This window comes from Anabrus simplex, chromosome 4, assembly GCF_040414725.1.
Source record: "Anabrus simplex isolate iqAnaSimp1 chromosome 4, ASM4041472v1, whole genome shotgun sequence".
In the NCBI taxonomy this organism is placed as follows: domain Eukaryota; kingdom Metazoa; phylum Arthropoda; class Insecta; order Orthoptera; family Tettigoniidae; genus Anabrus; species Anabrus simplex.
The window spans coordinates 117,490,993-117,563,081 of NC_090268.1; the positions used below are offsets into that span (position 1 = coordinate 117,490,993).

At 41.5% G+C, this 72,089-nt stretch overlaps 1 protein-coding gene and 2 long non-coding RNA genes across 3 annotated transcripts; 1 reads left to right on the forward strand and 2 right to left on the reverse strand.

The window, feature by feature from the left end:
* Positions 1-6,915: 6,915 nt before the first annotated feature.
* On the reverse strand, positions 6,916-15,106 carry LOC136872477 (uncharacterized). The gene is made up of 2 exons (XR_010859920.2): positions 14,990-15,106; positions 6,916-7,144 (listed from the first exon to the last, which is right to left on the reverse strand). It is a non-coding gene; the product is annotated as an uncharacterized lncRNA (long non-coding RNA).
* A 9,635-nt stretch (positions 15,107-24,741) lies between these two features.
* On the reverse strand, positions 24,742-46,341 carry LOC136872478 (uncharacterized). The gene is made up of 2 exons (XR_010859921.2): positions 46,180-46,341; positions 24,742-25,039 (listed from the first exon to the last, which is right to left on the reverse strand). It is a non-coding gene; the product is annotated as an uncharacterized lncRNA (long non-coding RNA).
* Positions 27,058-30,905, forward strand: LOC137500541 (uncharacterized). The gene is made up of 3 exons (XM_068227467.1): positions 27,058-27,296; positions 27,609-27,750; positions 29,985-30,905. Exons 1-3 carry the CDS (start codon positions 27,225-27,227, stop codon positions 30,728-30,730), a joined length of 960 nt encoding a protein of 319 aa, XP_068083568.1. The 5' UTR covers positions 27,058-27,224; the 3' UTR covers positions 30,731-30,905.
* Positions 46,342-72,089: the final 25,748 nt, after the last annotated feature.

The window sequence follows — 72,089 nt, forward strand, 5'->3', positions numbered from 1 at the left end:
TGGTGTTCATCACTTAAGTGTACTAAACACAGGGACTCGTACTATAGGCAAGCCAGAACCATGAGTTCCTTCATCGCATGGTGTCGCTCATATAGTGCTACTAATCACAGGTACTGTAAAAGCCGTCGTGCCCACGTTTGCTACTATTCACAAACCTATTCGGTACCCAACATAGTGGTACTACGCACAAGTAAAGGCGACCCATGGTGTTACCCGCGTGGTGGTACTAATCATAAATAATTTCATGGTTCTAATTTGATCATCCCTTGGTCGCCCCTTTCAGTCGCCTCTCGCGACAGGCAGAGGGTGCCGTGGGCCTATTCTTCGTCTCCGTCCCCCGCCCACAGGGGGTAGATAAAGAGAAAAAAAAGAAAAAAGTAGTGATCCGTCACTTCAAAAAATGAAGCAACGGACAAAGAAAGGCAAGGGCCACGAAGGGCGTGAAAATGAAAGACTCCCTAGGTCTCGAATACCCTAATACCATCGGGGTCGGAAAAAACAAAAGTTGACCAAGGGAGGTCGGACAGGATAGACGAAAGGGAGGAGCCTGGCACAAGTAAGTGGAAGCAATACCAGGACTCAGCTAAGGGCCCCGTAGTCGCCAACCCACACTACCTAGTTGAGAGCCCCTTGGGCCCCTTTTAGTCACCTCTTACGACAGGCAGGGGATAGCGCGGGTGTATTCTGCATGTGCGTCCCCCACCCGCAGGGGGTAGTGTGTTTGGTCCGCGAGAGGTATTTTATTTCCCTCAAGTCCGCCGGCAAGCCGGTTAGGACGCCCCTATCCGCCACCTGGGACGCGCCACGTGGGATTATTACCTCTCCCCCTGCTGCGCCAGCGTAGTAGGTTCGTGGAATTTTAGTTATACTTTTCTATCACAACGTGTAAGCTTCCTTATGTAATTTACACTCTACACTAAATCACATTAATAATTTGTCCGTGACATCGAATTACTTGTTAAGTAATGCACTCGCATTCAGAAACTAAAGCATGCTAGCTTTCTTGTTACTTAACTTGGTGCGACATTCGTTTAGCATATTACCAGTTTTAGAAAATACCCTTTCGCATGGCACGGACGAAACCAAAGCACACAAATAATATATGATTATGATGATGAGGGTGCTTCTTGTTTAAATGGGCCTAACATCGAGGTCATCGGCCCCTGATGGTACGAAATGAGACGAAATGTTAGGACAATTTAAAAATCCAGAATCCTCCACTGACCAGATTCGAAAACGTGAGGACCAAGAATAAATGGATGGATATAAAGTTAAAACAATCAGTGGATCCGACCCGCAATGCCAGACATTCCCAGAAACTAGCGTTAAATAACAGTATTACTGACCAAGGGACTGCGTCTAAAGCGCAGTACTGAATCGATGATGCTTGGAGTCGAAAGAGGTAAGCAATCCAGGTCATCGGTCCCTCATAATGGCACTTATCGCTAGGATAATAGAAGCACGCTATTTGTTATGTTGCGGTACTAATCAAAAGTAGCATACACTCGCGGTATTCCACATATTATGGTACTACTCACAGGTAACGGAATTCGCACATATAACACAGACCTATGGTGTTTCGCACACTGCGGCGCTATTTACAGGCAACGCAAACCTGTGGCGTTCCTCACATAAGTAGACTAACCACAGGGACAGCTTAGGCAAGGCAGAACCATGGTGTCGCTCATACCATGGTGTTGTTCATATAAGGGTACGAATCACAAGTACTGTAGAAGCCGGCAACGTACTCTATTGCTACTTATCACAAGTAGTCTCATGGCTCTAATTTGATCATCCCTTGGTCGCCCCTTTTAGTCACCTCTTACGCGGACAAGGGATACCGTGCGTGTATTCGTCGTCTGAATCCCCCGCCCACAGGGGTTGTGTGCTTGTTCCACGAGAGGTATTTTATTTCACTAAAGTCCGCCGGCTAGCCGGTTAGGACCCCTCTATCCGCCACCTGGGACGCGCCACGTTGGAGTATTTCCTCTCCCCCTGCTACGCCAGCGTAGTACAGTAGGTTCGTGGGCAATATTCAGAGGAGTGCTTCCGTTCTCTTAATGACGTTTTCAGATTCGAGCAAGCTACATATGCATGCTCATTTTCCTTTCTTTTTTCGTCTGTTTGACGCTATCTTAATCATCAATATTTTACAAATTAACCACATTCATTCTGCTATTGATGCTGATGAACTACATGAGAAAAAGATAATTCAAGTTATTGTCCCTGCATATATTTTAGTTAGATTAAGGGCGCAGTGAAGAACAGACCGAGTGGGTTTGTCCGTGCGATTAGGGCCGCGTAGCTGTGGGTTTGCATTCGGGAAATGGTGGGTTCGATTCCGACCGTCGGCAGTCTTGAAAATAGTTTTCCTTTTTCCCCATATTCATACCAAGCAAATACTGGGTCTGTACCTTAATTAAAGCCATGACTGCTACCTTCCTTCCCATTTATTGTCCTTTCCCATCCTTGCGTCGCTGAAAACCTTCGATATGTTCGGGCGACGTAAAACTCTAACAACAACAACAACAACAACAACAACAACAACAACAACAACAACAACAACAACAAAACGGTCAAGAGCAGTAACAAACAGTGCTACAAATGCTACTGTACGACAAAAGATAACAAAGCCTATCTTATTGTTCAATGTGTAATTTACAGCAGAATAATGTATGTAATAATAATGTCATTGGCTTTACGTCCTCCACTCAGTTGACTTCCCGAGGCTGAGTGGCCCGTTCCAGCCCTCGTAGGGCCTATCTACTTTTAAAGTTTCTGGAGACGCCGATATGGCGGAATTTAGTCCCACAGGGGTTTTTTTACGTGCCACTAAATCTGTCGACACGAGGCTGACGTTTTTGAGCACCTTCAAATACCACCGGGCTGAGCCAGGATCGAACCTGCCAAGTTGGGGTCAAAAGGCCAGCTCCTCAACCGTCCGAGCCAGTCAGCCCGGCTAAACAAAATCATAATTTACAAAAAGTTGCTAAGTTCTGCAAATATTTAATAGGTTCTAAGTTCCATCCATTACTCACAGATCTGCAAATATTATGTCTTTCTTTCTTTCTTTCGTTCTTTCTTTCTTTTCTTCTTAATCCATTTACCCTCCAGGGTTGGCTTTTGCCTCGGACTTAGCGAGGGATCCCACCTTTACAGCCTGTGAGATCTGTGAGATCTTGGGTCGGAGGGATACAACAGGAAAGGAGGACCAGTACCTCGCCCAGGATGCCTCACCTGATATGCTAAACAGGGGTCTTGTAGGGGATGGGAAAATCGGAAGGGATAGACAAGGAAGAGGGAAGGAAGCGGCCTTGCCTTAAGTTCGGTACCATCCGGGCATTTGCCTGGAGGAGATGTGGGAAACCACTTCGAGGACGGCTGAGGTGGGAATCGAGCCCGCTCCACTCAGTTGACTTCCCGAGGCTGAGTGGACCCCGTTCCAGCCCTCGTAGGGCCTACCACTTACCAAATTTCGTGGAAGAGCCGGAAATCGAACCCGGGCCTCCGGGAGTGGCAGCTAATCACACTAACCACTACACCACAGAGGCGGCTTTATGTTCATGCTTGGTAAAGTAGAGTATCATTGCTTTCAATTCGTTCTTTCTTTCATCTCGCAGAGGAGCTAACTTCCAACATTGGTGATTGTATGTCCTTTACGTGTTTTCCTTTTTTCAGAGATACCATATTACGACCACATTCAATCTCACTGTCGGAATCTTTCACGCGGACTTTTGGTAACTATAACGAACCATGTATCACATGATGCTAACAGCTTTGGAAATATTAAGATTGTTGTATTTATGTACTTATCTGTCGTAGTTTGGAGTGTCCTTCGAGTTAGTGGAAAACACCACAAAATATAATAAAACCTCTTCTGCAAAATCTTTCCAATGTATGACACAATCAAGCAACAGCGCTGTTTACATGAAATGGAGGGAGATTAAAACGGAATGGCACATTGCACCCTACTAATGAAAAAACTTATGGTCCTAACATCACTGCCATCTCTTGGCGATCTTAATAACACCTTAGAGTTTTCTTTGGACTTTAGCCTAGATGATATCGTCCCTGCTCTGGCAAACTAGTGAAAGTGAAAAAATAGCGAATTTGCATTTAAGGTCTAAATTTTACTATTGGTATGTGATCTACCCTCTGGCAAAGTATTGTATCTGTATCTTATTCCACATGGCCACAGTCAACTGTGTTGAATTCACTAATCTGCGTTGTTAATATTTTATACTCTGCAGAAGTAGCGAATCTGCATTGTTGTTAGTTTGCCGTAGTCACCACAGCTGAGGTTTGGAACATTCCTTGTGGCAAACTAATAAAAATGCCAAATGTGTTGTGGAACAATACGCTGCTTCCCGCGTTTTATTTTTGTATGCGTGAGGATTGCTACCAAGTTTAGGTTATATACAGTTTATTTAGAATCAAAAATTTGTATTCTACATAGTAGAATGTTTGGTTACTAGTACTAGTACTGCTAGTACTGCTTTGTTCACCAGAGGACAGATTAGGACAGTGATCCTTTATAGTAGCACTGTCCACTTGGTAGGAGACGAAAACCACCTGCTACCTCCTGCCGTCATTTTCGTCATGTCACTGAACAGTCTAAGAAAAGGGAAACAACTGATGGACCTTCAAGACGTCATTTCTCCAAAACTTAAACTCTCACCAAAGAATGAGCGTAAGTTACTGCGTGCCGCAAGTTTTTCCTGGATGTTTTAAACATCTCTGAAGGTTTAGTCGGGGGAGCACTACGTAAAGTCAATGAACAAGGAATTTTACTTCCTGAGACGCGAGGGAAACACGAACCCAAGAACAAACTTAAGATGGAAGACGAATCATTCATCAGGGAACACATACTGTCTTTCCCAAGTGTAGAACATGAACATTACAAAGATGTATGATCTATACAAAGAGAGATGCATTGAATCAGAAAGATGATGTGCAAAATTTGAGAAGTGCAGAAGAATTTTCCGTGAATAAAATTTGCCTTCCATGTTCCTAAGAAGGATCACTGCAAAACTTGTTCAAAATATGAAGAAAGAAAGAAAACAGCCGAATTAACTGAAGATGAGGAAGAATCATACAAGGAACATGTGGAGAGGAAAGAAGCCGCCCGAAATATGAAATATATTATTAAAGAGAAATCAAAGAGTGACAAGACAATGTTGGCATTTCAATTTGATTTTCAAGCTGTGTTGAGTACCCCCAAAGGAGCTCAAGGCCCTGTTTTCTCTGTACGGAAGCTGGCTGTTTATAATTTAACAGTTTACAATTTATGTGATTCCTCAGTGGAATGTTTTATTTGGGACGAGACTGAAGGAAAGAGAGGAAGCGTGGAAATTTCAAGTAGCATTTATGCTCACCTCATGAAATATCCTAATACGCGAAGACAGTAATTATGATGCCAGACAGTTGTGGAGGACAGCAAAAGAACACTAATTTTGTGTGTATGTGTACCAAAACACCGAAAACTTCAGCAGATTGATCATATTTATTTTGAATCGTGGCATAGTTTGATGGAATGGACTCCGTCCACCAAAAAATATTTATGTCTGCAGAAAACTCCCAGTATACACTCCAGGAAGGTGGGTTCAACAGATAAGAAATGTAAGCAAAAATCCAGCACCCTACATGTTTCTGCATTTGTGCACAACAAATTCACTGATTTCAACCCAAAGAAGGCTAATTTTACATCTGAGGATGATAATACTTATTTGCCTTTCCGACAAACGGTGTGGTGTCGTTTCACGAAGGATGAACCATGTACGGTTCACGTAAAGACTGGGTATGAGGAAAAGAATTTCAAAATGTTCACTTTTAACCATCAAAGTCTGAACCAGTGAAACCTTACTCTTCAAGAATCTCCATTTCTGATACCAAACGGAAGATCTTCTAAAACTTTGCAATGATCTGCAAATCCCAAAGGCTTACCATGGGTTTTATGAAAATCTTCCCTCATCAGCAACAGCGAGAGATGCTCTACCTGAGCCAAACATTTCAGACGAGTCCGACTTTGAATAGATTGGAAAAGTGTGTTTTATTAGAACAATAATTGTCAAATATTTACTTTAATTATTTTGTTATTACTTTAAAGTGCCTTCAATTCCTAATGTAAAAATGTTCTAATAAAAACATTAGTGACATATCTTATTTCCTTAAAATTTGCCTTATTAAGTACAATTATACCTACCTAATAGATCATTATTAGTAAAGCAGGAACAGTTTTAGTGCAGATTGAACGCCTTACTACACAGATAATCAACAAGAAGTTTAATAAACTCACTCAGGCAAAGTAACGAAACTGCTTTTCCTGTTCTAAAAGCTAAGTGAAGCACAAAATGCAAAACTATCCTTAAACATGAGTAAAAGAAGAACAAATGTAGTGTAGAATCAGCACCTTACTACACTTAACATTAGCGGGAAGTTTAATAAAGCCACGCAGGCAAAGTAACGAAACTGCTTTTTCTGCCCTAAAAATTAAGAAAAGTACAAGCCAACGACCATAGCATGTTGAATACCATGTTGAATTAAGAAAAGCACAAAATGCAAAACTATCATTAAGCATGATGGTAAATAAGATTCTTTCCGCAAATAAACACAATTTTAAATACAAAAATGGATTTTACGTGAGCAGTCAAAGTTTCTTTTAGCTCTCCTGAAAAATGAACAATTTGCACATTCGCTAGTCTGCCATAGTGGGGAAGATATGCCATGTTCCTTGGCTCTTTGCACATTGCAGTGCAAAATATATCTTGTAAATTTGCACCTTTGTAATATTAGATATCCATTTATGAAATCTTGTTGGAAATTAATATAAAGTAATTCTTTATAGTATTTTGAGGCTGATGATAATGAATGAAATTCTCTTCACAAAGAAAACAACAACAACACATCTTTCAAGTATTTGTATTAGCAAAGTGTTTATTTATGCAGCTATATTATTACAAAGCAACATCTTCGTCAAGAGGTACAGTTTATTTCGGTAGGAACCAGGGTCACAGACTGCTAGACGTTGTCAACCTTTCTTGCCACCGCTTTTCTTGCCACCACCACCACCACCACCACCTTTACAAGGCAGAGCGTAACCTCCGACGATGACGCTATACGTGACAAACAGTAGGACATAGAATATCTGAAAGAGAAAGTGAAATATACCTTATTAAAATGCATTCTGAAAGTAATGACTATATTCAGATTAAAATATGATCTAAATTTACACAACCTGAAATTGAGATTTCTTTACTTTACACATTAATACAAATCGAGGGATTAATTATATACTAGAAAATGTCTCAAAGTATATCTAGCATTTAAATGTATATTAATGAGTGAGATGTTAGTAACTTGATGATAATAATAATAATAATAATAATAATAATAATAATAATAATAATAATAATAATAATAATAATAATACTTTCTTCTGCCGCTTTTTCCAAACCTATGGGGTCGCATATGGGAATTTGGACTTGTTTTACGGCCGGATGCCCTTCCTGACGCCAACCAGTACCGTAGCCAGGATGGACGTATGGGAGTTAGAGTTATAAAATGATACAACATAATGAAGGTGATTGTGCGTGTATAGTGCGTGCATGAGTGTCATTATAAGGACACTGGTACAAGTGAATTATGTTGGTATTCAGAGTGCAGTACACTACAAAATCTTACATAAAAATACAGACCAAGAACAATATATTCAATGTCAACAGTTTTACAACGAATGGTATGTTCAGATTACAATCTAAAATTCAATTTGAGATGCTTCTCAGAAAAAGCATTCAGAGATCTGTTGGTTTTGTAGTTATGTCTCTTGTGAATGTTCAAAAGAACCAACTCATTGAGTAGACTTCCACTTGTTTATTCTGAGTTTCTGTTTATTTTATTTGGTAAAATTCCAAAGGTGGGAGATTTTAACCCCCAGTAAACCCAACCCCCTACGTCCCTGACGCCAACTCTGTATGGACGGATGTATTCACTATTGTGTGTTTCCTTGGTGGTTTTTAGTGTGGTGTGTTGTATGAATATGAAGAAGAGAGTGTTGGAACAAAAACAAATACCCAGTCCCCGAGGCAAAATAATTCAGACGCGATTAAAATCCCCGACCCAGCCTGAAATGGACCCGGGATCCACTGAATCGAAAGCCTCAGTGCTTACCATTCAGCCAAGGAGTCGTACAATAATAATAATTGTACCGGGCGGTACACCTCCACACCGTTTATTTAAAAGTTGCGCCAGTTGAAACTCCTCTTCTGGAGGAAGTCTGAACTTTATCTACGGTCTTAATTTCCAAATTTCTCAGAAGATGTCACTACCTGGAAATTTTTGAGTTTGTGAACTGTGTCATTTTCGACGTACTTTTGTCTTGCTTGTATTAAGAAGTGTGAACTTTCTCTTCTAGAGGACACTACTGAAGATCAACAATAGTGCACCCTAGTGCGGAGTCAAAGAACTATTTTGTTGGAGAAAATTTAATTTCAGGAGTTTGTTCTTTGTTAAATTTCTTTCTGTCATTGTTTAAGTTGGCAATATTTACCCCTTTCTTCCCCTTGTTTTGAATGTATCCAATCACGAATTTTTTCAATTAATTTCTGACCAATCTGGTGTATCTTTCCCCAACTTGTATCTGTTGCGGGGTCCTACCCAATAAAATCTTTGTGGGAGGGTGTTTTCTTTCCCCTAACGCCTAGAACTTTCTGCGAGAGTATTTAAACTGCTGATTTTAGGGTCTCCGGGCCACTTCTGTTCCATCTTTCAGTGTATTAAGTACATAGCAGGAGGCGGGAAGCGCCTCTTTCCTCGGCAGCGGTCAACAATAAGGTAATGGCCGATTAAAAAATTTTTTTTTTTCTTTGCCAGCTCAGCAGTTTAACTTTCGGGGCAGGTTCTAAGCGTTCCCCTATGTAACCTTTTCCTAAAATGTAACTTCTCTTTTCTTCTATTCTCTCGTAAAGCGACATACTGGGATAGAGAGTGTTAACCCTCTCGAGCTCCCACTCACATTGTTTGAGGTGAACTTATTTTTCGCAACCTATTCTTCAGTAATGTAAGTTAGTAGTTTCTTAAGTCACCTCTGTAGTATGGGATTAGCCCTTGCATCAGTGGCCTTAGAGCCAAAATAGGTCTTAAAGACAAAGTGTATTAGGAGTGCAAGTTCGCCTCCTCTCAAATTGTGATTTTAGAGGTCATGTATTAACTTTCTTGTCATTTAACAGACCTCAGTAGATTGGGTATTTTGCTCCTGTGTATATGTCCTTTGAGGACGGCTTAAAGGTGGAGTTCGGAGTGGCCTATGATAGGCTTGTATTTTAAGGGGAAGTTGCCCTTTTTGAAAATTGTGTTTCTGCCTCAAGGAGGCTTTTGGATGTAATTGGAAGCCGGTGTTTCTGGCATGTTTGGGGGTTTTCGGCCCCTTTGTTGTATGGTGTTCATTGTAAGGTTGGGCTCATGGCTCAAGAATTATGTTTCTGACTTTTTGAAGCCCCAAATGGGGTACCTATGTAAATGTAATTGTCAATCGTGTTTCGGCTACTAAGTACCTGTTCAATTTGTTGTTACCTAATTTTGAAAAGAAAATATAACCTTGTTAAATTTTAAAATTAATTTCACTTTAGTAGCTTGAGACCCCTTCACCACCCAGCACCTTCTTTCATGCATAACTACCACCAAAACACGGTAACAATAATAATAATAATAATAATAATAATAATAATAATAATAATAATATAACCACGTTCGTCTCCTATGGCCACCTAGAACGAATGGATCAATAAAGACTAGCATACTAAATGCAAAGCAAAGTCACTTCCGTACAGGACATGAAGGCCCTTGGGGGAGTGGAAGGTAAAGACTCGGCACGTGTTGGGGTGGAGTGGTTAGCTCTACGCCCGGCCGCCCTTGCCCCCAGGAATTAACCCTGATACTCATTTCTGGTGTAGGCTGAGTGACCCTCAGGGCCATGTAACATACTAAATACACAACAAAATCTCCTAAACGCTAGTTTAGACCAAATGGACTAAACAATTAAAAACAAATATCGTGAACAGACTAATATCAGTCTACTTGAAATATACAGTAGAGACCTGTATAGAAGACTCTTAAGGTCTACAACGTCTATAAAACCTCTAACATCAATCAAAGCACGTCCTGCAAGCCAATGGACTCAAGGAAGATCGAGTAGAACAGGCTTCGGCTCACCAGTGACTAATATTTGGGAGGGGAATGGGTTGGTTCGCACCGTCGACTGTCCTGAGAATGGTTTTCCGTCCTTTCCCAATCTCAGAAAATAGCGGGACAGATCCTTTTATAGGCCATGGCCGGTTCCCCTTTCACTTTCTCCATACCTCAAAATCACCCCAAATATCCTTGGCTTGAGAGAGGGCGTTACTCTTGAGCAGGCCTGCCCTATTCCTTCAGGGTACGGAATTAAAGTTTGCTATATAGCACTGATAACTGAAAATGGAAAAGGCACTGCTAAAAGAGAGGTGCGGCTTGACAATAAACTAAAAAATGAGACAAGACCTCAACAAGGGATAATTACCAAATTACCAAATTGCCAATGTTCGGATGGATGGAGAAAAACTAGATCAAGTAAAGAAATTCAAGTACCTAGGAAGTCTGATAACACCTGAGGGAAAATGTGCGAGAGAAGTAAACGCCAGGACTGCACAGGCGAAGAGAGCTTTCTCAAAAAAACAAGTTTCTTACTAACATTTAAGACCATCTGCAACGAGGTACGAAAACAGTTTTGTATGGAGTATTGTAAGTTATGGCTCAGAAATGTATGCCCTGCGGAAAGCGGAAGTGATGAAACTCAAGGCCTTTGAGATATGGTACCGGCGTCGACTATTAAGAATACTTTCGACTCCTAGAGTCACAAAAGAGAAGGTTCTCAACAACAACAACAACAAAAAAGCAAATCAGACCTTGGTTGAAACCTTGATCAAAAGAAGAAATGGCTTCGTTTGCGACATGCTTCGTCATTCTGACTGGTGCCCCATCTTATTTGAAGGGAAAATGGAAGGTAGAAGGACCAAAGGAAGACCCCGAGTGCAATTTATCGACAACATTAAAGGCAAGCACGCCTATTGCCACTTGAAACTGTTGGCCAAAGAACGGAAACTCTTGGAAGACATGCATGTTGCCCACCAACCTTAGGGTTAAGGAGAAAAAGAAGTTGATTTTTTTACAAGTTTTTTTACGTCAAGCCGACACAGATAGGTCTTATGGCGACGATGGGAGAGAAAAGGGGCAGGAGTGGGAAGGAAGTGGCCGTGGCCTTAAGTAAGGTACAACCCCTGCATTTGCCTGTGTGAAAATGGGGAAAATACGGAAAAATCTTCAGGGCTGACGACAGTGGGGTTCGAACTCACTGTCTCCCGAATTCAAGATACTGCCCGTACTTAAGCGACTGCAGCTATCGAGCTCGGTGAAGATATTTAAAAAAAACTCATGGGAGGTGAGAAGCACATGTTACTAGAATGAAAGCATACCGCGCCCTATGACGGTTGAAACCACGTGCTAATAGTTAAGAGTGTGGTGGGCTAAGTCGTAGATGGCGCCGAACACCAACGAGTTACATCAACGGCAAGCGGCACATCCCATTATATCCTCTATCGGCAATTTCACTCTTCTTCTTAGATTCTCGTCCCGTTAGGATTGTTGTTTGACTCTCGTGGGTATTTTTTAATGAAGTTCAAATACTTCATAGACTTAATTGGCTGACCATAGTTACTTATCACGTGTCTGAAGTCGTAATATTAAAAGAAGCGTTCTGATAGCCAGCGCAGGAGGGAGGGCCTACTGTAGTGTCACTGCCGCAATCCTACATTCCTTTCTTTCTCTCGCGCTCACACAGAACTATTCGCGACAAGCTCTAAGTGAGAAATGAAAAATTTGGCGTCTTCAAGCAACTCTATAGAAGATGGTTGCCTAGTGGTACTTTTTCTTAAAACAGTAATCAGCACCACCTCCAAGGAAATCCGGGCGGACAGCAATCATGTCTCCACGGCGACCGTAGAATGTCCGCTCACATTTCCATGGCAACCATACCCCTATTTCCTTCTGCCCATCCAGGCTAGTTGTCAGAATGCTTCTTTGAATACTACGACAATATTTATCATTCAGTTACCGCTCTGTTCAAACAGGCCTAATACGAAACGGTGTATAATGCCGTTTCTTGATGGATGCAGTACATTTGCATCCATCTCACGGCACAGGCCAGAGCAAAGTGTAGTTTGCACATAAGTCCCAGCTTCATTCATGGTTCTGACAATATGGAAGCTACTGAGGTATGGGCAGCGCCGAGTGATGATATTCTGAGCACGACCAGTGCATCTGATTGTTACGAAAGGTGTTGCTCATTGGGGCAGTCGTGCTCTAGTAGTACTTTCTGGCCCAGTGAGGAAAGCAATGGCAAACTACCTCACTCCTAGTACGCCTCATTTTAGCACCGCCATCTGTTTTTGCGATTTCCACCTTTGATGGTGCTATTTGAAGATCCAGTCGGCCTATGGGCTGATGACCTAAGAGACAGACATGACCGAACAGACTGACGATGGAATAATGCCCATGATGATATAAAGCGTTGTGGCAAATAGCAACTCCAGAAACCAAAAATCCCTTTAAGATTGATTCATTTCCAATATATTATCGTAATTATTTTAGGAACTTTCTGGAACTCCTACGTAGAATTACCTATCTCACTGTTGTAGGGAAACAAGTTTACCATAAGCATCTGAAGTTTTATATTGACTATTGTGTACAAGATACCCTTATACCCCTCTCTATAGCACATCAAGCTCATTATGAACCTTAGCCCGCCAGCATGATGGCCTGCAGATATTTGAATGTTACTTGGTCAGGGTGACCACTTCCTCTGCTGTATTGCATCGCTTCAAAGGCCGAATTCATTTTCTCTCGTGACATGCAGCTGCTAATTTAAACTCATGATGATGATGATGATGATGATGATGATGATGCTTGTTGCTTGAAGGGGCCTAACATCGAGGTCATCGGTCCTTAATGGTACGAAATGAAATGACGACAAAAAGTTCAAAATCATCCACTGACCAAAATAAAAAATGTCGTGAAGAATGAATGGATGGACATGAACCCTACAAAAAAACAAAAACAAGCAAACAAAAAACAGTGGATTCGACTCAAAAAATATCATAAATAATAGTATGACTGACCAAGTGACCACTCACTAAGCACAATCCTGAATCGAGGATGCTTGATGTCTAGGTAGGTAGGTAAGGGTTATTCTGCCCGAAGGCAGGTCCGAACCTCCGCAGAGGTGTTCCTGAGCCGGAGTTTACGTGCGGTAGGGTGGCCAGTTCCTTTCCGCTCCTCCATTCCCTTACCCCCCAACAACAGCGCGTGGCAATTCATCCAACTCCTGACCACGCCCAATGTTGCTTAACTTCGGAGATCTCACGGGATCCGGTGTTTCAACACGGCTACGGCCGTTGGCTGCTTGATGTCTAAAGGGGTCAAAAATCAAGGTCTAAGGCCCTTCAAAATGGTACATGTCGCGAGTAAAGTAGAACCATGGTGTTTGTCATGTTGGGGTACTAATCAAAAGTAGCGAAGACTCACGGTGTTCCACACAAGATGGTACTACTCTCAAGTATTGTACTCCGTACAGGTAACTCAGACTTATGGTGTTTCTCATACAATGGCGCCACTCATAGTCAACGCAAACCGACGAGGTTCCTCACCTAGGTGTACTAGTCACGGGTGCCGGTATTCCCGTGGTGTTCCTCACATAGTGGGTACTAAACACAGGCAACGCCCAGACCCGCGGTGTTGCTCACATGGGTACGACGCACGGGTACTGGAAACCCACAGGAGAACCCCCTCTTCTGCTACTAATCACAAACCTATTTCGTATCTAATATGGTGGTACTATTCGCAAGTACAGGCAACCCATGGTGTTCCCCACGTGATGGTACGAATCAAAAGTAGTTTCATGGTTCTAATTCAATCATCCCTTAGTCACCCCTTTTAGTCGCCTCTCACGACAGGCAGAGGATGCCGTGGATGTATTATTCGTCTGCGTCCCCCACCCACAGGGGATAACGAAAGAACAAAAAGAAGAAAGAAGGAATCCGTCACTTCGAAAAATGAAGTACGGACGAAGAAAGGCAAGGGCCACGAAGGGCGTGAAAATGAAAGAATCCCTATGCCTCGAATCCTCTAATACCGTCGGGGTCGGAAGAGAACAAGAGTTGACCAAGGGAGGTCGGAGAGGATAGACGAAAGTGAGGAGCCTGGCACAAGTAAGTGGAAGCAATGCCAAGACTCAGGTAAGGGTCCCGTGGGCACCAATCCACACTCCCAAGTTGAGAGCCCCTTGGGCCCCTGTTAGTTGCCTCTTACGACAGGCAGGGGATACCGCGGGTGTATTCTATATGTGCGTCGCCCACCCGCAGGGGGTAGTGTGTTTGGTCCGCGAGAGGTATTTTATTTCCCTCAAGTACGCCGGCAAGCCGGTTAGGACCCCCTTATCCGCCACCTGGGACGCGCCACTTGGGAGTATCCCCTTTCCCCCTGTTACGCCAGCGTAGTAGGTTCGTGGAAATAAAGAAAGAAAACATCATCTACCAGTCCTAAGAGACGACTAAAAAAAGAACTTTCAGATTGGAGAGGATGGCTTGCGACCACGGAGCCCCGAGCTGAGTCAGGCATTGCTTGCACTTGTGCCAGCCTGCTCCGTTTCATCATTACTATCCGATCTTCCTTGGCCAACTTTAGCTTTCCGAACCCGACGGTGTTAGGTTGGCAAGGACTAGTAGTCCTTCATTTCCACATTTCCATCCTGGCCCTTCTCATTCTTCTCCCGATATCCTTAGGAGATTGTTGTCTAGCTGTAATTCCCTTTAAAATTATATACTCAACATCACCACCTCCTTTGAAACTAAATAAAACCCACTCGAATTGTGAATATTCGCAAATACGTCTAAATTCTGGAACTCACCAGCAGTCTGGACATGGTGTAGCAATTCTTGAAGAAACTCGGGAAGTAACTATACCAATTGTTTCTTTTCGGCTGTTTATAAAGGGAAGATAATTAGATACAGACTTGCGCACGTATTTTTCCCTCGTTTAAGTAAGTAATCACTTCCACAGGAACTGGCGTGCAGTATGACGTCCATTGTTACACGATCGTGTAATTGACTCCTGTGAAACAAAGAATGAAATTCCGACTGTCATTTCAGGGTCAATGGCAGAACAAGATAACATCTAACACACAGTATCCTGTAAAAATTTGTTTTATTGTTCACAAAAATGTAAGGAAAACTACGAAATGATTAAAATGTTCGGTACAGTTGTTTAACAGCAGTTTACTTGGTTCGACAAGTAGCCGTAACAAATAGAACTTCTAAAGATGTTGCTTTAAAAAAATGTTTTTATTATTATTATTGTGCGAGATGGTGGTGAATATGATTGTTGGTGAATTATGTCGCTCGGCTGAAAGTCAAGTGAAATTAATCAATGATATTTTTAAAACTGACAAACGTACAAATAAAAACTGGCGTGATGAAGTGTTAGTTTCTGTTAATGTGATCAAGCGGACTCTTGACGTCTTCAATGAACAATTAATGATCTTGACGAATGTATCTCTTAATCCAGGTAAGCAACCTGTTCTTTATTCGGATGCAGTACAGTATAAGAAGCTTCCAATTACCTCAACTAAACGTGGTCATGGTTTCTCCTAAATATGATGAAACAGTGAAAGACTCCGAACAAACTTTAAAAATTTTACAAACCACAACAAATACCAGGTCCATGAAAGTTGGAGTAAATAGAGTTAAGAAAGTACGCAATAAAGGTGTGATCGTTGAACTACGAAGTGAAGACGAATGCAAGACTATGGTAAATACGATAGAAGCCAGCCCTCATCTAAAAGCTACAATTCCACACAAGAAAAATCCTAGAGTAATAATTCATGGAATAGAGGTTAGTTCTCCCGAGAACGAGTTAGTAGAATCAATCATAGAGCAAAATCCATCTGTGAAACTAGCTTTGACAGATGCGAGTACTGAAATACAAAAGCGTTTCGCGAAGATATCTCGAAATGGCAGCACAAAGTACGCAGTTATAGAAGTTAGCCCCGCCATTTTTCGGGCTTTACAAAATTATGACAAGTTGTATGTAGGATACACTAGGTGTAGCTTTAATGAATACATCTCCGTCATTCGTTGCTATAAGTGCTTAGGATTTGGTCATTTCTCCCCGAATTGTGATAAACCGCAGATCTGTTCGCACTGTTCTGAGGCACATAATGCCCATGAATGTTCAAAAATGAATACCGAATGCATAAATTGCAAGTCTCAAAACGAGACAAACCGCACAAGACGTCAGTATGAATGTCTTACCATTCAACACCCAGCAACATCTGTAGTGTGTCCTATCTACAAGAAGGTATTTAATATAATCAAATCTAAAATTGATTATGGCTGAACTTATAATATATCAACAAAATCTGCACAAGTCTCTCGTTCCAACGCAGGAACTTATATCCATTTCCGAGCTAAATGACAGAACAATCTTATGCATGCAAGAACCATACGTCAGGCACAATAAAGTTACGGGATTTGGACAAGGCTTTCTTATTCATACATCAAGAAACACTACATCTTCGGAAAAAATCCGGGCGGCAATTGTTACAAAATCTCAGAATGTCTTGTTGATGTCACAGTTCTGCTCAGCTGATAGAGTGGTTGTATGTACAACCATTGGCCAACGGGAGCTTTACATATGTAATGTTTACTTTGATTCTAAACGCGATATTTCTGAGGATATAAATGCTCTCCAACGAAAACACGACGAGCTAAAAGGGAAGCCATTACTTATAACAGGAGATATTAATGCGAAACACGGGTCCTGGGGCAGCCTTTTCGACGACGCACGAGGCAAACTATTTCATGATTTCTGCTGTGCCGCCAACTTAATTTTGTTAAATGCAGGCGATATGCCTACATATGTGCGCAGAAATTCTCAGAGCTTTTTAGACATTAGTGTGTGTAACTCCTCACTTCTGCCTTTGATATGCGACTGGAAAGTAAGCGACTTGCCAACTTTCTCCCACGATTCTCTAATTATAATAAGTATGAAGTCTACGGCCAGTTCACCTGTAGTGAACGTCTCTCATTATTTAACCAGAAAATACAAGACCAAAAACATCAAATGGGCTCACTTTCAACAGGGTGCTAAAAGAATTTTACTTAGAATATGAAAAGAAGTAGAATTCTGCAATACCGCGGAAAAACCTAGAAAGTGCTACAGACGAACTAACTTATGCCATAATCAAAATTTCTGAAGCAAATCTACCAAAAAGATCTCAGAAACCTCCTAAAAATTTCTGGTGGAACGAAGAGCTAACAGTCATGCGTAAATGTGTTCTTGCTTGTCACAGACGTTATAAACGAAGTCGTCGTCCTCTTCCCCGTCAGCGATACGAAGAAATATATCTGGTACTTAAGGAAGAGTACAAGAATTTGATAATAAGAAGGAAATCAGAAAAATGGAAAGAATTCTGCTCACTCCGTTCTTATACACTCTTTCTTCTCCGAAGAAGATGACGACACGGAAAGGCAAAAGGCCATTAGATTATTTTGCACTCTCCCTCCTAATACTGCAGTTGATGTGCTTTTCACCCACCAAGAATTTGAACGAACAATACTCTCACAAAATAACAAGAAAGCACCAGGTTAGGATGGACAATCAGCAAACATTATCAAAAACATCCACTTTTGTTTTCCTTCCCTGTTTGTCACCCTTTTTAATAAGTGCTTGGTGTTCAGCCTCTTCCCTACAGCTTGGAAAATTGCAATTGTTAAAATAATCCCTCAAGGCATTATTTCAAGAATGTTTACTGCCAAATCTTTCAGGCCTATTTGCCTTCTTCCAGTTCTGGGAAAGATTTTTGAGAAGTTAATAATCGATCGGGTCATATGTATAGCAACAATCATTTAAGTCAATGCCAGTACGGATTTACTCCACAAAAATCGACAGAAGATGCTGTTCTTAGTGTAGTAGAATGGGCTGAGACTGTTTTCTCCATGCATGAAGTGCCTATTCTAATATCACTGGATATCTCCAGTGCATTCGATAATGCTTGGTGGCCAAAAGTTCTAACTCAATTGAAAAGGAAGTTCTGTCCCAAACACCTATATAAATTAAGACAATCTTATTTCCAACATCGGAAAGTTAACCTTCAAGTCGGATCAGCAGTTTCTCCAAAGATCTTGAAAAGGGGTTGCCCACAAGAATCTAGCTGTAGTCCTGGTTTTTGGAACATTTTATACGATGACCTTCTAATTTTACGTCTTCCTGTTGGTTGTTAAGTTCTGGCCTACGCTGATGACGCCCTTCTTTTAATTAAAACGGATAATGTGCGGGATCTGAGAGTAAGAGCAAATTTGTCTCTTGACATTTATTTAACTTGGGGCTGTGATAATAAATTAAATTTAATCCCCAGAAAACGAAGGCCATGCTTGTTACAAGGAGAAGGAAACTAAGAAAGCCTAATATTAAAATGAATGGACAAAATATCACTATTCAAAATCATATTCTTTATCTGGGAGTTGTACTTGACAAGAAGTTAACCTTCAGGGTCCATTTCAACAAACAACAACAGAAAGGCAGTAAGTTTATGCAAGGTTTAGCTATTGCCTGCAGACCTTCTTTGGGACTAAATTCAGAGGTACTAAGAATTATTTATGATACAGCGTTTATACCTCTGATAATGTATTGTGTTTCCTCTTTTCGAATGGCACTTGAGAAGAAATGAGCTCAGCATAAATTGATGCAAATTCAGAGAGGATTTTTCCTTCGTATTTCCCGTGCTAGATAATGATGATGCTTGTTGTTGAAAGGGGCCTAACATCGAGGTCATCGGCCCCTAATGGTACGAAATGAGATGAAATGGAATGACAAATTAAAAGCCCAAAATTGTCCACTAACCAGAATTCAAAACATAAGGACGAAGAATGAATGGATGGATATGAATTTAAAACAATCAGTGGATACCACCCGCAATACCTTACATTCATAGAAACTGACGGAAAAACAATAGGATTACTGACCAAGGGACTGCTGCTAGAGCATTATACTGAATCAAGGATGCTTGCAGTCTAAAGGGGGTCCAAAATCCAAGTTATCGGCCCCTCATAACGGTACTTATCGCTAGGAAAGTAGAACCATGGTATTTGTCATATTGCGGTACTAATCAAAAGTAGCAGAGACTCGCGGTATTCCACACATTATGGTGCTACTCACAGGTTATGAAATTCGACATATAATACAGACCTATGGTTTTTCGCACATTGCGGCGCCATTTACAGGCAACGCAACCCTATGGTGTTCATCACATAAGAGTACTAACCACACGGATCTTCCCCTATCCCGTGGTGTTCCTCATATAGTGGGTACTAATCATAGGCAAGGCAGAACCATGGTAGCTATCATCCCATGGTCCTGTTCGTATGGTGGTACTAATCACAGGTACTGCAAAAGCCGACCGCACGGTGCTCCTGTGTGCTACTAATCTCAAAACTATTTCGTACCTAATATAGTGGTACTACGCGCAAGTAAAAGCGACCCTTGGTGTTTGTTACCGTGGTTTGGTGGATTAGCAGAGGTGAAAGAAGGTGCTGGGATGAATAGGTCTCAATCTACGAAATTAAAGTTAATTTAAAATTTAACAAGGTTATATTTTCTTTTTAAGATCAAGAAATAACAAATATAACAGGTACTCAGTAGCCTAGCAACAAATCGAGAATGTACAATTACAGTGTTACCGGATTTGGGCTCCGAGAGCCAGACACATAATTCTTGAGCAATTAGCCCAACTTTAGCCAGATACCAGGTTTGACAAAGGGGCAGAAAACCCCAATCATGCCCAGGAGCTCTTGCTCCCTATTACTCAGTAAAGCCTGCTCGAGGCACACAGAAATCAAAATTTTAAGAAAGAGCAACCCGCTCTTAAAGTTCAAGCCTATCAAAAGCCACACCAAACTCCACCTTCAAGCTGACCTCCAAGCACATGAAAACAGGGGTAAAAATACCCAACCTACTGAGGCCTACTCAATAAAGAAACAGGAAAATTACATGGCCTCCAAAATACCAACTTGAGAGGAGGCGTCCTTGCACTCCTAATACACTTTATTTAAAACCTATTTGGCACTAGGCCGCATATGCAAGGGCTAATCCCATACTAAAGAGGTGACACGATAGGAAAACTTATTACATTATGAAACGAAGAAAAATGGTTGAGAAAACGTAGTCGCCTCAAAAACAATATGAAAGGGAGCTCGAGAGGGTTAGGCACTCTCTATCCCAATTTGTAGTTTAAAGAGATATAATTTATACCAAGAGTCTATTACATTTTAGAGGAAAGTTACATGATAAAAGGTATCGAACCTGCCCCGAAAGTTAAACTGCTGAGCTGGCAAGAAAAGAAGTTATTAAAAGGCCATTACCTTATTGATGAACCGCTGCCCGACGAAAGAGGCGCTTCCCGTCCCCTGCTACATAATTTACACAATGATAGATGTTACTGAAGTGGCGCAGAGATCCGAAAATCAGCAGTTTATATACCCTCGCGGAACATTCGAGACCTTTCATGAATGATAACACCCGCCCACAAGCATTTTATTGGACGGCCAAAACATTACAAGTCAAAACTGAAGAAGACATCTAGGATTGGTGGAAAATTAATTACAAAAATTACTCATTGGTCGAATTCAAAACTGGCGGAAAGAGAAGGGTTATACAGCCAACCTAAACAATGACTGAAAGAAATTTAACAAAGAACAAACTTATGCATACTAAAATTCTTCAAAAAAAAGTTCTTTCACTTCGCACTAGTGTGCACCCTTGTATTTCTTCAGTAGTGCCATCTAGAAGAGAATGTTCACACTTCTCACTACAAAGAAAACAAAAATAAGTCGAAAAAGACACAGTTCAGAACTCTTCAAAATTTACAGATAGCGACATCTTCTGATAACCTTTAGATTTAACATGGTTGTTAGAGTTCAGGCTTCCTCCAGTAGAGGAGTTTCAACTGGCGCAAAGTTTGAACTAGCGGCGCGGAGGTGTACCGCCTGGTACAGTGTTCTCCGCGTGGTGGTACTAATCACAAGTAGTTTCATAGTTCTAATACAATCATCCCTTGGTCGCCCCTTTTAGTCGCCTCTCACGACAGGCAGCGGATACCACGGGTGTATTCTTCGTCTGCGTCCCCCACCCACAGGGGGTTGTGTGTTTGGTCCGCGAGAGGTATTTTAATTCCCTCAAGTCTATCATCTCTTCCCCTGCTACGCCAGCGTAGTATGTTCGTGGTAGAAATAGTTATGTTTCTTCTTTTTTTTAATCGTTGTTCAATTCCACTGTGCAAGTAGCCATAATTTTCAGTACATTCAACTACAGTGTTGGTGAATTTTGTGTTGGTCGTCATTACTATACGAAACTGTCCCCATTGTCTTACTAAGTAACCTCTAACTACAAATATACAATAACACCTGTTATAATTTAGGAAAACTGTATTTTGAATGATTTATTAAATAGATAAATATAGGCTAGTAGACATTATTTACATTAACCATGTTTGTTTCCGGACAATGAATTTTTAGGCCTTTTTCTTAGGAATTCTTATTTTTGTGGTCTGTATTGTTTTCAGATGTTTTTACTATAAAAACGTACCCCTCCGTAACGCAGCGGTTAGCGCTGTTAGCTGTGGACCTCGTGGGACCGGATTTGATTCCCAGTACTGCCAGAAATTTAAGATTGGAAGGAAGGCTGGTATGTGGTCAAAATTGTAGAGTACATGTAGGCCACCTCCAATGTGAGTGTGCCTGAAAAGAGTCGCACTACCTCTGGATGAGGACAACACGAGTTTTCTTAATTACTGTAGCCTACACGTACTGACCTGTAAGGCATTGTGACAATTACATTTGCCTATGAAATGAAATGGCTTATGGCATTTGATTGATTGATGATGATTGATGTTTGTTGTTTAAAAGGGGCTTAACATCGAGGTCATCGGCCCCTAATGGTACGAAATGAGACGAAATGAAATGGCAACTTAAAATTCCAAAATTCTCCAGTGATCAGAATTCAAAGCATGAGGACGAAGAATGAATGGATGGACGGATATGAATTAAAAACGATCCGTGGATCCGACCCACAGTGCCTCACATGCACAGAAGCTGGCACAAAACAATAGTATTACTGACCAAGGGACGGCTTCTATAACATGATGCGGAATCGATTATTTGTATAGTCGAAACGGGTCCAAAATCTAGGTCATCAGCCCCTCATAATGCTATTTATCGCTAGGAAAGTAGAACCATGCTATGTACAATGTTGCGGTACTAATCAAAAGTAGCGGAGACTCGCGGCATTCCACACATTATGGTACTATTCACTATTCACACTTGCGCACATGTAACACAGACCTATAGTGTCTCGCACACTGCGGCGCCACAAACAGGCAACGCAAACCTAAGGCGTTCCTCACATAAGTGGACTAACAGGGACTCGTACTATCCCGTGGAAATACTCACATAGTGGGAATGGAGCACAGGTAAGGCAGAACCATGTTGTCGCTCATATAGGGGTACGAATCACAGGTACTGTAGGACCCTCCTCCTGATTCACACACTGTCACTACTATTTACAAGTAATCTCATGGTTCTAAATGGATCATCCTTGGTTGCCTCTTACGACAGGCAGGGGATACCGTGGGTGTATTCTTCGTCTGCGTACCCCACCCACGGAGGGTTGTGTGTTTGGTCCGCGAGAGGTATTTTATTTCCCTCAAGTCCGCCGGCAAGCCGGTTAGGACCCCCCTATCCGCCACCTGGGACGCGCCACGTGGGAGTATCACCTCTCCCCCTGCTACGCCAGCGTAGTAGGTTCGTGGCGTATGGCTTTTAGTTCCAGGAGATCCCAGGACGGGTTCGATTCGCAAGGTGCAGGTCTTTTGATTTGACACCCATAGGGCGACCTGCGCGTCGTGATGATGAAATTATGACGAAGACACCACATACACCAGGCCCCCGGGCCAGGGAAGTTAACCAATGATGGTTAAAATTCCCGACCCTGCCGGGAATAGATCCCGAGACCCCTGCGACCAAGGCCAGCACGCTAACCATAAAGCCATGGAGCCGGACAGATTTGCCTATAATTTTAGACATTTTTATTGTAGAAGTACTGACGTTGAAGCTTCTCCCTCAGTCCGGTGGTGTTTAGAGGAGTTCAAATAGATTAACCGACACGTTCAATAACTCCTGCGGGACAATATTTCGCCACTTCAGCGTCTACAAAAACTGTAAAAGTAGTTATTGGAACGCAATAAGAATTACATTATTATTTTTAATAATATTAAATATCTATAATAATATGTTATTTCATTTGTTGTTGATGATGATGCTTCTCGTTTAAAGGGCCTAACCACTAGCTTATGGTACCTTAATGGCACGAAACGTAATGACAATCTAAAATTCCAAAATTCATCCACTGACCAGAATTCTAAACTTGATGATGAAGAATGAACGGATGAATATAAATGTAAAATAATCAGCGGATACAACTAACAATACTGAAAGTCAAAAATGATTCCAAAATCAATCCACTGACTGTATGTGTATATTGGGTGTACAGCCCGAAGGCTGGTTGGATCCTCAACAGTTTCACCATTAGCTGTCATAGATGACCTAGGTGTCACTGAAGAGGAGTACTAGGGAAATGAGGAGTGAGGTAGTTTCCCGTTGCTTTCCTCACTGAGCCAGAAGTTGCTATTGCACATCAGTCTGCCAAGCCCACTGAAATGCGTGCACCAACCGACCCTATGAGCGACATTTTCACACCATTCATAGTAGGGACTGGCTGCAATCCACTGACTAGAATACAAAAAGACAACTGTGAACAATGGTTCTGAACTTAAAACAATCAGCGGATCCGACCCGCAATGCTCCACCTTCCCAGAAGGTAACGTAAAAGAATGGTATATACTGACCAAGTGGCTGCGTCCAAAGCACAATCCTGAATCGATGGTTCTTGTTGTCTAAAGGGGTCCAAAATCCTGGTCAACGGCCCTCATAATGGTACTTACCGCTAGTAAAGTACAACCATGGTATTTCTCATGTAGCGGTACTAATCACAAGTAACGTACACTCACGATGTTCCTCACATTGCGGTACTACTCACAGGCAATTCAGGCCTATGGTGTTTCTCTCACAGTGGTACTAATCACAGGGATCCGTACTATCGCGTGGTATTCCTCACATAGTGGTACTAATCGCAAGAAAAGTCGACTCATGGTGTTCCTCGTGTGATGACACTAATCACAGATGACATCGTTCAAAATTCTGCATCCCTTGGTCGCCTCTTTTAGTCTCCTCTTACGACAAGCAGGGGTTACCATGGGTGTATTCTTTGCCTGTGTCTCCCACGCACAGGGGGTTGTGTGTTTAATCCGCGAGAGCTATTTTATTTAGCTCAAATCCGCCGGCAAGTCGGTTAGGACCCTCCTATCCGCCAACTGGTACGCGCCACATGGGAGTATCACCTCTCCCCCCTGCTAAGGCCGCGAAGTAGGTTCGTGGAGTCGTTTTTGTGCTCTGGGATTTTACTTTATAATTATCGGCCAATTATTTTTTGCCAATAGGGATGTGAAGGATTTCAGAATGAAGGAAAAAATCACTGTTAAGAAAGTCATAGTCATACTTATAGCCATCTTTATTTAAGGTATATTCATTATACAATTTTTAATTTCAACTCCCATCTGTACAGAAATGTACTGATTGTGGAGATATAGACATTCATATTATTTGAGAGTGTGTTTGTGTGTGCGAACACCCCAGGAGATATTATTTGAAAAACAAGATTAAACGATGGCTAAGATACACACCAACCATCAGAGTTATCCCTTCTTCTTCTTGAACTTCCCAGGAACAGGATCACAGTACACCGTGGACTCGCTGATAAGAGCTAACAAGACGAAAACCGCCGCCACCACCTGCAACATACAGATTAAACTGTGACAAACGGAAGAGAATCAATAATAAATCTACATGATTTCAATTAAGGAAACAAGCAATCACACAGAAACTTTATTTTACAGGCTGATGTAAGAATAGGGGCAGTCCGGCCCCGCGGTGTAGGGGGCAATGCGCCCGCTTGTCACCCGGCGGCCCCGGTTTCTATTCCCGGCCGGGCCAGGGGTTTTAATTGTAAATGATTAATATCCCTGGCCTGGAGACTGAGTGTTTTTGTCGTCCTTAACGTTCCTTTCATCATATTCAACACTTTACACTTCCGCCATTTACAAAATACACGCAGGTTCCTCACATGTGGTGCAAGTAGGGGCAAAAGATCTTTCAAATTCGACGCCCCAAACAAATAGCTTAAAAAAAGAATAGGGTATACCTGCCTGAGGCGGTAAAGGTGTGCTCGGTTCACCCGCAAGAATGTGGGTTCGATTCCCCGTCAGGAAGTCAAAAAATTTAATAAACAAGATTTCCACTTCCGGAGGTGCTCATGGCCCTGAGGTTGACTCAGCCGATACCAAAATGAATACCAGGTTAATTCTCGGGGGAAAAAGCGGCCAGGCGTAAAGCTGATGATGATGCTTGTTTAAAGGGGCCTAACATCGAGGTCATCGGCTCCTAATGTTACGAAAATAAATAACAAAAATTCAAATTCATCCACTGACCAAAATAAAATAAAAAATGTCATGAAGAATGAATGGTTGGACATGAACCCTACAAAAAACAAAAACAAACAAACAAACAAACAAACAAAAACAGTGGATCAGACACAAAAAATGATCGTGAATAATAGTATTACTGACCAAGGGACCACTTATAAAGCACAATGATGCTTGATGTCTACAGGGGTGCAAAATCCACGACTAAGGCCCCACAAAACGGTACATGTCGTGAGTAAAGTAGAACCATGGTATTTGTCATGTTGGGGTACTAATCAAAAGTAGCGAAGACTTACGTTGTTCCACACAAGATGTTACTACTCACAAGTATTGTACTTCGTATAGGTAACGAAAACCTATGGTGTTTCGCACACAATGGCGCCACTTACAGCCAACGCAAACCGATGAGTTTCCTCACCTAGGTGTACTAGTAACGGGTGCCGGTCCCACGGGCCCCGTGGTGTTCCTCACATAGTGGGTACTAATCACAGGCAACGCAGACCCACGATGTCGCTCATATAGTGGTACAACTCACAGGGAACGCCCAGACCCGCGGTGTTGCTCACATGGGTACGACGCACGGGTACTGGAAAACCACCAGGCCAGGCTCTATACTGTTACTAATCACAAACCTATTTCGTAAGTAATATAGTGGTACTACTCGCAAGTACAGGCAACCTATGGTGTTCCCCGCGTGATGGTACGAATCAAAAGTAGTTTCATGGTTCTAATTCAATCATCCCTTTGTCGCCCCTTTTAGTCGCCTCTCACGACAGGCAGGGGATACCGTGGGTGTATTCTTCATCTGCGTCCCCCACCCACAGGAGGTAGTGTGTTTGGTCCGCGAGAGGTATTTTATTTCCCTCAAGTCCACCGGCAAGCCGGTTAGGACCCCACAATCCGCCACCTGGGACGCGCCACGTGGAAGCATCACCTCTCCCCCTGCGTAGCAGGTTCGTGGAGGCGTAAAGCTGACTACTCTACCCCATGAAGTGCCGAGGTTACTGATAGTGGAAGCCTTTACCTTCCACCCCTCCAATGGCTTTCATGGCCTGTACGGAGATGACTTTGCTTTGCTATTTTGATGTAAGAATACACAGTAGTAAGGCGCTGATGCACATTACCAGGGCTCGATTTGAGGCGGAACTCGCCGGAACGGAGTTCCGATACCTCTCTTAAGAGAGAAAAAAGGTAGATAGAACATTTATTTAATCGCATGTTACTCTGTTGTTAGTGAGTGGACGTGGCCTGCTACTTGTTAAGGTAATCGCCCACTACACCGCGCCGCGCCGCGCAGCGCAGCCGAGAAGAAATTTCCGTGGTCTGCTTCTTGTGAAATGAAATGGCTTAACGCCCACTGCAGGGAGCCGCGCCCCGCCGCGCGGAGCAAGCTTGTGGAATTTCCGCGCCAGAAGCCCCCAGGTTTCTGGAACGGAACTTTTTCCTTTCGGCGCGCTTGCCTGGGCGAGGGTAGAAGGATGGAATAACGGAAAGAATGTGGTTTCGTGCCGTTTCGGCGGTCCTCGGGAGTCCTCGACTAGTGCCAGCATGCTCGTACCTTCACGCGGTTAGTGGTATTGTGCACTGTACGCCTTTCTGTTATCTTGTCTGTGTTTCTGTTGTCTTCTGAGTTGTGTTTCCTCTTCTGTCCTGTTCTCATCGTTCATTGTGGTAAGTAAAATCATGCATAACCAAATTGAGCTAGAATTCAACAAAATCAACATCGAGCCGGATGTTTTCATGTGGTTTTTATATTGTAAATTTAATTAGAATATAATTTAAAAATGTAAACGTGTTAGTTCTCCAACAAACTCCTCAGTCACGTTTATTAAGTTAAGTAAAACAAATTTAAGGTTTTCATTTCGTTTTTTAAATTCAGGTTTTCAGAATGAATGAAGAAGGATTGCTGCTTTTGGTGAAGGAATATCCCCATCTGTACGATCCCTCTCATCCCAAGTACCACGATAATCTGGCAAAGGACAATTCGTGGGATGAAATCAGCAAGGAAATGGGCCTCAGTGGTAAGTATATTTATTTCCAATTGACAAGCACGTTAAAGCTATTATAAAATAAAATAATATTAAAACTTTTCATTACCCAGTACAGTGAACAAGAATTTAAAAAAAATGACATATCAAATACATACAGCCATTAAATTCTAAGGACACCATAATTAACGCTCAGCCTTCTATCCATAAGCAAAACGTGTTGGAAGGAAAGTAGTAGCGTAAAAGCAAAAGCCGCTACAAAATTGTACTACGTGACAAGAAAACAATGATCCTATACCAAAAGAAAGAGTAAACGAAAGGAGTTAAAAGATAAACAGATGTAGTGCAACCTGAAAAAGACATCAGATTTAAACATTATAAATATGTTTAACAATTGATCACATTTTTGTTTTCTTATTACTTAAGAAACTTATTGTTTGTTATAATAATTATTACCTCACATATTCATTGCCATATCCTATGCATTTCATGATTATGTTTCCGGTCAGGCAATTGTTCATCAAAACAAATATATAGAGATTAAAAACGATAACTTAGGTTCATTATGATGAAAAGTCTAAAATTATACTACTTAGTTAATGTAAAACGTTTACTAATAATTGTAGGCTATCATGTTAAGTTCTCAACGAGGACAATACGTTAAGAATTAATTTTTATTCGTTAGTGTTCCTTCGGCCAACATTTATCATTCTTTCTTGCCATTCAACCGATCCTGCATGGGAGCTGAAATAGTCCTTAAATCTGTCCCTGATCCGAAGAGCTGATCCTGTGTACGTCCCTCCAGTGCCTCTCAAATCTTGAAGCGCAGGTGTAGCTTCTTCTATAAGTTCTGCAAGCAGATTTGGATGATCTTCGCGTAAGAAATTATGAAGCACGCAGGTTGCCAAAACAAATTTCGTCATATGTTCTGGCGAAACTTGCATTTTCCTCTGATATATTCTGAACTTCTTAGATAAAATGCCAAATGAATCCTCGCAGGTATTTCTAGCTCTGCTGTGTCGGTAATTGTATATTCTCTTCTCCGTGTTTCTTTTTGATTCATCACCGGGATAAGGCCTCATCAAGTTCCGTTGCAGAGGAAATGCTTCATCTGCAACAATAACATGAGGCATGAGCTCATTCGTTCCAGGTAGAATTTTATCCGGAGGAAAGTCCAATTTGTTCTGCTGAAGTTTTCTTCCGAAAATACTATTAGAAAATATTCCCCCATCGCTATTTTTTCCCAAAGCCCCTACATCTACCATCACAAACTTATAATTGGCATCGACTAGAGCTAGAAGCACAATGGAGAAGCTTTTTTTGTAATTGTAGAACAATGACCCACTGTTGGCTGGCTTGTCAAACACCACATGTTTCCCGTCCATTGCTCCCACACAGTTCGGGAAATTCCATCTTTCTCGGAACTCTAGTTCATTTCTCTCCCAGATTTCTTTGTCTGGTTGAGGCATGAAAATAGGAACCAACTTTGTCCACACAGCGTCGCACACATCGTACACAATCCTCCTGACGCTTGTCTCTCCAAGTCTGTAGCTAAATGCAAGTGTTCTGAAAGAGTTCCCGGTAGCAAGAAATCTGAAAAGAAAAAGTAAATAAATAAATACATAAATAAATAAATAAAATAAATAAATAAATAAATAAATATTATTGCTTCTTGCCTAATTCTTTGCGTTTGTTAAATGATCACAAATTTTAATTCATCTCTGATCTGATTACTTTCTTTCTCCAGCTAACAAGAAATAATTTGATAATATTAAATGCCCTGTCATTTTGATCAAAAGCCTGTAATTTAGTTGTGAAATCCCTAAACTGAAAGGATACAATTTTCTGACTGGTAAAATATTCGGAGAGATCCTGCACGTCTCTTAACATCTCAAAATTTAGTACAATTTCGCTTTGAGCCATTGATGGTTACGTGTTTCTCTTAATTTCTAGTGGACGAAATAAATATGATATACTCAGTTTTGCTTCCTACGTCACGATGAAGAGAACTGCTCAAGACCGTGGGATGTGGCTACAGCGACAAGGCTTAGCCTTTAGATAATTGATTTGAATTCATTGATTGATTGATTGATTGCTTTTATATTTCAATAATGATATAAACATTTAAGAAATTATTTAAACTTTTATGCATAGTTAGATAATTAACTTATTTATTTATTTATTTATTTATTTATTTATTTATTTATTTATTTATTTATTTATTTATTTATTTATTTATTTATATTACATCTTTTTTTTACTTTCAGCTGATGAGTGCAGAGCCAAATGGAAGTCCCTGCGGGAATGTTATCGGAAGGCTTTAAGAAAAAGACAACCAAAATCTGGACAAGCAGCCAAGAAAATCAACCCTTGGCGCCTCGAGGCACAAATGGAGTTCATCAGGCCCTTCATCACAATGCAGAGAAGCCAGGTGAGCAATGTAGGAACTCCATCCGATGACGATGAACAAACAGATATTTCTGAGGTTCAGGAAGAATCTCAGAATGTCGACTCGGGTTCCTCACATACAACTGAAGATACTCAGAAAAATGACAAACGACCAGGATTGTGGAGTGGCAAGAGAAAGAAAACTGCGCCTTTAACACCTTCGGCTGCTATTTTTAAAGAGTTTGTTGAGTTGAAGAAATCGCGACAATCTTCTCTAGGGCAAGAGGGTGACCATCTCCGCAAATACTTTCAAAGTGTAGAAGAGACAGTAAGAACATTTCCACCACAGTTACAAGTAAAAATTAAAAGTCAGATTTCCACCATCATTCATCAGGCAGAATTTGAAGCAATCAATATGCAGTCATTTCCAGCACCAAATTTTATCCATCCCGAAATTCCTGTCCAGTATCGATTTCCACCAAGTTTGACTTCTTCCAGTATCCTTACACACACTCAAGCAGGTTCACAGATCCCAATCTCACCAACACCAGGCCATATTCAGGCACCCCAGTTCAATCAAAATCACCAGACGAATGATGACAACCACCCAGTGAACGACAATTAAAGTGTAAACCATTTCGCTACTCTCCATGAGCTGTAACTACATACCGCCTCCCACAAAATTATTGAGACATCTGCTTTTGTTATAAGATGTTATTAGAGCAACAATGATATGTTCATGGTATCTGTCTCTGTGATTCAGATTTGCTTTCATTTCTCAGTGTAGCAAATACGTTCAATTTAACAAGAATTTCTATTTAGTAATGTTTTTTTATAACTATGTTCCTTTGCTTTAGATTTGCATTAAATAATACTGTATATTAGGTTTTCAAACCTAAACTGCTGAGTAACAATGGCTTTGTTATGTTGTAAGTGGTTCTCTGTGCTTCAGATTTGTAGTACGGTAATTTTAGTGTGTAGCAAATACATTCCATCTGAACAAATTGTCTGTGCTTTAGATTTGCACTAATTTCTTAGTGTTGCGAAACATTCCAATTTAAGTCCTAAACTGATATTATATTTTGTGTTAGTCTTTGTCACGTATTTCTGTAAATATCTGTCTCTAGCAAATAAATTGCATTTTAAAACAATTTAATGAACGTTTTTGTGTCTATTTTTTTGGAAAGGGCGTAGTTGCACTATTTTCTTTTGCGCATATCTTCCGGACAAACATTTTTACAATTATTTCAGAGAGTGGAACATGTTCCATAAAAGTATGTTAGTCAAAAAATCCATTTTAAAAAAGTATATTAAAAATTCAGCCTTTGGGGAAGTTTTATTTAGTTTCCCAACTAACTTTTGTTCACCTACGCCTTTTGAAAAAAACACTGAATCAATGATTTTATATTTTATTTCCTCCAGAACCTGTATAGTCTTAAAATGATTTAGTGCTTTACCTTAGGATGGAAATTTTCAGCAGCTCTGTGATAATTTCATACTATTTAATCTGATGCAATTGTATAATCTATTATCATCTTTAGCCCTAAAGTAACTTCGGATAAAATAGGCTTTTGTGTATCGGACAACAAAATAAATAAATAAATAAAAACCTTTTCGATACGCTACATTGAATTATCAGTAACTACTATTACTGTAGCTATATTGTGTTACTCTGTTTGTACGAGAAAATATGAAATTAAAATATAAATGAATCAAATAACTTACCTGAGGCATACAGCAAGTCTTTCTTCACATGGTACAGCTCGGCGAAAGGTGGTATTTTCTCGCTCTACACACGGCTTAACTAGGTTCAATAGTTCATAGAATTTTTCTTGGGACATACGAAAGTAGTGGAAAAATTTACTTCGGTCCTTTAGTAGATCAGGAAATAAATGGTGAAACTCTCCGTACGTTTCCCTTTTCTCATAAATGTTGTGGACCCAAACTTTTCTTTCGCGTTTTTCTTCTTCCTCATTTGCAAGTAGCGCAACTGCAAATAATAAATCCTCCTCGGAACTGGAACTCATCTTTCTGTGTGAGCTGCACTTCCCCAACTGGAGAGAGGCGGCGCGGTGAGGTGTGCTGTATGGGCGAAGTCTCGGAAAATGACCCGTGGAATGTTCCACAAGCTTGTTCCGCGCGGCGCGGCGCGGTTCCCTGCAGTGGGCGATTACCTTTACACTTCACGTAAAAGAACCATTCGCAGGTCGTAACGATCGATTATTATTTGAAACTATGGTAGTTAGTTGCGCGTTACTATTGAGTACTGTGAAGTGAGACTACATCACTATAGCGAGTGGTTTTATGGCATGAAGGCCTTCTCAAAAAGATTACTGAAACTGATTTGAAGATAGACTTGGGCTTAATGTCTGTTTCCTTGAAGCTTTGCCACATCGCAACGTTAATCTAAGCTATGCTACCAAAAAGTCAAAAATGACAGCTGCTTTGTTTGAGATAAGAAAATTATTTCCAGGATTTACTCGACGGTGTCTCAAGAAGCAGTGACCAACTTGTCTCTTTCTTTTTCGGAGTTCCTCTCCACGATAAAGAAAGTAGGAAAGACAACTAGCCTTTGAACTACGAAAAGTTTTACGAGGTATTTAAAAAGTCTATTGAAAGCTTCTTGTTTTAAGGGCCTAACATCTAGAACATCGGCCCCTGATGGTACGAAATGAGACGAAATGCAATGACAAAATAAAAATACAAAATCCTCCACTGACCAGAATTCAAAACGTGAGGACGAAAAATGAACGGATGGATATGAAGTTAATCAGTGGAGCGGACCCGGAATGCCTCAGTCTCAGAAACTGACGGAAAACAATAGTAATATCTTACTGACCAAGGGGCTGCTTCTATAGCTCAATACTAAATCGATGATGCTTGTAAGCTAAAAGGGGTCCAAAATATAGGTCATCGCACTCTCATAATGGTACTTATCGCTTGGAAAGTAGAAACATGGTATTTGACATGGTGCGGTACTAATCAAAAAGTATCATAGACTCGCGGTATTCTACACATTATGGTACTACTCACAGGTAATGACATTCGCACAGGTAATACAGACCTATGGTGTTTCACACATAGTGGCGCCATTTACAGGCAACGCAAACCTATGGTTTTCATTACATACGTGTACTAACCACAGGGACTCGTACTATCCCGTGGTGTTTCTTATATAGTGGGTACTAATCATAGGAAAGCCAGAACCCTGGTGTCGCTCATATAGTGCTACTAATCACAGGTACCGTAAAAGCCTGACCGCACGGTGCTCCTGATTGCTACTAATCACAAACCTATTTGGTACCTAACATAGTGGTACTACGCGCAAGTAATAACGACCCATGGTGTTCCCCGCGTGGTGGTACTAATCACAAGTAGTTTCATGGTTCTAATCCAATCATCCCTTGGTCGCCCCTTTTAGTCGCTTCGTACGGTAGGCAGGGGATACCGTGGGTGTATTCTTCGTCTGCGTCCTCAACCCACGGGGGGGGGGGGTAGAGAGAGAGAGAGAAAAAGGAAGAAAAAAGAAGGGATCCGTCACTTTGAAGAATAAAAGTAACGGACAAAGAAAGGCAAGGGCCACGAAGGACGGGAAAATGAAAGACTCCCTAGGCCTCGAATGGTCTAATACCATCGAGGTCGGAAAAGAACAAGAGTTGACCAACGGTGGTCGGACAGGATAGACGAAAGTGAGGAGCGTGGCACATGTAAGTGAAAGCAATGCCAGGACTCAGCTAAGGGCCCCGTGCTTACCAACCCACGTTCCCAACCTGAGAGCCCATGGGGCCCTTTTTAGTCGCCTCTTACAACAGGCACGGGATGCCGTGGGGGTATTCTTCGTCTGCGTACCCCACCCACAGGGGATAATATCTCCCTTATTAATCGTCCTATCGATAGAGTGCACATGAGGAAAAAGTTTTAGAATTTCCATCAAAGTTGGTCGATTCCCATCCAGATTGGTGTGGTATATTTTGTGGCAGAGTAAAATCACTGTTTCGGTTTCCTATACACTCCCAGTCCACCCCAGTTATTCGAAATGCTATGGACCTTACAAGCTGTCTTTGGACAGGGTGATAAAAATATGAAGTTTGGTTAACATATTCCCAGTAGTTTTGAAGTTATAATAAATATGCTTTAGAAGAATCCGCTTTTAGGCTAAGTCCGCTCGAACATAGAGCGAGAAAAACGGTCCGTTAATGATATCTTCCGTTTGATCCTTGTATCGAAATGATGCCCATGAGAAAAAATTTAGAAATTAATTTCCATTACGGCATATAGACTTCCATGAGGTTTGGTTATGTATATTTTGTGGGAATGCAAAATCACGATTCGGTTTCGTAAAAACCCCAATCAATTAAGGGATTTAGAAAATATATTCGCCCTAAAACCTATCCAAGGACAGGTGGATTTTAAGTATGAAGTTTGGTAGAAATATGTCCAGTAGTTTTCAAGTTATAAGAACTCAGAGAAACAGAAACCATCCGAGGCCGGTATCCAGTATTTGGGAGAAAGTGGGTTTGAACCCCACTGTTGACATCCCTAAAGATGGTTTTCCGTGGTTTCTCATTTTCACATCAGGCAAATGCTGGGACTCTACCTTAATTAAGGCCACGGCCGCTTCCTTCCCACTCCTAGCGCTTTCCTATCCCATCGTCGCCTTAAGACCCGTCTGTGTCGGTGTGATGTAAAGCAACTTGCAAAAAAACGGACACCAAATCTAAAAGTATGCAGATGGTAATCATTACACCTCAAACGGATAACAGAATGAAAATTCCGCCAAAGTAATCAATGTACAGACACACGATCGTTACTATTTTATTTATATAGGTGTGATGATGATGCTTGTTGTTTAAAGGGGCCTAACATCGAGGTCATCGGCCCCTAATGGTACGAAATGAAATGACAACAAAAAGTTCAAAAAATCCACTGACCAAAGTAAATAAAAATGTCATGGAAAAATGAATGGATGGACATGAACCCAAAAAAACAAAAACAAACAAGAAACAAACAAACAGAAAGCGGTGGATCCGACTCAAAAACGGTCATAAATAATAGTATTACTGACCAAGGGACCACTTATAAGCACAGTCCTGGATCGATTATGATTGAAGTCTAAAGGGGTCCAAAAATCAGGTCTAAGGCCCCTCAGTACGGTACATATCGCGATTAAAGTAGAACCATGATATTTCTCAAGCTGCGGTACTAATCAAAGGTAGCGTAAACTCACGGTGTTCCAAACATTAAGGTACTACTCACAAGTATTGTACGTCGTAAAGGTAACGCAGACCTATGGTGTTTCTCACACAATGGCGCCACTCATAGCCAACGCAAACCGATGAGGTTCCTCACCTAGGTGTATTAAGCACGGGCGCCGGCATTCCCGTGGTGTTCCTCACATAGTGGGTACTAATCACTGGCAACGCACACCCACGGTGTCGCTCATATAGTGGTACAACTAGCTGCCTCTGTGGATCAGCGGTAGAGTGTCGGCCTCCGTATCCCAAGATAGCGGGGTCAAACCCGGCAGAGGTAGTCGGATTTTTGAAGGGCGGAAAAAAGTCCATTCGACACTCCATGCCGTACAATGTCGGCATGTAAAAGATCTCTGGTGACACATTTGGTGTTTACCCGACAACATTCATTAAATCTCAGCCATAGACGCCCAAGAGAGTTTCGGTTTACTCGGTCTGCCATCTAGTGGGGGCCTAGAGTAAAACGGAACGTCGAAATTGACGAGCAGACAGCCAGATGGCGTCAAATTGAAATGTCTGCACACGGTAGCTGAGGCCATACGATTATTATTATTATTATTAGTGGTACAACTCACAGGCAATGCCCAGACCCGTGGTGTTGCTCACACGGGTACGACTCACGGGTACTGCAAAACCAAACTGAATCAATCAATCAATCAGTCACTACTGATCTGCATTTACGGCAGTCATCCAGTTGGCAGATTCCCCATCTGTTGTTTTCCTAGCATTTTCTTAAATGATTGCAAAGAAATTGGATATTTATTGAACATCTCCCTTGGTAAGTTATTTCAATCCCTAACTCCCCTTCCTATAAACGAATATTTGCCCCAATTTGTCCTCCTGAATTCCAACTTTATCTTCATATTGTGATCTTTCCTACGTTTAAAGACACCATCCAAACTTATTCGTCTACTGATGTCCTCCCACGCCATCTCTCGAACAGCTCGGAACATACCACTTAGTCGAGCAGCTCGTCTCCTTTCTACCAAGTCTTCCCAGCCCAAACTGTGCAACATTTTTGTAACGCTACTCTTTTGTCGGAAATCGCCCAGAACAAATCGAGTTGCTTTTCTTTGGATTTTTTCCAGTTCCTGAATCAAGCAATCCTGGTAAGGGTCCCATACACTGGAACCATACTCAAGTTGAGGTCTCACCAGAAACAAATATGCTCTCTCCTTTACATCCTTACTACAACCCCTAAATACTCTCATAACCATGTGCAGAGATCTGCACCCTTTATTTACAATCATATTTATGTGATTACCCCAATGAAGATCTTTCCTTATATTTATACCTAGGTATTTACAATGATCCCCAAAGGGAACTTTCTCCCCATCAACGCAGTAATTAAAACTGAGAGGACTTTTCCTATTTGTGAAACTCACATCCTGACTTTTATCGCCGTTCATCATCATATCATTGCCTACAGTCCATCTCACAATATTATCGAGGTCCTTTTGCAGTTGCTCACAATCTTGTAACTTATTTATTACTCTGTACAGAATAACATCATCTGCGAAAAGCCTTATCTCTGATTCCACTTCTTTACACATATCATTGATATATATATATATATATATATATAAGAAAACATAAAGGTCCAATAATACTGCCTTGAGGAATTCCCCTCTTAATTTTTACAGGGACAGTTAAAGCTTCACCTACTCTAATTCTCTGAGTTATATTTTCTAGAAACAGAGCCACCCATTCAGTCACTCTTTTGTCAAGTCCAATTGCACTCATTTTTGCCAGTAGTTTCCCATGATCTACCCTATCAAATGCCTTAGATAAGTCAATCGCAATACAATCCAACTGACCTCCTGAATCCAGGATATGTGCTATATCTTGCTGGAATCCTATAAGTTGGGCTTCAGTGGAATAACCTTTCCTAAACCCAAACTGCCTTCTGTCAAACCAATTATTAATTTTGCAAACATGTTTTATGAAAGGCAGGAGCACGGTCCAGGCAGTGAAATACCTAATAAATCAGGTAGAAGAAGCCTTAAGACACAAAGGAGGGAAATATCACGCAGTCTTTGTTGATTTCAAGAAGGCATTCGACTCAATCGACAGGCGAAAGCTAATCGAGAAAATGAAATTGACAATCGGCGAGAGAGACCCACTAGTGATAATAGTTGAAGCATGTCTACGGAGGAACATAATCCGAATAAACAACAACGTAGAAATTTCTGAAGACATAATACAGACGAACGGAGTTATGCAAGGGGATCCCATGAGTCCCACACTTTTCAACATTTATACAGCAGATGTGAACCGCATAGTAGAGGAAGGATCAAAAGCAGAGCTGATCCTTTACGCAGATGACATGCTGATCGGAGCGAAAGAAAAGGAGGATGTGCAAAGGGCAGTCAGCAGACTAGAGACCTGGGTGGAGGAAAACAGCCTACAGATAAATGAAGAAAAGACAGTACAAATGACCTTCAGAAAAGGTGGGAAATCAACGCCCAAAGACAACATAACATTACACCAAAAGCCATTACAAAAGGTACGAAATTACAAATATTTGGGAATAACACTACAGACAACGGCGGCGTCCTTTGGTATACATATTCAAGAAAGAACGGCAGCAGCAATCAGAGCCTCATACAGCATCCAAAACATTTCAAACCTTTCAATCAGCACGGCGATGAGACTTTTCAAGACGACAGTAGCGCCAGTGATAACATATGGAATTGAGATCGTGTGGGAAAAGCTGAAGATCGGAGACCTGATGAGAATAGAAAGAATAAAAGCAATGTTCATGATGAGGATTACCCGAGTCGGAAAGACAGCGCCATCCCGGATGGTATACGAAATGCTGCGGGAGACGTATTTCATAGAAGACATGCGATCACAGTTCTACCTACAATCAACGGAAGCAAGCAGGGCACTAGTAAACATCAGGGAAAGGAAGAAAAGTGAAATCGACCTCGACTTCTACGCCTCACCAGCGATGACGGACGATAGATGGACTAGAGAGTGCAACACACAGCGCCACGTGATAACACGACTCTCCATACATGGGTTTCACCACAAGGTATGCGTAAACCAGAAGTTCCATGAGCCAGACGAAGATTGTAAGTGCATTTTGTGTGGACAGAAGTGTAGAAGATATCACATCATAACATGCACGAAAAGAACCAAGACAATTACAGACTATAGCAAAGACTAAAATGTGAAATTTATTTAATGCTCAAACTTGAGTGTACATTTCTCTATTAATTAATAATATAATCAGAAAGAATGCTTTCCCAAAGCTTACATACAATGCATGTCAAACTGACTGGCCTGTAATTTTCAGCTTTATGCCTATCACCCTTTCCTTTATATACAGGGGTTACTATAGCAACTCTCCATTCATTTGGTTAAGTTCCTTCATGCAAACAAAAATCAAACAAGTACTTCAGATATGGTACTATATCCCAACCCATTGTCTTCAGTACATCCCCCGAAACCTTATCAATTCCAGCTGCTTTTCTAGTTTTCTATTTTTGTATCTTACTGTAAATGCCATTGCTGTCATAGATAAATTTTAATACTTCTTTGGTATTAGTCACCTCCTCTATCTGGCCATTATTCTTGTAACCAACAATCTTTACATACTGCTGACTGAATACTTCTGCCTTTTGAAGATCCTCGCATACACACTCCCCTTGTTCATTAATGATTCCTGCTATGTCCTTCTTGGAACCTGTTTCTGCCTTAAAGTACCTATACATACTCTTCCATTTTTCACTAAAAGTAGTGTGGCCACCAATTATGCTTGCCATCATGTTATCCTTAGCTGACTTCTTTGCTAGATTTAATTTCCTAGTAATTTCCTTCAATTTCTCCTTACTTCCACAGCCATTTCTAACTCTATTTCTTTCCAACCTGCACCTCCTCCTTAGTCTCTTTACTTCCCTGTTATAATATACTGTAGTTGATCTTTACCATTCCTTACCACCTTTAAAGGTACAAACCTATTTTCACATTCCTCAACAATTGCTTTAAACCCATCCCAGAGTCTGTTTACATTTTTATTTACCGTTTTCCACCGATCATAGTTGCTTATTAAAAACTCCCTCATGCCTGTTTTATCAGCCATATGGTACTGCCTAACAGTCCTAATTTTAATCTCTTCCTTTCTTTCACATTTATTTTTAATTACCTTAAAAACAGCTTCGTGATCAGTAATACCATCTATTACTTCGATTTCTCTATAGAGCTCATCTGGTTTTACCAGCACCACATCCAGAATATTCTTCCCTCTAGTTGGTTCCATCACTTTCTGAATCAGGTGCCCTTCCCATATTAACTTATTTGCCATTTGTTGGTCATGCTTCCTGTCAGGGGATACCGTGGGTGTATTATTCGTCTGCCTCCCCCACCCACAGGGGGTGTGTGTTTGGTCCGCGAGAGGTATTTTATTTCCCTCAAGTACGCCGGCAAGCCGGTTAGGACCCCCCTATCCGCCACCTGGGACGCGCCACGTGGGAGTATCACCTCTTCCCCTGCTGCGCCAGCGGAGTAGGTTCGTAGTAATTATATAGGTGACATCATAATACATACCTTTATTTTGATATGTTAATGATTTTTAAGGTTTTTAAATGTCTTTTTAGGATTGAGAGGAGATGAATATGTCCTTACTTAATGTAATTATTGCACTTAAATTAGACATAACTGATGGTGTCTAGTCACTGGATGAAACATGTACTACAGTTTTTAATTTGCATAAGGCAAATAAATAGTAACGATGAGATGGAATCATTGATTTATTTCTCTCAGTTGTATGTCACATCGATACGGATCACGAGGATGATAATTTGCTACAGGTCGAACACGTGCAGGCTGCTTGCAAGGTGAAGAACTATGCGCGCGCCTTGCATACTGCAGCTGGTGTAGCCCAGAGTACAAACACCGTGCGTTCGGTCTGGGCTTATGTGAGAGACCCTGCATTCCCACTGGGTCCCCACAAAGGGAGAGTTTTCCGAACAAAATGAATTGCGATAAGAAAAAGGCCCTACTCTGAATTCATTGACTCCCTTTTAAGAAAATCTACGTGCTCAGTTTGGAATCAAGATTTCACTCAAGTGTGATTTTTCTTTTATTCACACAGCCGGTACCTTCCCCGGAAGAACTAAGTGTTCCGGCAGGGAAGTACATTGAAATGAAAGACTCCTTAGACCTAGAAAACCTCATTCCGTCGGGTCGGAAAATAACAAGCGTTGACCAAGAGAAATATGAAACACCTACAACCTGTATTCCAGTCAATGACCGTGTCAGGGATGGATGAATGAATGAATGAATGAATGAATGAATGAATGAATGAATGAATGAATGAATGAATGAATGCGGCGTAGATAGAAATTGTGCCGGCTGACGAGGCTTGTCGCACTCCTCTGGGGCAATGGTTAATGACTGACTTGAAATGAGGTGATAGTGGAGAGTGTTGCTGGAATGGTGTCGTCTCATTTGCGATCACTCAGGTAGAATACAAGACTAGTTTTGACGGGTGAAGCATTGTCCCATTTGCGATCACTCTTATCAATGACATACAGTCAGGTTGCTGTGAGGAAATTCCCTGCTGAAGGACTGGTTCAGGAAGACATCCATCAAATAACTGGCGAAACTACATTCTAGTATTTTTACGAATCGTATGTTGGAACTCAATAAATTACTTATATTTACCGTTTGAGACTGATGCGTTAATACCGGGACTGACAGAGAATAAAAAGGACTCAAATGAACATTTTATTTAGAGTTACCAGATGGTTGTGGGTGTAAAGGCGGTTAAATTAGTTTTAAGAAGTAGGTCAAAAGATGGGCGTATTAAAACCGTTTGATTTTACACTTTCCAATTTCAAAACAAAGGATTTTGCTGTAACACTTTGCTTCTTCGAAAGTGCTACCCCTTTTTAAAAAAATAGAAATTATAGCTCATTTCAAACTTAGCAGACAGTTAACTTACACTTTCTTGTACAGTAACGGACACTATTAAATTACGGCTTTTATTCATTTTTTGCTATTTGTTTTACGTCGCACCGACACAGAGAGGTCTTATGGTGACGATGGGACAGGAAAGGCCTGGGAATGGGAAGGAAGCGTCCCTGCCCTTAATTAACGTACAGCCCCAGCATTTGCCTGGTGTGAAAATGGGAAACCACCACGGAAAAACATCTTCAGGGCTGGCGACAGTGGGGTTCGAACCACTATCTCCCGGATACGAAATCACTGCTGCGCGCTCCTAACCGCACAGCCAACTCGCCTGGTAAATTACTGCTTAAATAACGCTCAAACTGTTCACATATTCATACTGACACGTTAAGTAAACAGGTGCTAAAAATATAATTTGCCTGCTTTCATCTATCTGTATGTATGTATGTCTACCCCTTAGTCTCGTTTCTTGATACCGGGTCGGGGATGAGATGAGATTCACTTATACGGCATGTTTATACAGCCGGATGCCCGTCCTGACAACTCAGTTGAGGAGCTAATGAAGTTGAAATGTGTTATGGTGAATGAAATTGGGTAAGGGGGTGGAAGGACTCAGCTCTGGCCTGTGGATAGGAACTGTCCCGGCATTTTCCTGGAAGTAAAAATATTAAACCACACAAAACTGTTCTGAGAACAGCCGACGGTGGGGTTTGAACCCACGCGTTTCCCGAATGCAGAGCTTGGCTCCATAGCCGTAGCGCGTTAAAACGCGCAGCCACTCAGCCTACTTTGACCTATATAAATAAAATGATAATTTTTGTCTGTACGCTCGGATTAGATGTACAAGATTCCAGAACTTAATGTTAAGAAAATGTTTAGATTAAAATAAGTTGAAGAAATTATAATTCTATAATGATAGCGCGAAAAAATGAGATTGCATTCGGGAAATAGTGGGTTCGAACCCCATTGTCGGCACCCCTGAAGATAGTTTTCCGTGGTTTCCTATTTTCACAACAAGAAAGTGTACCTTAACTAAGGCTACGGCCGCTTCCTTCCCACTCCTAGCCCTTTCCTATCCCATTGTCGCCATAAGACATATATGTGTCGGTGCAACATAAAGCCAGCGGTAAAAAGAAAAACACCCATGTCACCATACATCCCTGACTTTTCCGTACATTTCTGCAAGAGTATCCATAATATAAAGCACAAGGCTTGCCTCTCTTCGTTTCAATGACCTGCATGTCGTAAGTAAGCACGCAAATAACAACAAAAGCTGCATTAACGATGGATATCTACAGCTGGAATAATTACAATATGTTAAAAACTGTAGACTAATATTACCTTAAAAAAACGTTCAAGAGAGAGGGGACGGGTTTGGAGAATCCATATCACACGGTTGCGTGGAGTACGCCCTAATTAGCAGTCCCCCTTCTGCATGGACGTTGGAAAATCCTGATAGGCTGCTGATAAGTTTACAGAGATCGCAAATGGGACACGAACTGGTCTTTCTTCTCATTCTTTTTTTCCACTGTAATGGGAGTGATCGCAAATGCGACAAATTTAGTTGTGATTGCGAATGGGACTGATCGCAAATGGGACACAACCGCTGGAATGAAAAATGACAGGGAAAACCGGAGTACCCGGAGAAAAACCTGTTCCGCTTACGCTTTATCCAGCGCAAATATCACATGGAGTGAGCGCGATTTGAAGCAGCGGTGAGACGCCGACGCGCTGCAGTCTGAGCCACGGAGACTTTGACCAAGAGAAATCGGATAAAAGTAATCCCGCGGACGTAACTGACCTGGAACGAATTACTTGGGACGAAAAGTCGCCATACCATCATCGAGTGACTAACTCAGCTGTCAATAATAATAATAATAATAATAATAATAATAATAATAATAATAATAATAATAATAATAATAATAATAATAATAATAATATATCGTATGGCTTTACAAGTACACAAAAAAATATCAAATGGAAATGTCCAAATTTGACAACCAGTCCAGAGCACTCGGAGTCACTTGATGTAGAAGCCTCAGATCACCATTAAATGCTCGAAGTGGGCACTCCTTAACGATGTGTTCCATTGTCTGCTCCTCCGCTCCACAGTTGCACTCAGCAGACGAACGGAAACCCCATTTCTTCAACATGTAGCCACACCTCCCTTGACCCGTCCTAATTCGGTTATAATAATAATAATAATAATAATAATAATAATAATAATAATAATAATAATAATAATAATAATAATAATAATAATAATGCCTGGTGTAGGTCTTTCGAGGTGACGCCGTATAGGCGACCTGCGCATCTGTGAGGATGGGGTCCAACCTATGATAAATTCTAATGATGAAGACGGCACTCATACCCATTCCCCGAGCCATCGGATTTAAACCATGAAGATTAAAATCCCCGACCCGGCCGGGAATCGAACCCGGAATACATTGGACCAAAGGCTAGCATTTAGCTATGAAGCCCGACAATAATAATAGTGCTCTTCAATTGCGTCCTTGAAACAGACTTCCGCGAGTGGTGCAAAGAAAGTAACAACGATGGGCTCCAAAATGGGGTGGGATTGGGTTACAAGAACATGAATCTTTCAATTGATTGCGCAGCCTTTGCTGATGATGTAGCAATTTTCTCTTATTCTTCGGACATGGCTACAGGAATGTCGTAACTAGGAGAAGCCGAGACATTTGAGAGGAAGATCTTCCGCAAGATAATGAGTCCAAAAATCGTGGATGGCCAGTGTAAGTTACGAGGAAGGGGAGAAATATACCAACAACGTGAAAGATTGATTGAGTCAATGAAGAAAAGAAGACTCAAAATTGTATGGACATCCGTTTTGAACGGACAAGAAGCGGCTGACAACACAGATTGGCAGTAGTCCTATAGTTTCCGACAAATGGTTCAGGGAGGTAAGAAAGGATCTTGAGCAGTCTGGATTAAATCGGAAAGGCATCCTAAACCGAAGGAAGTATAGATCAGTGATCGACATCCTCCTGTGGGTGGGGCTGGTAGAATAACCCCGCTATCTCCTGCCTGTCGCAAGAGACGGCAAAAAGTGGCCTCTGGGGCTCTGAATTTTGGTGCGTATCTCCCTGTGGGTAGAGGCGGCCGAGTAACACCCACGGTATCCCCTGCCTGTCGTAAGAGGAGACTAAAAGGGGCCCCAGGGGCTCTGAACTTTGGAGCGTGGGGGCCTTAGCTGAGTTTTGGCATTGCTTCCACTCACTTGTGCCAGGCTCCTCACTTTCATCTATCCTCTCCGACCTCTCATGGTCAACTCTTGTTCTTTTCCGACCCCGACGCTATTAGGTTTGCGAGGGCTAGGGAGTCTTAAGTGCCAGACTCCTAACTTTAATCTATCCTATCTGACCTCCCTTGGTCAACTCTTGTTCTTTTCCGACCCCGATGGTATTAGTGTACTCGAGGACTAGGGAGTCTTTCATTTTCATGCCCTTCGTGGCCCTTGTCTTCCTTTAGCCGATATCTTCATGTTTCGAAGTGTCGGATCCCTTTTAATTTTTCCCTATGGTTAGTGTTATATAGAGGATGGTTGCCTAGTTGTACTTTCTCTTAAATCAGTAATCACCATCACCACCACCACCACCACACAGTGATCGACGGCCTCAGAGGCTTCCATGACGAATGGAAAATGAATAGGGGATGATGATGATGATGATGCTTGTTGTTTTAAGGGGCCTAACATCGAGGTCATCGGCCCCTAATGGTACGAAATGAAACGACAAAGTAAAAGTTCAAAATTATCCACTGACCAAAATAAAAAGTGTCATGAAGAATGAATGAACGAATGAATGAATGAATGAATGAATGAATGAACATGAATTTAAAACAATCAGTGGATCCGACTCAAAAAACTATCAAAGTTAATAGTATTACTGACCAAGGGACCACTTCCAAAAGCAAATCGAGGATGCTTGGTGTCTAAATGTGTCCAAAATACAAGTCAAAGGCCCCTCAGAATGATACTGATCGCTAGTAATGTAGAACCATGGTATCTGTCCTGTTGCGGTACTAATCAATGGTAGCAGAGACTTGCGGTATTCCACTCATTATTGTACTACTCAAAGCTTATGAAATTCGACATAAATACAGACCTATGGTTTTCTCACTCTGCGGCGCCATTCACAGGCAACGCAAACCTATGATGTTCATCACATAAGAGTACTAACCACAGGGACCTCTCCCTATCCCGTGGTGTTCCTCATAGAGTGGGTACTAATCACAGGTAAGGCAGGTCCATGGTAGCTATCATCCCACGGTCCCGCTCATATGGTGGTACTAATCACAGGTACTGCAAAAGCCGACCGCGCGGTGCTCCTGTGTGCTACTAATCACAAACCTATTTCGTACTTAATGTAGTGGTACTACGCACAAGTAAAAGCGACCCTTGGTGTTCTCCGCGTGGTGGTACTAATCACATGTAGTTGCATGGTTCGAATACAATCATCCCTTGGTCGCCCCTTTTAGTCGGCTCTCACGACAGGCAGGGGATACCGTGGGTGTATTATTCGTCTGCCTCCCCCACCCACAGGGGGTGTGTGTTTGGTCCGCGAGAGGTATTTTATTTCCCTCAAGTCCGCCGGCAAGCCGGTGAGGACCCCCCTATCCGCCACCTGGGACGCGCCACGTGGGAGTATCACCTCTCCCCCTGCTACGCCTGCGTAGCAGGTTCGTGGAATAGGGGATGGACAGACGAAAGAAGACAGGCTGACAGAGAAAGAAGGCTTCGAGAAATGTTCGATTGTTGCTTAACGTGGTCTCAAATGACGGTAAACGAATATAATAATAATAATAATAATAATAATAATAATAATAATAATAATAATAATAATAATAATAATAATAATAATAATAACACACATGCTGTACTCACTATGATCCTATACATTGTTCCAAGATGTGCTGCGTTCTTTGTACCAGTACAAAATGCTGTCAAAAGTCGATTTCCTCCAGACCTTGCAGCACTTTTTATACTCCCAGATGTATTCGTATCCTGGAATATTTAATTGCATTTTACAGCCACGAAACCTGTTTGACGAGCCAATGTTCAGAGAACGAAAGAAAGAAACATGCAACATCCTTACGTAACTTCAAAACTTGTATTCAGCTGCTGACTTAACATGTGAATAATATACATTTATCTGTATACCCCAACATCAATACTGTGCGTGACTAATCTATAAACTGATGGGTAAACCGTAGCATTTAACACGCTCAGCTATCACGGCTCATCATGGGCGGTAAAAAATAAAAAAACTTATATAAAAACTGGTTTTACAGATTGAAAACGTAATACCACAGGGAACCGCTTCTTGTATTCATTTGAACTACGAGAGAAACAATTATTTACTGGAAGATAACTCTTAGAGGAGACATTGAAAATTGTGTACTTCGACTTTAAAACATATAACTTACTCGATTTAACTAGCTTTTTCTGTAGATCAGTGGCAGCGTATCAGTCTGCAGATCTGCAGATCGTGGGATCAAACTCGCCAGAGGTAAACGGGATTTTGAAGGGCGGGAAGAAGTACATTCAGCATTCCTGGTCTACGTCAAGTAAAATATATCTTGTGGCACATTCGGTGTTTGTGCGACAAAAGGGTTCACGATCATGCTTGTTGCTTACAGGGGCCTAACAGCTAGGTCATCGGCCCTAATTGTGCGAGGTGAATGCGAAACGAAAATTAAAACGTCAAAACGAATGATGATGCAAAAATGACCGTGAAACAAAACAATCAGTGAATTATATTTGTTACCGTGGTTTGGTGGATCAGCAGAGGTGAATGAAGGTGCTGGGATGAACAGGTCTCAATATACGAAATTAAAGTTAATTTAAAATTTAACAAGATTATATTTTCTTTTCAAGATCAAGAAATAACAAATATAACAGGTACTTAGTAGCCTAGCAACAAATCGAGAATGTACAATTAGAGTTGTTACAGGATTTGGGCTCCGAGAGCCAGACACACAATTCTTGAGCAATTAGCCCAACATTAGCCAAATACCAGGTTTGACAAAGGGGCAGAAAACCCCAATCATGCCCAGGAGCACTTGCTCCCTATTACTCAGTAAAGCCTGCTCGAGGCACACATAAACCGATTTAAGAAAGAGCAACCCGCTCTCAAAGTTCAAGCCTATCAAAGGCCACACCAAACTCCACCTTCAAGCTGACCTCCAAGCACATGAAAACAGGGGTAAAAATACCCAACCTACTGAGGCCTACTCAATAAAGAAACAGGACAATTACATGGCCTCCAAAATACCAACTTGAGAGGAGGCTAAACTGCACTCCTAATACATTTCTTTTTGCTAGTTGCTTTACGTCGCACCGACACAGATAGGTCTTATGGCGACGATGGGACAGGGAAGGGCTAGGAGTGGGAAGGAAGCGGCCGTGGCCTTAATTAAGGTACAGCCCCAGCATTTGCTTGGTGTGAAAATGGGAAACCACGGAAAACCATTTTCAGGGCTGCCGACAGTGGGGTTCGAACCTACTATCTCCCGAATACTGGATACTGGCGCACTTAAGCGACTGCAGCTATCGAGCTCGGTAAATACATTTCTTTAAAACCTATTTGGCACTAGGCCGCTTATGCAAGGGCTAATCCCATACTAAAGAGGTGACTTATATAAGAAAATAATTGATATTACATTAGGAAGGGAAGAAACGGTTGTGAAAATAAGTTCACCTCAAAGCAATAGGAGTGGGAGCACGAGAGGGTTAAGCACTCTCTACCCCAATATGTAGTTTAAAGAGATAGAATCTATACCAAGTGTCTTTTACATTTTAGAGGAAAATTACATGGTAAAAGGTATCGAACCTGCCCCGAGAGTTAAACTGCTGAGCTAGCAAGAAAAGAAGTTATTAAAAGGCCATTACCTTATTGATGAACTGCTGCCCGACGAAAGAGGCGCTTCCCGCCCCCTGCTACATAATTTACACAATGATAGATGTTACTGAAGTGGCCCGGAGACCCAAAAATCAGCAGTTTATACACCCTCGTGGAACATTCGAGACCTTTCATGAATGACAACACCCGCCCACGAGCTTTTATTGGTTACCGAACACAGTTACAGAGTAGGTTGGGGAAGAAAGCCCCGATTCGTCGAAAATTAATTTAAGAAATTCGGGATTGGCAAATTTCAAAACTGGCGGAACGAACGGATTAACATTGCCAACTCAAACAATGACAGAAAGAAATTTAACAAAGAGCAAACTTATGACTACAAAATTTCTTCAAAGAAAAGTTCCTTCACTTTGCACTAGGGTGCACAATTGTAGTTCTTAAGTGGTGCCATGTAGAAGAGAATGTTCACACTTCTTGCTACAGAGAAAACAAATATAAATCGAAAAAGACACAGTTCGGAACACTTCAAAATTTATAGTAATGACATCTTCTGATAAACTTTAGAATTAACATGGTTGTTAGAGTTCAGGCTTCCTCCAGTAGAGGAGTTTCAACTGGCGCAAAGTTTGAATTAGCGGAGCGGATGTGTACCGCCCGGTACAATATTCACAATGCCTTAATTACTGGGATGAAATTAAATGGCGTATGGCTTTTAGTGCCGGGAGTGTCCGAGGACAATTACTGGGATGATACTCATGATCGAAAAGTGTCCAAAATGTAGGTCACCGACCCCTCACAATAGTACTAATCACTGGTTAAGCAGAACCATGGTGTTCCTCACATAGCGGCACTAATCACAGGTAATGTTGATGATGATTGATGTTTGTTGTTTAAAGGGACCTAACATCGAGGTTATCGGCCCCTAATTGGACGAAATGAGACGAAATGAAATGACAACTTAAGAAGTCCAAAATCCTCCACTGACCAGAATTCAAAGCATGAGGACGAAGAATGAATGGACGAATATGAATTTAAAACGATCAGTGGATCCGACCCATATTGCCTCAAATACACAGAAGCTGGCACAAAACAATAGTATTACTGACCAAGGGACTGCTTCTATAGCACGATGCCGAATCGATTATGATTATAGTCGAAACGGGTCCAAAATCCAGGTCATCGGCCCCTCATAATGGTATTTATCGCTAGGAAAGTAGAACCATGCTATGTGTAATGTTGCGGTGCTAATCAAAAGTAGCGGAGACTCGCGGTAATCCACACATTATGGTACTATTCACAGGTAGTGTAATGCGCACATGTAACACAGACCTATGGTGTTTCGCACATTGCGGCGCTATTTACAGGCAACGCAAACCTATGGCGTTCTTTACGTAAGTGGACTAACTACAGGGACTCGTACTATTCCGTGGAATTCCTCACATAGTGGGAAGTGAGCATACGTAAGGCAGAACCATGGTGTCGCTCATATAGGGGTACGAATCACAGGTACTGTAGGACCCACCTCCTGATTCACACACTGTCGCTACTAATCACAAACCTATTGCGTAACTAACACAGTGGTACTACGCGCAAGTAAATGCGATCCATGGTGTACCCTGCGTGATGGTACTAATTCCAAGTAGTCTCATGGTTGTAATTGGACCATCCCTTGGTCGCCCTTTTTAGTCGCCTCTTACGACAGGCAGGGGATACCGTGGGTATATTCTTCGTCTGCGTCCCCCACCCACAGGGAGGTTTTGTGTTTGGTCCATAAGAGGTATTTTATTTCCCTCAGAGATGCTTAAGCTGGGCATTCCGTCCCGCGGGCGCACGGCAATGTAAATGGGCGGGCGGGCAGGCGATGAGCGTATGCTATTCACCCACAGTGACATTGTGGTTACGTCACAGGCCGTGAAGGTTGCGCGAAGTTACCCCATACACACTCGATCACTGCAGCGATACCCGAGTTTGAAATGGAGGCAGAAAATAATGATAGAAAGAGGGCAGCAATCTACGTTGTTTTCAATTTACGTTGTAAGAAATACATTAATTTTGTTCACTACAGTTTATGTAATTTGACCGGGTACAATAAAGAGTTAGGCCTACAACATCAAATATTTTTGTAATGTACGTAATGAATTGTCCGCCTCTGTGGTGTAGTGGTTAGTGTGATTAGCTTCCACCCCCGGAGGCCCGGGTTCAATTCCCGGCTCTGCCACGAAATTTGAAAAGTGGTACGAGGGCTGGAACGGGGTCCACTCAGCCTCGGGAGGTCAACTGAGTAGAGGTAGGTTCGATTCCCACCTCAGCCATCCTGGAAGTGGTTTTCCGTGGTTTCCCACTTCCCCTCCAGGCAAATGCCGGGATGGTACCCAACTTAAGGCCACGGCCGCTTCCTTCCCACTTCCTTGTATATCCCTTCCAATCTTCCCATCCCCCCACAAGGCCCCTGTTCAGCATAGCAGGTGAGGCTGTCTGGGCGAGGTACTGGTCATACTCCCCAGTTGTATCCCGGAACCAGAGTCTGAAGCTCCAGGACACTGCCTTTGAGGCGGTAGAGGTGGGATCCCTCGCTGAGTCCGAGGGAAAAACCGAACCTGGAGGGTAAACCGATTACGAACGAACGAACGAACGTAATGAATTGATGACGATGATGATGATGATGATGATGATGATGATGCTTGTTTAAAGGGGCCTAACATCGAGGTCATCGGCCCCTAATGCTACGAAATGAGACGAAATGAAATGACAAATTAAAAGTCCAAAAGCCTCCACCGACCAGAATTCAATACGTCAGGGCGAAGAATGCATGGATGGAGATGAATTTAAAACAATCAGTGGATCTGACACGCAAAGTCTCGCATTCACAAAAACTGACGTGAAACAATAGTATTACTGACCACGGGACTGCGTCTATAGCATAATACTAAATCGACAACGCTGTTAGTCCAAAATGGTCCAAAATCAAAGTCATCGGCCTCTCATAATGGTACTTATCGTTAGCAAAGTAGAACCATGGCATTTGTCATGTTGCGGTACTAATCAAAATTAGCTTAGACTCTCGGCATTCAACACAGTATGGTACTAAACATAGGTAATGAAATTTGCACAGGGAATACAGACCTATAGTGTTTCACACACTGCGGCGCTATTTGCAGGCAACGCAAACCTATACATGCAACGTAAACCTATGATGTTCCTCACAAAATTGGATTAACCACAGGGACCCGCGCTATCCCGGGGTGTTCCTCACATAGTGGGTACTAAGCATAGGCAAGGCAGAACCATGCTGTCGCTCGTTCCATGGTGTTGCACACATAGGGGTACGAATCACAGGTACTGTAGAAGCCGCCAACGTACTCTATTGCTTCTAATCACAAACCTATATGGTACCTAACATAGTGGTACTACGCACAAGTAAAAGCGACTCATGGTGCTCCCTGCGTGGTGGTACAAAGCATAAGTAGTCTCATGGTTCTAATTGATCATCCCTTGGTCGCCCCTTTTAGTCGCCTCTTACGGCAGGCAGGGGATCTCATGGGTGTATTCTTCGTCTGCGACCCTCACCCACAGGGGGTAGTGTATTTGGTCCGCGAGAGGTATTTTACTTCGCTCAAGTCCGCCGGCAAGACGGTTAGGACCCCCCTATCCGCCACCTGGGATGCGCCACGTGGGACGCGCCACGTGGGAGTATCACCTTTCCCTCTGCTACGCCAGCGTAGCAGGTTCGTGGCGTAATAAATTACAATTTTCACTATTAAATTTTAAGAGGTAATTTAGAAACATTTAAAATATAATACGGAGTTGAGGATGGAACCGGGCGAGTTGGCCGTGCGGATCTGAGCGCCCAGCTGTGAGCTTGCATCTGGGATATAGTGGATTCGAACCTCGCTGTGGGCAGCCCTGAAGATGGTTTTCCGTGGTTTCCCATTTTCACACCACGCACATGCTGGGGCTGTACCTTATTAAGGTCACGGCCGCTTCCTTCCCATTCCTAGGCCTTTCCTATCCCATCGTTGCCATAAGACCTATCTTTGTCGGTGCGACGTAAAACACATACAAAAAAAACCGAGGATGGATAAATGCCTTCGCTGCCGAGACCTAATGTTTACAGTGCACTATGTTTTCTCGCATGGGCTAGAACAATTTTGTTATTTTCTCTGATCTGTCTCAATCTTAACCTTGGCTTTGACAATATGAAAGTCACTAAGGTATGAACGATGCTAGTAATCCAATTCCTTATGCAACCAGTCCCTGCTGTGAACTGTGTGAAACTGTTGCTCGTAGGGTCGGTTGGTGCATGCATTTCAGTGGGCTTGGTAGACTGAAATATAATATCTTCTGGCTCAATGAGGAAAGCAACGGGAAACTTTTTGCTAGTGGCTTTACGTCGCACCGACACAGATAGGTCTTATTGCTACGATGGGATAGGAAAGGTCTATGATTTGGAAGGAAGTGGCCGTGGCCTTAAGGTTAGACAAAGCAAGAAAACCCAAACTTTAGTGACTGTTTAGTAATCAGGGCTCCCAGCCCCTCGCTTTACATTTCCTGAGCTCTCAGCTCAACTTTACAAAAGATTACAATTTTACACAAGGGCAGAAATCCCCTAATACATGGAGCGCTGGCTCCCAACTCACAATATCAAGCCTTCCAAAGGCATTCAGTAACCTTACTTTGAAAAGAGCAAATAGGATCTCAGTTTTCAAGCCAATTCAAGGGAACACCAAAAATATCTTACACCTTTTTGTTCTTCCATGGCCCAGCTTACCAACTGAAACAGGGGCATCTCGTACCCAAGCTATAGTGAACCCATAATTCTACGGTGAGAATTTTTTTTTTTTTATTTTCTCAAATATTTATTTGGTATTCAGAAACTACTGTATGTTTGAGGGCAGCCATTTTGCGCTCCCAAGAGCCCGATGTTGCGTGGGAAGTTCTTCCTTACGGCGAGCTCGTGGATTGCCGGGACACCTCGGTGGAGCTCGAGTGCCCGACAATTCTTTTAATCCATGGAATTCTGCAGAATGAGGGATTTTGATAATATAGTAAATAATGAAAGAAATAAGCAAAATTATTCATACACCCTCTGTGAAGGTAGAGACACCAGGGAAAATTTTAAGTGCAGTTAAGCCCAAGTACATGGTAGCGTGAGACCAGCGAACTAGCTACACGTGCCAAGGTCATGGAAGGAAGAAAACGCGCGAAACGCACGGGCAGAAACAATTTATTCCTCCTGTTGTGAGTGTAGAAAAATTATAAAATTAACATCGAACATAAGGGCAAGTCTGTCCGGAGTTCTGGGACAAGTCTTATCAAAATTGGTTTATTAGAAGCAAATTTGGCAGATTTCACAACCAAGCCTCATAGAGGGGATAGCGTCCTTCCGGAAATTATAAAAGAAACCCCCCACCGTAGATTTTTCAGTGTCGATCTGGAACTTGAAGCCGCGGGAGCTTGTGCCCGTCGTCATTAGAAATTCGCGCCAGATTGACCGACAATAATTCAATACATGTTCGTGGCTAAGGTCCATATATTTAGTTAAGAAGAAAAGTGATTGGAGAAGCTGTGCACGTTTGCAGACGAACTGGGAAGGTGTAGGCTGGTTGAAAAATACACAGCAGATTTTATTTTTATCATTTCGTGTACTCTTGTAAGTGAAGAAGGTCTGGGGGAAGCGATTCAAAATAGTTCTACTCCCTTATCGGCCGAACACCTGTTCTTATTGAAACAACGGGGAGAGAAACCACTCTGGGAAACGCATCAGACAGTTATAGTCGACTGCAGAACGAGGGAAGTTCGTGGTGCAAGTTACAGAGAAAGTGCATTATTTATATGGTAATTTTAATCTCGTGTGTGTGAAGGGTAGTGTTTGGATGAGTGAGATTTTGAAAATGAAAATGTTATCTGTGAAAATGAGCGGCTAAGTACGAGGTTGCTGGCGATGATGTAATCAGAATGCTGAGAATGTCACCAATGTGCAGGTCTGTCTATTTTATATTATGTTGTAGTTAGTTAGTTAGTTACTGTCTGTCCTAAACAAAATTTCCAGATGATTGTCGGGTGATATTCGTAATTATCAGGCGAAAGGCGTTGTAAATTTTGGTCAGCGTGTGAAAATTTCAGTGTGTAAAGTTCATGTCAAGAACGGTAAAATGCGACGCTTAAAATTTTGTGTTGAGATGAGATATCATTCAAGTGCGGATTTGTGAACGTTATAAGTGTAAATTTGTCGTGGCGAATATTGTAATTTCAGGTGTCAGTTGCATTCAGAAATGCTGGTCGATAATAATAATAATAATAATAATAATAATAATAATAATAATAATAATAATGATAATGTTTACCGCGGGATAAGGAAATTCTTCTCTGTTAAATTACATTTAACCAGTTATTTCTACAAGGATCGTAGGCATATTTAGATAATGTCAATAAAATTTGTTAGAGTCACAGTCGTTAATGGGAAGGAAATTTTGAGACATCGTGTATACTTGAATTGCGAAAGGTCGATGTGTGCTCTTGGATTCTTGAGGTCCGAAAGTCTTAATAATAGTAAAGTAAGAGATGTGTTTAATAATGGTTGTCGTTTTCACCAGGGGATCGATGTATGAAAAAGGATCTTGAAGGAAAAGGAATTGAGAGCGATGAATTGATATGTATGGGGAGACGAGATAGATGGAAGTAATACCGCTGGAAAGCGAGGAGAAAGAGTGTTGAGACAAGCTGTATTTTTGTAGAGGAAGTATTTAGGAACAGGCTGTGTGAGGCAGGCTGTATTGTTTTCCGCAATCAATCCGAATTTGAGATGACTATGATGTGAAGCATTATGAAATTTATAGAAAGATTCCAAGTGAAAACGACTCTTGTAAAATGTTAAAGTCTGGGTAGTACACATCCAGTGATCTATGTTACGTAAAGCCCGCATGGATGATAAGAGAATGAACGATCTCCAGGATCAAAGAGTACTTTGGACACACGGTTGGGTTATATTTAATTTGTTCATTGGAGAGGTCATGGATAAGATGGTTGGAATTGATGATAGGCGATCTGAGAATTTCGAATGCGGTGGTGATGATTATTATTTTGAAGGCATCCACTAAAAGGGTACACGTGTGTTGGGAATTTTCATTTGCTTCCCTAACACGTCAGTGCACAGGCTGAGATTGTGTTCGAGGTGGAGAACCGTTCGTCACGTCTATTTATTTTTTTGAGTTCACATATTATAATGAGGTAGACACTTACTGTATTTTCGAGAAGTAGGCACTTACTGTGTTTTTCGACTTGCATTCATTTGATTGTAAGAGACGTAGTTCCGTCGTGCGTATTTTGTCTGACCAGATTTTGTGTTAATATTAGAGTTTGTTTGGAATTGCATTTCGCCTGATATGTTAAGGGAGACGTAGTACGACCCACTTTGACGCCCGACGATAGATTTGGGACGTCAGATGTTATTCTTGGAGTCATTGATGATGAGACGTCCTAGGTCACGCCCGACGATAGAATTTGGAAGGCATCATGTACATAATGATTAGGTTTAGGGTGTACAGATTTCAAGTGAGCCCGACGATAGGTCTGGGATGGTAGCTGTACACACTCAAGTCTCGGTTTAGATGTTTTTCTTTTGTTTGTTCTTTTTGTGGAAGTGGCCTGGAGGAAGGTAGCCGTTACAGTACGATTTGATTTATTGTAGAGGGTCTATGCGAAGCTCTCATTGAGATAACGGGAATGCTATCAGACGAGTCGAGGGCTGTCCAAGTGTGGGACATCGACCCGATCTAGATTAAATATTTTTACTGTGTTTCTTCGTGCGTGTTAAGCTGTATGACTTCGAGATGTTAATTTATTTTTACGGACTTTATTGTTTCCTCGTCTTGACGTCCGTTTTCGTTGATAGTGTGCATATTGACACTCTGTGTTTTAGAATGAGACTTGAGTTGCGAATGCGGTTTCGATTCGTCAGCCAGTAATTTATATTATTTTCATCTTGTCGTATTTTCATTCTTATTCATGGTTAGAGTAAGTAAGTAATCACTTTACCAGTAGTGTGTTGGGACAGACAGTAAATAGAGAGATCTGTACTGGTAGCATTGTTTTTCAAGGGAAAGAATTCCTTAAAATTGTAGTAAATTTTAGCGTGGACTGGTAAATTTATTAAGCATAATAAACCCATTTCTAACCTGAAAATCGGTTCAATAATAATATTTTCAAGTGACTTTTCACTTTTGATGAACTTCAGTGTTTGGCATTTCTTCTAAATGCATGATTAGTAAGTGTTTCCTGCATTTCGCAGTTTTGTTCCTTTAGAACGACTTAACGTAAGATCCTCCCGGATCATGTTGTTGTTGGTTCCTTCCGAACAGCTGTTTGGGGTGATGCACGTTTAGCATCGGGATTACCTTATCACTTAAGGGTGTCATGAATGACAAATACATGGTGGAAATTTATTTCAATTGTGAATGATACCATTAACTTGTAGTGAACACCATGCTTTCCCATAATATTTCGCAACCTATCCAAAGCAACTGATAGTCAGTTTGGTTCGATTAAGGGTCCATTCGGCGGATGTTCCGTATCCGTGAAGGGTATTTGACTGGTGGATAACCTTAATTAAGAGAAAATCAGGCGTTCTACTTGTTGAAAGTCAGATTTTCCACGGATCGTGTGGATTAACTCTCAGTTCTCGTTTGGAATGATAGGTGCCCGGTTTTCAGGTCTTCCCTTTTTCAGTTTTTCAGTTTCGCTGTCCACTAACATATTAGCTTCTCCGAAGCAACTCTTCGACATTGGAAGAAACGAAGTGACGTTATGTAATGTGACTGTGTTTGGAATTTTTCAAAATCAATAATTAAATTTTTTTAATTATATTTTTGTGGCAAGAATGCATATTAAATTAACGATGTTATCGTGCTCTTTCAGTTTAATAAAAGTTAGTAAGCACATTTTTGCTCCTCATTTCAAGTAGTTAGGCTCTCTTCTGAACCCCATCGTTTGGTTAAGATCGTGACCGAATTTATTCCCGCAGCGACCCAAGATTTAAGAGTTCTAAATTGTTCTACTGTAGCAGCCGTGGCCGACCAACGATGGAATGGTAAGTTCAAGGGTTCAATAGGGCCTTCGTGTAAAAGAAATAACAGTTAAATAAATTGCCCGAACACAAAATGAAATGAGGCGAATACTTGCACTCTTAGATGAGAATTCTAAAACCTAAAGGGCACTAGGCCGATCAAACAGGGGCTATTCCAAGACTATGAAGGTGACTCATATAAGAAAGAATTTAAGACATTACGGAAAGGAAGAAAACCAGTTAGAAAACGTAGTCACCTCAAAGTAATATGAAGGGGAGCTCGAGAGGGTACAGCACTCTCTATCCCCGATTTACTGTTAAAGATGAAGTTTTTACATGCGCCGGCAGAAAATTACATTTGTAGAAAAGTGGGTTACATGGTTAAAGTTTCGGACGCTTCCCTCAAGTTAAACTGCGGAGCCAGCAAAAATAAAGATGTTAACTGGCCATTACTTTGCTGAAGACCCGCTGCCTGAAGAAAGAGGCGCCTCCCGCCTCCTGTTTGACACACACACTCAGTTAGATGTTGATCAAAAATGGCCAAAAGTCGTGAAAATCCACAGTTTATAAACCCTCGGGGAAGGTTCGAGACCTTTCATGAATAATCAAGACACACCCACAGAATTTCACTGGTTACATTCAAAAGTTACACTCAAAGTCGAAGAAGAAATACGGGATTGGTTGAAAATTAATTACAGAAATTCTTGATTGGTTGGATTCAAAACAGGCGGAAAGAGAAGACAAATATTCCCAACCCAAATATAAATGAGCATCATTTAGCATAAAAAACTTATGAATACAAAACTTCTTCAAAAAAGGTTCCTTCACTTCGCACCAGGGTGCATGACCATAGTTTTTTAGCGGTGACATCTATGAGAGAATGTCCAAACTTCTCGATGAATGGAAAACTAAAACAAGTAGAAATTCACATAGTTCTGGAAACTTCACAATGACAAATATACGCCAAATTTTAGTGGTGCCATCTTCAGAGAAAATTTATAAGTTGGTCCAGTTTCAAGTTCACTGTTTCTCCTGTAGAGGAGTTCTTTAAGGCGGAAGATCTAAATGTGCGGCGTAGAGGTGTACCTCTCGGTACAAATAGTATTACTGACCAAGGGACCACTTATATGTATGTATGTATGTATGTATGTATGTATGTATGTATGTATGTATGTATGTATGTATGTTGGGTATTCAGCCCGAAGGCTGGTTGGATCCTCAACAGGTTCACCATTAGCTGTCATAGATGGCCTAGGTGTCACTGAAGAGGCGTACTAGGGAAATGAGTGAGGTAGTTTCCCGTTGCTTTCCTCACTGAGCCAGAAGTTGCTATTGCACATCAGTCTGCCAAGCCCACTGAAATGCGTGCACCAACCGATCCTATGAGCGACATTTTCACACCATTCATAGCAGGGACTGGCTGCATAAAGAATGGCATTAGTAGCGTCACTCATACCTCAGCCACTTTCATATTGTCAAAGCGAAGTATAAGACTGAGACAGATTAATGAAAGTAACAATTTTATTCTAGCCCATACCAGAAGAGATAGTGCACTGTAAACACTACATCCTGCCAGCAAAGTCTGAGGGACCACTTATAAAGCACAATCCTGAATCGAGGATGTTTGATGTCTAAAGGGGTCCAAAATCCAGGTCTAAGGCCCCTCAGAATGGTAAATGTCGCGAGTAAAGTAGAACGATGGTATTTGTCATGTTGCCATGGTATTTGTCATGTTGGGGTACTAATCAAAGTTAGCGAAGACTCACAGTGTTCCACACAAGATGGTACTACTCACAAGTATTGTACTTCGTACAGGTAACGCAGACCTATGGTGTTTCTCACACAATGGCGCCACTTATAGCCAACGCAAACCGATGAGGTTCCTCACCTAGGTGTACTAGTCACGGGTGCCGGTATTCCCGTGGTGTTCCTCACATAGTGAGTACTAATCACAGGTAACGCAGACCCACGGTGTCGCTCATGTAGTGGTACAACTCACAGGCAACGCCCAGACCCGCGGTGTCGCTCACATGGGTACGACGCACGGGTACTGGAAACCCACAGGAGAACCCACTCTTTGCCGCTACTAATCACAAACCTACTTCGTACCTAATATATAATATATATACATATATGATATATATACATATATATAATATATAACATAATATATATATAATACTAGCAAGATACCCGTGCTTCGCTACGGTATTATAATGAAATTTATAATTGAATGGTTAACGTTGTATATATAATCCGCCGAAATTCGCGATGTGACTCGTTTTCTGAGAGAATCCGCCAAAATTCGTTATCTGATTCGTTTTCTGAGAGATTACGGCAAAGTTCCACCCATTTTTCAATCTTTCTTTCCAGCAATCGGTTTCGTTCTTCCCGGGCTAATTCCAGGTATTCCACTCGGTCAGTTGGGTCCCTAAATCTTTGCCATCTTTTCCTATAAGCATTTTTAATATGGTTCAAATTCTTGAGGAGATCCGGCGTGGTGTCGTCTTGGGTGCCTTTACGGTACTGAACCCGCGGCCGGACAGCATTCGTAGTCTCTACCCGGCCAGTACCCGTTTCTAGCGCGGTCCTCACATTTGGACGACGGTCCAGAACTTTATTATTATTATTATTATTATTGTTACCGAGTTTTGGTGGTAGGTAGAGGTGTAAGAAGGTGCGGGCGTGAATGGGTCTCAAACTACGGAATCAAAGTTAATGTAAAAGTTAACAAGGTTATATTTCCTTTTCAATATTAAGTAATAACAAAGAACAGGTACTTAGTAGCCGAAACACAATTTGAAATGTACAATTACAGGGATTACAGAGTTTGGGCTTCGAGCCCTGAGTTCACAATTTTTGAGCAACTAGCCCAACTTTCCGATATACAAATTTCAACAAAGGGGCAGAAGACCCCAATCAAACCCTGGAGCACTTGCTCCAAATTACACAGTAAAGCCTCCTCGAGGCATACAACACACCGTTTCCAAAAGAGCCACACGCTCTTTAATTTAAGCCTCTCCTAGGCCACACCAAACTCCACCTTCAAGTTGTCCTCAACGGACATAAACACAGGGGTAAAATACCCAATCTACTGAGGTCTATTAAATGAAAAGCAGGTTAATTGAATGACCTCTAAAACAATTTGAAAGGAGGCGAACTTGCACTCCTAATACACTTTGATTTTAAAACCTACTTTGGCACTAGGCCGTTATTACAAGGGCTAATCCCATACTACAGAGGTGACTTAATAGCAATTTACATTACATTACGGAAGAATTGGTTGAGAGAATAAGTTCACCTCAAGACGATGTGAGTGGGAGCTCGAGAGGGTTAAGCACTCTCTATCCCGATATGTCGTTTTAAAATAGAATAGATACCAGTTGTTTTTACATTTTAGGAAAAGGTTACATGGTTGAACGCTTAGAACCCGCCCCGAAAGTTAAACTGCTGAGCAAGAAAAGAAAAAAATTTATTAATCGGCCATTACCTTATTGTTGACCGCCGCCGAGGAAAGAGGCGCTTCCCGCCTCCTGCTATGTACTAAATACACTGAAAGATGGAACAGAAGTGGCCCGGAGACCCTAAAATCAGCAGTTTATATACTCTCGCGGAAGTTTCTAGGCGTTAGGGGAATGAAAACACCCGCCCACAATGTTTTTATTGGATAGGACCCCGCAACAGATACAAGTTGGGGGAAGATACACCAGATTGGTCAGAAATTACTAAAAGAAATTCGGGATTGGATAAATCTAAAACAAGGGGAAAAAGAGGGGTATACAGCCAACTTAAACAATAACAGAAAGAAATTTAACAAGAAACAAACTTTTGAAATAAAATTTTCTCCAACAAAATAGTTCTTTGACTCCGCACTAGGGTGCGCTATTGTTGATCTTCAGTAGTGTCCTCTAGAAGAGAAAGATCACACTTCTTACTTCAAGCGAAACAAAAACACATCAAAAGTGACACAGTTCAAAAACTCAAAATTTTCCACGTGGTGACATCTTCTGAGAAAGTAGAGAATTAATAGAGTAGATAAAGTTCAACCTTCCTCCAGAAGAGGAGTTTCAACTGGCGCAACTTTTAAATAAACGGTGTAGAGGTGTACCGCCCGGTACAGACCTCCCCCCCCCCCCCCCAAAAGTTCCTCCAGGGGTGACACATGAAATCAGTTTGAAACAAAGTCCAAGTAATGATGTTGATACGAAGATAGATAGCAGAAGCATTTACAAGATTTCTTAATTCAGTTTCAAAATGTTGTTGTTGCAGGTGAATGAAAGTCTTTAAGTTGTAGAATTTGAATTTCTGAAGATAAACTTTTAATACTTAGAAGTGAAGAAAAATTTTTTGCACGGTCCACCAAATATTGCTGTTGAATTCCCAAATGTAGTTATCTCTTATAGTAACTGTCCATGTAGTTGATGTTGATGAAGTTGGATGGCCGGACCGGCCGTTGCAGCTTGCGTCCAAAAGGAGGCCGCTCGGACCCCTCAAGTACCCTGAGATACCGCTCGCCCGCACTATGAGGGGAGCAGAGGTGTTGAAGCACGCCGCGCCCGCGGTGAACATATACAGGCTGCGGGCCAGTAGCAGGTCGTGCGCCGCACATCAGCCTTGGCCGGGAGGAGAGTTCCGGCTCGCCGTGCACATGTCGTCCTCGCTGGAGAGGAGGGGGCCCATCCCCCTCCCCAGTCGCTGCACGGCGCTGCGCGGCTGCGGGGGCGCTGAAACATTAAAGCTAGGCGGCAGAATTGTGTTGGACTATCATCTTCTTTGAGGGTACAGGCTTGTGGAGAGGTTGAGGGGCCAGCGGCGTGTAGATATCCATGGCATTTACTATTATGAAGCCACAGTGTAAGGTGGAGCAGGAGACGGGAGCGTGGTAATGGCCGTGGCAAGAACAGGATGGCAGTTTAACGGGTCGGGGCAGATTTTACACAAGGCTTACATCTAAAACCAAAATATTACAGAAGGGGCAGAATGCCTTAAAAGTGAAACTCAAAAAAAAAATATAACCTTCATATCCTTTCAAAATGATATGAAGCAAGTTAACACAGAAATTACACCGGTTTCACCTGGGACAGGTGAACTCTAAATATCCTCTCGGTGGCTGGATTACTTAGCAATAAGGTAACCGGCGTAAGAAAATCGAGAATGATACAAGGCCCATGAAATCTGGGGGCAAGCTTGCCCGCGGGAACAAAATTTTTGACCATAACCTGGTCACCTACCTTCAAAGGGGTTGGTCTCCGTCCACGATCATACCTTTCCCTAACCTTTTCATGAGACACTTTAAGATTGGCTTTAGCCTTCTTCCAAAGATCTTTAATGTTGTCCGGATCTATTATCTCGGGTAGAATGTCATTCAGAGACCAGAGGTTAGAGAGCGGCGAGTTGGGAACAAACTTGAACATTAAAGAAGCTGGAGTGAACTTGTGAGATTCATGAACCGCCGAATTCAAAGCAAAAGCTATCCAATGCAGGGACGTGTCCCACCTGGAAGGATCTTCATGATGATAGGCAATGAGTGCGGACCTGAGATTACGGTTAACCCGTTCAGCCAGAGATGGTTGAGGGTAATAAGCAGAAGTGGTTAGATGAGAGATGGACAAGTCAAAACAGAACTTACGAAAAAGATTTGATGTGAACGCCTTAGCATTATCAGATACAATATATTGGCACGGACCAAAAGAAGCAAAAATAGAATTTAGACAGGTAATGGTGGACTGAGCGGTAGCCAGCTTAGTCGGAAATAACCAAGAAAATCTGGTAAAACCATCTACACATACAAAGATGAATTTGTTGGCATTTCCCTTCGACTGGGGGAAGGGTCCTACATAATCAATATACAGGCGTTCCATGGGGCGCGACGCTTGATGAGAAGACAAAAGGCCTACTTTAGTGGACATGGTGGGTTTACTGATCAAACAAGATTTACAAGCTTTTACAAGTTCCCGAATTTCACCGTCCATACCTTTCCATATGAACATTTCACGAATCTTTTCACGAGTCTTAAAGATTCCAAGATGCCCCCCCAATGGGGTCTCATGATAGTATTTGAAGATCATAGGTACAAGAACCGCTGGAACAACAACTTTCATCAACTTATCATGCCTCGAAGGGCAACATAGAACACCATTCCTCAGAACATAAGGGACAGCATGTTCCCCAGAAGAAAGGGTTTCCATTATCGGAGCCAGCGTCGGATCTTCACGTTGGTATTTCTCAATATCCCTAAAAAGCATGGGAGCATCTGTTAAGATGGCATTAACACCAGATAGTATGGACTCGGAAGGTGATGAACTGTCGACCGGTTCGTGGGTCTCTACGTCGTTATGAAACATACGGCTGAGTCCATCAGCAACAACATTTTCGGTACCTCTGATATGTCTAACATCAAACTGGAAGGCGGAAATACGAATAGCCCAGCGGGCTATACGACCAGTACGACGCGGCCTACCTAAGACCCAGCTTAAGGCTTGATTATCTGTCTCCAGGTCGAATTTAACGTGTTCCAGATAGAGACGGAACTTTTCTAAGGCAAATAAGACTGCCAAACCTTCGAGCTCATAGATGGAATACTTGGCTTCTTGAGCCGACAATGTCCTAGACGCATAGGCGATGGGTCGCCTCCCTAGTTCAGTCTCTTGAAGAAGGACTGCAGCTACTGCTGACGACGACGCGTCGGTTTGGACGATGAATTTCTTCGAGAAATCAGGCATAGCAAGTACAGGGGCATTACAAAGAGCTAATTTAAGGTCTTCAAAAGCGGCTTGTTGAGAAGGTCCCCACTCGAATTTGATGCCTTTCCTACGAAGAAGGTTTAAGGGCGCCGCTCTATTAGCAAAGTTAGGAATGAACTTTCTGAAGAAATTCACCATACCAATGAACCTGGCGATACCTTTAATGTCCTTGGGAGGTTTAAAATCACGGATGGCCTGTGTTCTAGAATGATCGACTGCTACACCATCGGGTGACACAATATGCCCTAGGAATGACATAGAGGGCTTAGCAAAGGCAACCTTGGACAACTTAACAGTTAACCCAGCCTTACGAAGGCGATCGAGAACTTCTCGCAGATGATCTAGATGTTCTTCAAAAGTCTCTGAAAATACTACGACATCATCTAAGTAGTGATATAAGTACTCGAATTTGATGTCGGAGAAGACCCTATCTAGTAGCCTAGTGAGCACAGCTGCCCCCGTGGGGAGCCCGAAAGGCACGCGGTTGTATTCGTATAAATTCCAGTCCGTGGCAAACGCTGTAAGGTGTTTAGACTCTTCGGCAAGGGGAATTTGATTATAGGCCTGATTTAAGTCCAAGATGGTGAAGAACTTGGCCTTACGAAACCATGAAAAACAAGAATGAAGGTCGGGAAGGGGCACAGATTGTAACACCACCTTCCGATTGAGAGCCCTGTAATCAATGACAGGCCTGAAACCTCCTTGAGGTTTCGGTACTAGAAAAATAGGCGAAGAATACGCTGACTTAGAGGGCCTAATAATACCGTCCTTCAACATCTGATCGATGATTTCCTTCAGAGCCTTCATTTTAGGTGGAGATAGCCTATACGGTGGAAAACGGACAGGAATCGAATCCGTAACCTCAATTTTGTATTCAATAAGGTCAGTGACACCAAGAGTATCAGAGAACACCTCGGGAAACGACTGACACATTTTGCGAATACTATCAGCCTGCTCCTCAGGTAGATGTCTAAGGTCTAACAACATCTCATCCTGGATAGGCGAAATAGAAGAACATGACACAGAATTACACTTTAATAGTGGGATTTTACAACTAGAAGCAAATTTGAATGTGCACGACCTAGACTGCAGATCGAGCACAAGACCAGTGTGAGAAATAAAGTCAGCTCCCAATATAATGGGGCAAGACAATTGCTTGGCCACAAACAATTTAACTTTCCATGTAAACTTAAAAACACGAATTTTGACCAGTAAGGAACCTAGAATTTCTAATGGAGATGAATTAGCCGAAACGTATTGAACAGGAGAAGAGACATAGTCAGGAAGTTTACAAACCGTTTTCAATTTAGAATACCATTCAGCCGCAATAATCGAACAAACACTACCTGAATCTAAGAGAGCTGTTATAGGCTCGTTATTTACCTCAATCTTAAGAAAAGGAACAGGTGCGGGGGTATCCGCCGCAATCCTAAGACATTCTTTAGGGCATTCAAAAGATGAACTTGAAGGCTGATCGTTCTCTGCATTTACAATCTGTTTACTAGGGGCTGAGTCTCGGGAAGATGGATTAGTCGACTCAGCCGAAGCCACTAGTCACTTTTGATTGTTGTTGGAAGTTACCCCAGAAGTTGAGCAGGAGGGGGTGCTATTCGAATTGGGACAATTCTTGGCGATATGTGAGAAAGCCCCACATTTAAAACAGCCTTGTGATGAACCAGCTTCATTATTTGCCCTACTAGACTTGATCAGAGGACACTTATTGCGCAGATGGTCAGGCGCCCCGCACGCATAACATTTACGGGGATTGACTGGTCGGCGAGGTGGAGGCCGAGTGTTACTAAAGGAAGGCGGGGGTTCTTTCACGACACGCAAAGAATCGGCGTATCTAACTCCTTCCGCCGAGACGGCCAACGCCTCAAGTTCCGAGAAGGTTTGCGGGCACGCCGCGAAACACAAATATGACCTATAAGATGGTGAAATGCCTTCCACAATAGCTTGTACAATTTGATCCTCAGGGAAGTGAAGAGCAAACACCCTGGTATAAAACTTAATGTCTTGTATGAAATCAGCCAAGTTTTCATCCAACCTCTGTACTCGATAATAGTACTTTTGAATCAGAGATGACCTCGCGCGGGCGGGAATAAAGTTTGCAAGCAAGTGTGCATGAAAATCTTCAATAGATGACTGTTCAGCTATGGCTCTTACTATTTTGTCGGAGAGAATACCAATAGCATACGGATAGATAATTTGCAAGATTTGACATGGAGACAGAGAAAAAACAAGGGCATGATCCTGAAATTCCACTAGAAATCTTAAAAATGAAATTACGTCACTGGTGGTATTAACAGAAAACTTGGATATACCTCTGAGCAACATTGCCAATGGATGAGGCAAGCTACTAAATCCGGGTGACATAGTAGGTAAAGGTTTCAATGGCAAGGAAGTCAATTCAGAACGGATGTTACTCAATGATGCACGACGTTCAGATTCGTTGTCCAATGGGGCAGGGATAGTTTGAGCAGCAACGGTTATCCTATTAACTTCTCCCTTGGGAGGCGCTTCCTCACTACCTGGATTCACTATAGTGGGTTGATCAGATTTGGGAGGAACTTCCCCAGTTAACAATTGAGTGACCTTACTAGATAACTCGGAAATATTTTCCAGGAGCGTACTAGCTTCCTTCCTCTGAACGTCATTCAGTTTTAGAGACAACAGATCGTTAACCCTATTCGAAAAATGATATAGCCTGCCTTGCACACGCTTAATTTGATTTGGAGACGGATCATTTTCATAAAAAAAACTAACTACAGAAGCTAGCCCAGTAATATTCTCCGTGATCGTGGAAAGAGAGTCGTCAATTTATTTCTCTCCCAAATTGGGGATGGAAATGGGCAAATCAAGGGACTCTCTAACCTTGTTAGTGTCTACTGCAACCGTGCCTCCAGATTGTACATTTCTAATAGTCAATTCATAGATCAACTCCTCCTTGCGCAAATAGTTAAGAAGGAGAACATCGCGAGGGCCGGGCATGATGACAGAACAACTTGAAAAAAATCAGAAAATTCCAGCAACTGAGAAAATGGTTAGAGTTCGGAACAAACAATGTTTAGCCGTCAAAAGGGGCTAAATTGAGACCCATTCGACCACGCTCTGCTACCACTTGTTACCGAGTTTTGGTGGTAGGTAGAGGTGTAAGAAGGTGCGGGCGTGAATGGGTCTCAAACTACGGAATCAAAGTTAATGTAAAAGTTAACAAGGTTATATTTCCTTTTCAATATTAAGTAATAACAAAGAACAGGTACTTAGTAGCCGAAACACAATTTGAAATGTACAATTACAGGGATTACAGAGTTTGGGCTTCGAGCCCTGAGTTCACAATTTTTGAGCAACTAGCCCAACTTTCCGATATACAAATTTCAGCAAAGGGGCAGAAGACCCCAATCAAACCCTGGAGCACTTGCTCCAAATTACACAGTAAAGCCTCCTCGAGGCATACAACACACCGTTTCCAAAAAGAGCCACACGCTCTTTAATTTAAGCCTCTCCTAGGCCACACCAAACTCCACCTTCAAGTTGTCCTCAACGGACATAAACACAGGGGTAAAATACCCAATCTACTGAGGTCTATTAAATGAAAAGCAGGTTAATTGAATGACCTCTAAAACAATTTGAAAGGAGGCGAACTTGCACTCCTAATACACTTTGATTTTAAAACCTACTTTGGCACTAGGCCGTTATTACAAGGGCTAATCCCATACTACAGAGGTGACTTAATAGCAATTTACATTACATTACGGAAGAATTGGTTGAGAGAATAAGTTCACCTCAAGACGATGTGAGTGGGAGCTCGAGAGGGTTAAGCACTCTCTATCCCGATATGTCGTTTTAAAATAGAATAGATACCAGTTGTTTTTACATTTTAGGAAAAGGTTACATGGTTGAACGCTTAGAACCCGCCCCGAAAGTTAAACTGCTGAGCAAGAAAAGAAAAAAATTTATTAATCGGCCATTACCTTATTGTTGACCGCCGCCGAGGAAAGAGGCGCTTCCCGCCTCCTGCTATGTACTAAATACACTGAAAGATGGAACAGAAGTGGCCCGGAGACCCTAAAATCAGCAGTTTATATACTCTCGCGGAAGTTTCTAGGCGTTAGGGGAATGAAAACACCCGCCCACAATGTTTTTATTGGATAGGACCCCGCAACAGATACAAGTTGGGGGAAGATACACCAGATTGGTCAGAAATTACTAAAAGAAATTCGGGATTGGATAAATCTAAAACAAGGGGAAAAAGAGGGGTATACAGCCAACTTAAACAATAACAGAAAGAAATTTAACAAGAAACAAACTTTTGAAATAAAATTTTCTCCAACAAAATAGTTCTTTGACTCCGCACTAGGGTGCGCTATTGTTGATCTTCAGTAGTGTCCTCTAGAAGAGAAAGTTCACACTTCTTACTTCAAGCGAAACAAAAACACATCAAAAGTGACACAGTTCAAAAACTCAAAATTTTCCACGTGGTGACATCTTCTGAGAAAGTAGAGAATTAATAGAGTAGATAAAGTTCAACCTTCCTCCAGAAGAGGAGTTTCAACTGGCGCAACTTTTAAATAAACGGTGTAGAGGTGTACCGCCCGGTACAATTATTATTATTATTATTATTATTATTATTATTATTCATGTTCTGGACCCCACAGCAAGATGCAAGACCGCTACTTGGCGGTAAATTACATCTGCTGCCATTGTCATTGCTGAAAATGTAACCAGCACCATCGTCGCGCGTAGGCAAGTGCACGAGATTTCTGGCGACACGAATGATATACTTCCGTGCATTATTGACCTTATTATAGAGATGAACAGTTGCACGGTCAATTTCATTCCTATCGATTATTTCAAATGTGTTTAAATTTCTATTTATATGCCAGGAGAATTCACCATAATCTAATTTTATGTTCTCCAAAGGAAAAAGATGGCTGTTGAAAACGAACCCAGGAAAGATTTAAAATGATCAGCTTATGATCAGAATAAATACATTATGAGCAGTAAAATCAATTGTTCTCATGCATTTTTCACCCCACCGCCGTTAAGTTGATTTAACCCACCCCCCTACCCCGCCCCAAAGAGACGCGTTTCTTGTTGTTTAAAGGAGATTCCAAATACCAATGTTCACGTCTGTTACTTTCAATTTTGAGATATAAGTATCCCCATAAACATAATTAACTTTTTTTCACTTCCTTTGACACTACCCCCCTTAAGTGAAGTTTCCGGCAAAAATACTTGTTTCTTTAATAGTAAAGCATATTCTAAATACCAATTATCACGACTCTAACATCTTCAGTTTTTGAGATATGTGTCTTCATGAAAGGAGTTTAACTCCTTTTCACTCCCGCCCCTCAAGATGATTCTCCCCCCCCCCCAAAAAAAGCGCTTTTCTTTGTTTTTAAAGGAGATCCAAATTTCAATGTTCACGTCTGTAACAACTTTAGTTTTTATTAGATGTATTCTCATACAATTAAGTCAATTAATTTTTCAATTCTTTCACCCCCACCCCTTCATTGGATTTTCCGAGAATACGTGTTCCTTTACTTTTAAAGCAGATTCCAAATATCAAATTTCACGTCTGTAACATCTTCATTTTTGAAATATCAGTAGCCTAATTAAAACAATTCAACACAATTTTCAGTCACATTTACCCCCCCTCACTCCATCCAAGTGGTATTTCCGAAAACAAAAACACACGTTTCTTTATTTTTAATAGAGATAAAAAAACATTTTCCACTTCTTTAACATGTTAAGTTTTGAGGTATACTGTAGAAATTCTCATTTTAAAATTTCACCCCTTTTTATTTCCCCTTAAGTGGAGTTTCCAAAAACAAATCACCTATGTTTCTTTACACTTACAGGAGATTCCACCTACCCACATTTCACGTCTGTAACATTTTACGTTTCTCAGATATTCTGTAGATATAGTCTTTCAAAAAATTCACCCCATTTGTCACTCCTGTTTAACCGCCATTAATTGGATTTTCCAAAAACAAAAAAATACGTGTTTCCTTATTTTTTAAAGGAGATCCCATATACAAATTTTCAGTTCTGTAATATCTTCAGTTTCTGAGATATATGTATCCTCATTAAAGGCATTCAACCCATTATTCACTCTTTTACACCCCTCCTGTTGGAATTTAGAGAATACAAAAAAATACGTGTTCCTTTATTTTTAAAGGAGATTCTAAATACCAATTTTTACACATGTAACTTATAAAGTTCTAAGATGTAGACATACATTTTAAAAATTCACCCCATTTTCACCCCCCATTATTTGGATTTTCCAAAAACGAAAAAACACCTGTTTCTTTATTTTTAACGTAGATCCCAAATACCAATTTTCAGGTCTGTAATATCTTCAGGTTCTGAAATATAAGTAGCCTCATTAAAGCCATTCAACCTCTTTTTCACCCTTTTCCACCCTTCCTATTGGAATTTTCCGAAAACAAAAAATACGTGTTTCTTTATATTTAAAGGAGATTTTAAATACTAATTTTTACATCTATAAATAAAAGTTGTGAAATATAGATACACTCATTTTAAAAATTCGCCCCCTTTTGACCCCCCATTAATTGGATTTTCCAAAAACAAAAAAATACGTGTTTCTTTATTTTTAAAGGAGATCCCAAACACCAATTTTCAGGTCCGTAATATCTTCAGGTTCTGAAATATAAAAGGCATTCAACCCGTTTTTCATCCCCCTATTGGAATTTTCCGAAAACAAAAAATACGTGTTTCTTTATTTTTAATGCAGATTATAATTACCAATTTTTACATCAGTAAACTTTAAAAGTTTTGAGATATAGTTGCACTCATTTTAAAAATTCACCCCCTTTTTACCCTCCAATTAATTGGATTTTCTAAAAACAAAAAAATACGTGTTTCTTTATTTTTATAAGCGGTCAAAAGTACCAATTTTCAGGTCTGTAATATATTCAGTTTCTGAGATATAAGTACCGGTATCCTGATAAAGGCATTCAACCCCTTTTTCGCCCTTTTCACCCCTCCTATTGGGATTTTCTGAAAACAAAAAAATACGTATTTCCTTATTTTTAAAGAAGATTCTAAATACCAATTTTCACATCTATAAACGTTTAAAGTTTTGAGATATAGATACACTCATTTTAAAATTTCACCCCCATTTTCACCCCCTTACCGAAGGAATATCCAAAAATCCTCTCTTAGCGAGCACCTACATCATAATATGAATATAGTCCCAAAATTTCATTTCTTTATGTCCAGTAGTTTTGGCTCGGCGATGATGAATCAGTCAGTCAGTCAGTCAGTCAGTCAGTCAGTCAGTCAGTCAGTCAGTCAGTCAGTCAGTCAGGACAAGCTATTTTATATATATAGATAATAATAATATAGTGGTACTACTCGCAAGTACAGGCAACCCATGGTCTTCCCCACGTGATGGTACGAATCAAAAGTAGTTTCATGGTTCTAATTCAATCATCCCTTGGTCGCCCCTTTTAGTCGCCTCTCACGACAGGCAGGGGATACCGTGGGTGTATTATTCGTCTGCGCCCCATACCCACAGGGGGTAAAGAGAGAGAGGAAAGTAGAAAGAGGGATCCGTCACTTTGAAAAATGAAGTAACGGACGAAGAAAGGCAAGGACCACGATGGGCGTGAAAATGAAAGTCTCCCTAGGCCTCGATTGCTCTAATATCTTCGGGGTCGGAAAAGAACACGAGTGATGATGATGATGATGATGCTTGTTGTTTAGAGGGGCCTAACATCGAGGTCATCGGCCCCTAATGGTACGAAATGAGATAGCAAAAAAAAAATGAAAAGCATCCACTGACCAAAATAAAAAATAAATGTCATGAAGAATGAATGGATGGACATGAACACAACAAAAACAAAACAACAGTGGATCAGACTCAAAAAAGATTGTAAATAATAGTATTAGTGACCAAGGGACCACTTATAAAGCACAATGATGCTAATGGCACTTATCGGTTGTAAAGGAGAACCATGATATTTCTCAAGCTGCGGTACTAATCAAAGGTAGCGTAAACTCACGGTGTTCCAAACATTAAGGTACTACTCACAAGTATTGTACGTGGTAAAGGTAACGCAGACCTATGGTGTTTCTTACACAATGGCGCCACTCATAGCCA

Excerpts from the sequence above, each read along its gene's own strand:
- LOC137500541 (XM_068227467.1), top strand. The coding sequence starts at position 27,225 with ATGTGGTTTCGTGCCGTTTCGGCGGTCCTCGGGAGTCCTCGACTAGTG. Across the intron at positions 27,297-27,608 it reads CATGCTCGTACCTTCACGCG|GTTTTCAGAATGAATGAAGA; the intron begins GTTAGTGGTATT and ends TTTTAAATTCAG. Across the intron at positions 27,751-29,984 it reads CAAGGAAATGGGCCTCAGTG|CTGATGAGTGCAGAGCCAAA; the intron begins GTAAGTATATTT and ends TTTTACTTTCAG.